The sequence below is a fragment of the Limanda limanda genome, chromosome 13 (genome assembly GCF_963576545.1).
Source record: "Limanda limanda chromosome 13, fLimLim1.1, whole genome shotgun sequence".
Classification (NCBI taxonomy): Eukaryota; Metazoa; Chordata; class Actinopteri; order Pleuronectiformes; family Pleuronectidae; genus Limanda; species Limanda limanda.
The window spans coordinates 15,477,483-15,538,430 of record NC_083648.1 but is presented as its reverse complement, the minus strand read 5'-3'; the positions used below and the strand labels follow the sequence as shown (position 1 = coordinate 15,538,430).

Genomic DNA, 60,948 nt, shown 5'->3' with positions numbered 1-60,948 from the left:
CCAGCTCCTAGTAACTTCACTCTTAAAATAAGTCAGTCATTATTATTATTGTTATTATTCATCTTGACAGGTTTCAGTAATAAATCAACATCCGTGTAGTATCATCATCTCTAGTAATGTGTTTATTATGGTCCGTCATGTGTGTGAAGGGTTTTTAGTGTGAATCCTTCCGTCGCCTCCGCCACAGCTGGTGCCCCACCCAGTCCTCTTCCTGCCCCGCCCCCCCACCCCTCTTATTACACCCCCCACCCCCGGTCTCTTAGGAGAAGATGCGGATGCACTGTGTGGTGGCAATGTGGCAGACGGGGCACTCCGGCTCACTGGACTGGCAGATTTGCCCGGCACACTCCATGCAGAACAGGTTGTGGCCGCAGGGCACCAGGGCGGCCGTCACCTCGCTCTCGAAACACACAAAGCAGTCCCTGTTGGCCCCGGGGCCGACGGCCACCAGGCCCGCCCCCCCGGAGCCGCCTTTCAGCCGACTCAGGATCCCGGAGCTGAGGCCCACGCCGCTGCCGCCGCCCTCGGAGTCGGTGGGAGAGCCGCCGGGCAGGGAGGAGGCCGAGCAGGAGGAGTAACCGGTCGACGAGCCCCCGGAGCTGGAGCTGGATGCCCCGGAGAAGGATCCGCCTCCTGCGCTGCCCGACTGGAGCCAGGAGAGAGTGCTGAGGGGGTCGCTCTGTGCCCGGCGGGCCAGCGGGTGGTCCAGGGGGCCCACACCTGCGTCCTGAGGCAGCGTGGGAGACACGCGGGGAGTGATGCCGCCGCCGCTGAGCCCACTGCTGTTGCGTCGTAGCGGCTGCTGCTGCTGGGAGGAGCCGGTCGTCTTATTGCCTGTTCCACCGTTAGCAAAAGGAGCCCAGATGTTGGCAGCACTGAACTCAAAGCCCAGTTCATCTGAGGAGGGCAGCCCCGGGGTGGAGTCCCCCCCGAACGTGAACCCTCCTCCCGTGCTGCTGGAGCCCGTGCTGAAGGGGCTGGTGGGACTTCCTCCCTCGGTGGCTTTCCGGGCGGAGCTGAAGCTTTCAGAGTTCATCCCCCCGTTGTGCGCTTGGTAGGTGGAGGAGGAGGACACCTTGCGGCTGGAGGAGTGGTGCATGGACATGGGGGCAGTGGCGGGAGGGGAGGACGTGGTGGGGGGAGGGCCAGCATGGTGGTTGTTAGCCCTGGACCACAGAGCTGAGGGCAGCCCCCCGGCCAGGCCCTCCAGGCTGACGTCGGTGCCGTTGGAGTGGAAGTCGTTGTCTCCCTGCAGGTCCACGAAGGTCCCGGTCCTCAGGGTGATGTGGGTCTCGATCTCCTCTCGCGCCCGGTCCACGTTCTCAGGCATCCCGGTCACCTCGAACACCGGGTCCTTCTCTCGACTGGGCGTCACGATGTAGGTGTGAGTCTGCTGCTGGATGCGCTTGATGGTTGCTCCCTTTGGTCCGACTACTAACCCAACCACTCTGTAGGGAACCCTCACCTGGATCACACAAGGAAGGACTGACGTTAATGACGGAAAAACTCAAACTTGACTTTGTAGAGATGATAATAAAAGGGTTGATAACTAAGTCCCGGGGGGGTTTCTGTACCTGTATGGTGGTCTGTCCAGGAAGGTGTGGTGGTCCCGGAAGAGACCCTCCCCCTCCGGGTGCGCCGGCTTTGCAGCGGGACGCCCGGATCATAGAGAAGTGCTCGGCCGCAGAGACGATTTCCCGTTTGGCCATCTCCACGTCCTCCCTGCGTCCCGTCACGATGAACACAGGCTCCTCCCCCCTCACTGGGGTCTTGATGTAGGTGTTTGTTTTGGCGCGCAAGGCCTTGATCTTACAACCTGCAAGATGGAGAGAGAAGAAGCACAAATGAGTTAAACACAAAAACAGTCAAATAACCCCTTAGTGTCATTATGTTGTGTAAACAAAGTCTTTATTAACACTCAGTCAACCATTTGTTTAAAATAAGAATGATACAAGAGCCTTGCAACAAATCTTTTCACTGAGGTTGCCAGGTCCAGTTTTTGTGATGCTATTGTTTCCATTAAATCTCCCCTCACTAAAACAAACTGGGCATTAATCCACTTCTCATCTCTAAGCAGCACAGTTCAGCAGTGCAATGAACCACAGGTTGAATGAAAACCTAAAAAACAAAAAACAAACGTGTATTGAAGGACTATAGTTTGAACCGGGCTGCACCTGTAAATAAGAGGGATTGTGTAAAAATGTGGACAAATAGTGAATCAGCGCACTGGAATCCATTGTGTATAAATCATAGTTGAGAAAAACAAATTCTAGAGGTTGAACTCCTGCAGATGTCATATTTAATATCAAGACTAATCATATTCAAATGTATGTATTTACAGATAAATCCCTCTGCAACACTCAAAATTTTTATTTGTGCACTTCCTGCTGTCATGTTGCAAATATATCAAATCAATTCAAATTAATATATTATATATATTATTAGGCGGTGGACTAGTGGCAGAAACTTGGACTGTGGGCAGAAAAGGTCTCTGGTTCGTCTCTGGTTCGACTCCACGGAGAAACAACACAAAGACGAACCTGGATTGATCTGTCCAAAAATCCATGAGGATTCTCCCTACCCTGTCTAGTGCCCCTGAGCAAGGCACCTTACTCCCCTAAATCTGCTCCCCAGGCGCCGTACATGGCTGCCCACTGCTCTGTGTGTCCTGCACCAGATGGGTTAAAAGCAGAGGTTAAATTTCCCTCCTTGCATGAGTGTGCTTGTGCATGTCTGTGGGATAAATAAATGTATCTTAATCTTAAAATATGTCATATTTAATATCAAGACTAATCATATTCAAATGTATGTATTTACAGATAAATCACTCTGCAACACTCAAAATTTGTATTTGTGCACTTCCTGTTGTCATGTTGCAAATATATCAAATCAATTCATATTACATAAACATATTTGTTATTTAAATGTTGTGCGGTTTTGTTGTTATATTTCAAACATTGCTGCTGTAACACGGGAATTACCCTATGGATGTGTAATCAGAGCCAGTGAAAGCAGCATGTCTGCACTCTATTTATTTATTTATATATTTAGTGTTCAATGGCTGCTGCGCTGCTTGTGTCAACTCATGTCGCCTCCTCCCGGGTGCTCCTGTTTCTTTAAATACGGACTCTCGTCTGCCGGCGACCAATCGGGTGCTCGGAGTGTGATGTCATTGTGGGAAGCAGAAAGCATGGCTGGTTCAAACAAAGAGAACAATGCCGTAAGGGGCTGCCGCGGCCAAACACAGGTGAAGCCACGGCTCCGTGGCCCGGGTTAGGGTGAGAGAGCCGAGCGGGTGAGGGTGAGACACGATAGAGACGCGTGGAGCAGGAGAACCGAGGCTGAGACCCGGAGGAACCAGCAGCAGCAGCAGACTGGGTGCAGCAGCAGAACACCGCCCAGTCCCGAGCTGCTGCTGCCTCACACAACAAAGATCCGACCCACGCAGAGCACCGGGTGGGGAAAACGAGCCAACCCGGGTTCTGGTGCCGCGGTGGAGGGAGAGAACCGAGCAGGTCTCCGGTGTGTTTCCTTTGTCTGGTTCCAGGCAGCGAGACACGTCCAGACTCCCGACAATCTGCCGCTTTGTCTGACCCTCTCCCACCCCTCCCCCTCCCTCCCACTCCCCAAACCACACTCTCTTGTCAACGCATTGTCTGAATATCGCTCGAAAAGCACATGTAAATAAAGCAGCTTTTGGGCTTTTTAATGATTATTTAAGTGATCGCGTTGTGGTGTCGTTACAGACACACGCTGCAGAGAGAGCAAAGCAGGCCAATGCAACTTCACAGACACCCCCCCTCCTTCTCCTCATCCCCCTCCAAAACAAGGAGCCACCCAAACAAAGAACCACCGGGCTGCATGCTGCTGCCGCGACAAGCTGCACACACACGTACACAACGCACCATCCATCACCACCACAACAACAACACAAAGACACTGGTCCTACCTTGTCTTCCTACTATTTCCGCCACATGCTCGGAGCTGGGCACCGGCACACACTCGGTCATGTTGACGCTTCTCTTCCTGCTGCAGAGCACGGAGCTTTGTTCCCCGGGCAGCATGGGGTGCGAGCCGGCCAGGTGGTACCCGCCCGAGCCGTAGTACTCCGGGGACGGGGAGCAGGAGGAGGGCGAGTCCCGCGACCCGCCGGCGTGCTCCAGCATCTGAAGGTCCATGTAGCCGCCGACGCCGTTGCAGCCCTCGGAGTTGGGACCCGAGTTCCCGTCCAGGGAGTCGGCCAGTCCGCCCCCACAGTCCACTTTGTCCAGGGCCATGAGTGACAGCTGGTCCAGGGCGAAGCGGAGCGCCTCTTGGTGGTCCTCGTCCCGGGACTCCTGGTCCGTCTCCCGGGGCAGACCGACCCCGCTGTGCTGGCTGCTGATCACCATGTCGTGGTCCAAAATCTCGGGGTGGAATAAAGGGCTAGGCATAGTCTCTCCGTGGATCTCACATCAGATCACGGATGCCTTGTTTGTTGGGAGGGATCTCTTTCCACCTGGAAAAATAAAAATATTATAATTACAATAATAATAAGTTAAGAGTTTAGTTTCTGGTTGATAGCAGGTTGGCTGGCAGCCGCGGATCATTGATAAACACCCGCAGACCGGAGCGGTGTGGGTTCGGGCGCCTCGCTTTGTCTGTTGTTGCTTCTTGTCTGACAACTGAGACCATCCGGGCTGCTCGAGTTCCCAGAACAAAGCTCAACCTGCTCGGACACACACACAAGTCCACAAACTGCCTCCAGACACCGACACGACCCCCCCCCCCCCCCCCTCTCTTTGTGTGTCTAACTGTAGCTGCTGCCGGGCGAGCGCGATGTGTAAATAAAAGGAGGGAGAGGGATCTGTTGTTAGCTCCAGCAGCCTGAAGCTAGCAGGCTAGCTCCACAGCGTCGGCTCGCAGTCACGTTGCCGACCCCTTTGTTTGGGAGCACCGCGGCTAGCTGCTAGCTCCGCGCTGTCACTCCAACTTGGGGCTCGTTCTCCAAAAGGCAGCCGAGCGAAATTTTTCTAAATTAAACAAGTGCTGAAACCACACGAACTGACTTTCTCTTGCCTGTGTCCCCGGCTCCTGTCTCCGGCTTCGGTCCAGGGGGAAAGATGAGAAGCAGCCCGGAGGAGAAGGAGCAGGAGGAGGAGGAGACCGGAGCTCAGCGGCGCTACGAGCTAGCGGGTTAGCTAACTAGCTAAACGGGGGGGCGTAGGAGGACAAAACGTTTCAAAAAAACGAGCACCGTTGTGTTGTTTTTTTCTGTCCGGAGAGAGAAGCCTTTCCCTCGGGCGGTTCACCGGCACGGACACAGCGGCTGGAGGGGGGGGGGGGGCAGTTACCTTTTTAGTTCAGAAACAAAGCAGTGGCTCTCGGCTCCGCGATGCTGCTGCTGTTGCCTCTGTTGCTTCTGCTGCTGCCGCCGCTGTTGCTTCTGCTGCTGCTGCTGCTGCTGCTATTGCCTGACCCCGGTCGCTCCGCCGCCTTTGTCTCGCCAGGCGCACGCCGCTCCGTCTCCCGCACACGGCACTGACGTCACCCGCGACACAACAATGGGTTCAAAGGCCACATGCAGCAGGAGAAGGAGGAGGAAGAGGAGCAGGAGAAGGAGGAGGAAGAGAAGGAGGAGGAGAGGAGCAGCATCCAGTAGAAGCCACGGTCACAGCCATTGTGTCTGCGGGACGCTGGGGTTCGATTTGTGCTCCCGTCTGGGTGTGTTCGTCATGGAGATGTTGTGGCTGCTGCTTCCAGCTCCTGCAGGAGGATGCTCATGCAGTGTGTGCATTCATGTAAACATTAAAAGATCACAGATGAGCAATTATTTCATGTCAAAACGCAAGAATTACAAATAAATAACCCCAGGCACCGATCATTCTGGTGTCAAGAGGGAATAGATCAGTTGTTTGTCAGGTTTATGTCTCTACTCACATGCCGATACAACAAAGAGTTGGGTCATGATAATAACAAAGAACTGTGGTTATAGCACCTTTCAAATCGCAATCTGATGGATCACACAGCATTACAGTACGGATACAGATATAAAACGTGTTTCAGATGAGATAAGAGTAGAAATGAGATAAATAAAATGATTAAAATATTTGCTAAGATCAGAATTTTCAAAAAGCACACTTATAAAGATGTGTTTTTAAGAGGCAATTTGAGAGGAGGAGTCAGACAGAGATTTCTGACAGAACAGGGCCAGTCACCTCTGGTTCTCAGGCGGGACTGGATGGTGAGCAGGGCCTTCACCTCTCTGTACACTGTGTTACTGTTCACTGGGACTACTCCTCCTGCCCATGCCGCCTGTTAAATGAACCCTTTCTTTATTTGAGCCCAAATCACTCTTTGACGACACAAAGAGAATTTACATTTAGACACATTGTTGTTTTGCCTCATGTTACCTGTGTCTGAAGGCTGTGGATTTATTTTTCCTTCATTGCAGAAGTTTACACGGGTATCATTATCAGACGGGCTTGAAAATGTAATATTGACATTTAAAGAAAATAACCCTTCATCCTAAAATGAGAATCCATCTTCCTCAGCCTCCAAATTATATGGAAGGTAATAGGAGAAATAATGAAAACTAGAATGTCACCCAGTAAAGCACATTTCTCCACCCAGTGTATCAGTCCACATTTTACATCACTAGATCCAGATTTTTATTTGGATCTGGCACAAATTGCTCACACATAAATATCAGTCCCATAAACAAATCAATATATCCTTTACTGAGGTAATAACTGACCCACACACCAATAACAAAACAGCTGTATTTATTCAACAGTGTCACAGTGATACAGAGACAAAAATGAATCTTGTAATGAGGTACAGTACACCAGGTTATGAGGTACATGAGCGTTGCATTTGTTGTTTTGTATTTTCTTACGGTACACACATTTTCCTTTACTGAATAAAATCAAACATGGCAAAACAATACTGACAATTTTTCTGTCAGAACAAATAACATGGCTTAAACCAGGGGTGGGGGACCTACGGCCTCCGAGCCCTATAAGCCCGTCGGACAATTTATAAATATTTAAAAAAAGGGAACTAAATTTTTTTTTTCTTTCAATAAAACAAAAATAATAGCAGAATAATGTGTCCTTCAGTCTGGCCTCTTCTGGTTGTATGCCAGTCAGGCCCCAGACACACCTCGAGACACACACATTACGAATCATTGCTGACAAGCATCATGGCAACTCTCAAGGAAAGCAGATGCTTTCCAGGAGAAATGGACAAAAAGAAAAGAAAATGGAAGTGAAAAGACAAGCAGGTGTGTTTAGTATGTGGGGTCAATTCTCAATGTTTAACCATTCTGATCTCGAGCATCATCACAGCTGGAAACGTGTGTAACTAGAAGAGTTGCAAGGACAAAAGCTCTTGGATAAAGTAAACACTCTTGAGCAGAGTTCACATGAAAGTGACATATAGACAGTTTTTGTGGTGAACAAGCTAATTGCTAAGTAAAGTATTCCAGTTTGCCAGTTTGTTGAAAAAAGCTTCTGCAAAACAGATTACTGATATGGCACAAGATATATAAAAAACTAAAAAAAACACTTGACGACAGCACAAGAAAATCCCAGGTTTTTTCTCTCTGGCCTGCGATGAAACAACAGACATAACAAACACATTTTTGTGCGTGGGATCGCTGCTGATTAGGACGTGAGGGAGGAATGGCTGTCTTAGCAAGCCATGCACAGCACCATGATAGGTGGGGATTCACTTTAATACAGTTTGGATTTTACAACAAGGTCCCTGAAATTTAAAGGGACCTTCTTGTAAATGGAGTCTCAGCCATGGAAGAAGGGAACTCGTGGCATTGGTCAAAACATTAAATAATCTTAGTATCCAACAAAAGTAATTTAGATGTATGCTACCGTCTCAAACATAAACACATCAGTCATATTCCCTGGATCACACTGGTACAATGACAACGTGAGGGCCGTACAGCTGCCAGCTCAAGAGCCTACTGAGGCCGCCTGAGAGTTCAACGGTCTGGGTTATCATTGAGACGTGCAATGGTTGAATCAAGGTGATATGCCAACACTGCCAGGGAGAAAGTAAAACACTTCACGGAGACGAAGGGTAAACTTGTCGTGCAACTGAGTGATAGCAAGCGGCAGAGTGATTTGGCCTTTACGGCAGACATTACCAACAACCTCAAGCTCCAAAGTCCCCACCAGCCTCTAAGCTCTTTGCCTTCAGCCGTGGGGCAATTACAGCTGTGGGAACTGCAACTAGAAAGGGGGCAACACTGTGAACTTTCCTGCTCTGCTAGGACATCTGAATACGCTGGAGAGTCTGCAAAACTCCTTCAGGCGTCCGATGATTGTTTCAGGACATGAAAGGTAAACAAACATCACATTCGCTAAGCTGTTTAATGTGGAACCAGCTGATGTGCCTGACGACCTATAACATAAAAAGATCAAACTACAAAGCAGCTCAGAGCCACCACAATTTCTGCGGGAGTTTTATAAATTGTATGTGCGTCCTGAGGGAATACCTAATTCTGAGCAGACATGTAGTGACGTTTGCGTCTCTGTTTAGGACACGTGGCTGAGAGCAGCATTTTCAAAGCTGAACCTGGCAAAGACTCTGTTCCACTCAACACTGACCGTCACAAACCTAAAAAACCAGCTGCGAGTTGCATGATCACTACCATCTGACGTCAGACGTCATCAGAGAGGTTAGTGTGATATTTGCGGTCAATCATTTAGTATGCCTCTTGAAGGACTTTCTCAAAATGAAATGGGCCCACCCCGGACTTAAACTTTGTAAACCATGTAAACTCAGGTTATCATGAGAAATAACAGCACTTTGAACTGTAAAACCTTTATCAAATGAGCTCAATAGGATTATTCACAGCCACATGAGTGCTGCGTGCATGTAAACATACTGCAACCTACACAACACTACCTACAGTGCCAGAGTTCAAATATAAGAGCAACATATTCGTCTTGAACAGTTAAACAGGAACACACTTGAGGTTCTGAACATGAACTGATACGTCTCTCACACAAACCAACACGCACACACACACACTTTTCATTCACATACATCAGGTTTGTGTTTTTAACTTTGAGCTTGAACAGCTGTTAACTGAGTGTAACACTGCATTGAGCACCATCCAGAACTGTCATACAGAGGTAAAAATTTTAACTCAAAAGTACCCTTTCAGGGTTACATAGTCAAATATAAAAAAGAAGAAAAGAAACAGATTTTTGTGTATGTGAACAAGACTTGCAGAACTTCTGCTTAGGGTCTACTTCGTGTAAACATTTATAAAAAAAATCTTCATGGAGCCAATTGGGGGAAAATAAACCAATTTACCAGCAAACATCAAGTCGGGCCTGTAGGAGAAATGAGAAAGAGACAGGTTACAGGTTTAGCTGAGTACTTAAGCTTATTAGAATGCAAGATAATCATAGTCTGTACATGGATAGAGAAATACAAGATGATGGCAGCTACACACTGATCATTAGGGTACCTTGGCTATGATTCCTCCTTGTCCACCTGCTCAACCTTCTCTTCTGCTTTTTCTGCTGCTGCTGTGGCTGCAGTGGTGTCCTCTATATGAGCCATCATGTCAGCCATGAGAGCCTCCTCCAGCCGCCTCCTCACACTCTGCACCATGTCCTCCTGCTTCCTGTAATTAATAAATAAGAATAAATAAATAAAAGCTAGCACCAAGGAATCAAAATCCATTCATGGAAAATTCTTGAGGAGCAAAAGGATTTTGTAACAACATCCTCATTAGAACTGCATGTATAGATATTTCATGTTTTTAGTCACTGTGCACCATATTTACTCGGTTGTTTTATATCAAATCCCAGCTAAACACAGACAGTATAATTTAAGCCCCGAGTTTTGGTTTGAGTGACAGCAGCGACACTAACCACACTGAACCAGATTTAAAGCAGCAAGACAGGACAACAAGATCACAGTGGATTTCTTCCAAAGCCAGTCAGACTATGTAGTTGATTAAAGTCGAGTCAGTTATTACCAAGATATGTTCTGCTAAATCTATTTTATAGCGGTGGATCGCCGCTTTAGGATTGGGGCAGAGAGACAATGGGCAGACACTTGGTATCTAGAATTTATGAGAGCGCATTTAACCAGTGAACTATGGGGGTCACACTTGTACTTTTTTCTAAAAAATTGTAAGTATATTTAGAAAACATATTTAGTTACGAAAAAAGTATTTAAAATATAAAATAGAAATATTTCTAATATTTCTAACTTACATTACAAAATATGATGTGGTACTTTTGAGTCATTTTTATCTATGCACTTCAGTAAATGTCTGCGTACTTCCTGCACCACTGGTACCAACTGATAAAAACATCTACTTTATAGATCGTTATACATCGATGATGGCACCGCTGTGCTGCACACGTGAACCTCTCACCTGATGTCATCATCAGTCACTACGAAGGCTTTACAAAGAGGCTGGGATGTGTTCAGCCACACTCCAGGATTTTTCTCCACCGCAGCAGTGAGCTGTCCGGTGACAGGTGCAGGGCTGGTGTGCAGCGCGCTGGCGATGGAAGAAAGCAGCGTTTTATCTGAGCATGCAGGCCCAACACCTAAGGACAGTAAAAAAAAAAGAAGCAGAGGGACATGTTGAGCTTGTAGAAAACTCTTACTTTGAGTTATACATGGCAGTCAGGTTGTCTGTTACTCTCACCCTGTAAACCTTTGGGAAGATCCATAGTTTTCACCAGTTCCTCCGCAATATCAAATGCATTTAAGCCGCTCAGCTTCCTCTCCCAAAACAGCTGAAGATTGAAGCAAACCAAGAAAACAAAGGGCCTTGTTAAGTTTTTTACACAATGTTCTTCAAACTGAAATAATGCTTTTTTGTGAAATGTATACAGATATCTGCTTCAGGGCAAACTCAACCTTCAATACTAAAAAGAAAGTCCTGACAAATCACCAGGCTTTCAACTCGGAGGAAATTATTCAAATTACAATTCGCAGGTTAAGCTGATTCCTTTGACTCTCATGCAGTTTAACTTTTTACTGAGAGAGAACTGTAACGTGCACGTGGACTGCTCTTAGACTTACTTGCTTGGGTTGGTCCACAGCTTTCTGCGGGTCTGTCTTCACTTTGTTGTTGGGGTGATTTGTTACCTTGGTCACCGGCTGTTTGAAGATGGAGGCTGTCTGTCGAACTGGTAGTGTTGTGTTTAAATCAGGTTTGAGCTGTAAGGAAAATGACAACATGAACCATTGAACCAATCTTTTATCATGATTAAATAAACCTTTTCTGCGAAATATTAAAATGATGCGAGTTGTACATGGAACTGAATATCTCCTCTGGTAAAGTCTCATGACATCTCAACTATTGTTTGCCAGAGAGGACGTGGGAAACTTAGGAAGAAGAATGTTGTTTTGTACAATGAAAGTGTTCATACCTGTCATTAACATGTGTCTTAGTTGAGTGGATAGCTTTAAAGTACAAGTGTATTGAGGATGCACTGGGATAGACAGGGTCTGTATTGTTCGGATTTCTCCTTTTTGTAATTTCCAGCAGACAAGGTACGAGAAGTACATTACTTCCTCAACCCTGTTTAAGTTAATAATAAATGTGGTCTTTGTCAATAGAAATGATGGAGTCCCCCCCCCCCCCAAAACACATTGTTAATTGTTTTGGTTTTGAGGCCCACCAAGGAGATTTGTGTTTAAAGATCTAAAGATGAATACGTAACCTGAAAAAAAACACCTTTTCCAGCAGGCTGCCATGTTTTTAGGTGATCAAAAGTTAAGTAACATTCGTTGCACTTTTAATTCAGTCTCCTCTTCAGGACATGATATGCAGCTCTTTTGAGTTTGAAGTATAGTAACTATTGGAATTCTTCCATCTCATCACAGACATGATTCTATGTTCTGGAACATGAGTTGATCCTTTCTTTCTTCACACTTTGACGTTAATCTTTGTCTCACCAGTCAATAAAACTTTGTTATAGAATGTCTGCGGCTCATCTCTGTACTTTTTTGGCCTTCCCATTTTTTACTGCTGGCGAGTGTTTTGCACCTTGTGATATGGTCTTTATATGTCTGCTGTCAGCGTCTTATTCAGAGGGTGGATTGTGATACTGTCCCTCCTGCCCTGTGGAGGTTGGTGGTGATGTCACACTGCCGTTTTGTGTTTTTCTTCACAATGTTTCTGTCATCTTTTAACAATTTTTGTCCTTGGCCGACCCGGCTCAGTACAGCTGGAGTTTTCCACTGCAAATTGTTGTGGTCTGTGGCTCATTTTCTTAATTCTGAACAGAATGACTCTTAACAGCCAATTCACATGGTGAAAAGGATAAAACGTTTTGGATTTATTTTTGATCAACGAGTAACAAACAATATGCTCAGTTATCTGGAAACAAATTGACCTATCAGGATTTTGGTCATTTCGTACAGCCCCAATTTCCAATTCTGTTTGGATCATCCCAGATGCAGGTTGATGCCAAGTGTGAACACATTAACTTATTCTGGGGGCCTCTTTCAAAAAGCACGATAAAAACAACTGTGATTAAATTATGTCAAACAATAACATGAAGAGGTTTAAGGGGAGGTTTATATATAAAGACATTGTACACGCTATTGTTATTTTGAAATGGTAATTTTGTGGTAGATTGAAACGATTGTAGATATTGACTAGTGTTTGCACTAGAAGAATATCCAAGAGAAAGTAAAAGTATTCGAGTAATATTGTGTGAAACCCTCATTGAAAGACTTTTGGTGGATGTGGACATTTGGTCCACAACTTCAGATTCTTGCTTACAGGTGTGTCAATGTGTTTTGAACCATATTTGCTGCAACAACTGTATCAAAAAATATTAAGAGCAGGAGTTTCTCAGATTGGGATTCTTAAACCAGGGTTTAAGGACTTGTAATGAATAATTTGATGTGAAACTTTTGTGTTGCATCTGTGGGAGAGAAAAGAAAATCTACATGTTTGCAACTCCTAAGGCATTTTTATCTGACTTCAATTATACACACACACGCACAGGCTTGTATGACTACATTCTACATCATTAAAATTCCTCTCCAGACTTACAAATTCCATTGTCACATGTGATCAGTTGGTTTGCAACAAAAATAACTTCAAACCTTCATTTCTGTTGAAGGGTATATTTTCCCACCACTTCAGGCACTTATGCTCCATAATACAAAACACAGGCTCACCCTGATTTGATGGTTGGTTTCGTAGTGATGCTTGTGCCTGCTGCGCTGCACTTTGGTCAAGAGAGACCTTCCAGCCCGGGAGTGGCTGGCATTCACATCTGGGTGTAGGTTTCCACTCAGACCACGGACTAACTGGGGCTTGTTGAGAATGCACTTAACGGGTATACTAGAAAGAAAAACAGAAAAAAACAGCATCACATGACTATTCGCAGCAAGAAAGTTCCTGGTTCGGGTATGTCTCTGTGAGGTTTGCATGTTCTCTCCACGTGTTTGTGTTTGTAGGATTTCTCCAGGTACTCCAGCTTCCTCCCACCATCCAAAGACTTGTTGATCAGGGTTAAGTTAGCTTGGAGACTCTAAATAGCCTGCAGGTATGAATAATAATACATTTTATTTATAAGGCGCCTTTCAAGATACTCAAGGTCGCCGTACAACAGTCAACAATACAGTTAAATCAAATTTTCAAAATGCACAAAGCAGAGCAGCAGCAGAACAACAATTTCAGCAGACAGGAACATTAAAATGTATACGCCTGCCTAAACAGGTGGCTTTTGATGTTACATTTAAAAAGAGCGATTGAATTTGGGTCAATGTTCCTGATGTCAGGGGGGAATGTGAGCGTGAATGATTGTTTGTCTCTGTAAATTTCGTCCAACCATCAAAGAATAAGTGGTTTAGATTATGGATGGATGATAGCACTTCACAACCATACCATTATTCGATCAAATAACCAATCAATAACATTAAAAAGTAGCACTGTGAATTGTCTTACCAACCCATGTTGTTGCCATGTCCCCAATCCCACCCAGTCACAGCACTGGGCCGCTCCTTCAGTGACAGACCAATTGACCTCAAGTGCCTAAAGGAGACGTAAAGCAGGTCTTTCCTCACAGAGCTCTGGTTTAACTTGTTTAACTGGGAAACACTCATTCCGTATGTGCAATTCACTGGCTGATGTGCACATCATCACACTGTCTATATTCTGCTCTCTGTAAATAGTGTGTTTACATTATATATTTCAATTCCAACTTTTCCCATATTTACTCATTTATTACCGATGCCTTTTTTTTGTGCTCTGTGCAGCTGAAACGCATCTCATATCCTTATTGTGGGACCAATCAAGGATCTTATCGTTTATCTTTTATTGCTTGTTTGAGTTGGCAACGACTTATCAAAATCATAACAATAATGATAATAAACGATGGTTTATATTAACCTTCTTCATAGCTGAGGCCACTTCTCAGTTCATTCTGACTGTGGAGACTTCTTCACAGGCTCAAGTTGGATTAAGTTTTCTGGGGTCAGCTCTCTGTGAAGAGTCTTTGAAAGGGATCGGGAGGGGAAGGGTTTTCCCTCCATTACAGATTGACAAGGAGTCAGATGTCACCGAGCACAGTAGTACAAACCCACACAGAGTTTCAAAGTGGAGAACAAGAAGAAACACTCGAGTGGATGTTCCTCCGGCGAGTCAGACAAGACGATATGAGGTGGATTCATTAGCTGCAGCGGCTTGCTAATTGAAAAACAGACTCGCTGGCCTCTTAAAATGTGTTTCGGAGACTTGCTGGTAGATTGCATAACGCTGAGCTACACGTGGGACAACCTGTCCTTTGTCTCCGGGTTGTCTCCTGGATGGTTTCTGTCCGAGCTGCGGTGAGACTGGCGGGGCCCGTCGCTCCGCCAGTCAAGCGTGTGTAAACAATGAAACTTAGCTAGCTAATCAAGCTAGCAGCGGCGCTAACGTCAATAACGTCAGCGGAACCGGCGGCTAGCCTTTCAATTAGTGCAGTTTAAAGTTTCCCGGTGTGGTGGAACTACAACTCCCTGCAGCCAAAGTTGAGCTACATTGACTCGTAGTGTAAGTAAATACCACAGACGCGTTCATTAGCAGCTGAGTGTTTCCCCATTACAGGACGTGTGTATGTGTGTGTGTGTGTGTGTGTGTGCATGCGTCTATTTCCTGCACACAAACTTTCACCGTAACATCTGCGCCGTTTTAAAAGTCCCACCTTTTCCTCTCCATGGTCCCGCTGCGTCCCGCTCGTCTCGCCTGTACCGGGGGGCTCAGGGCAGATCTGCAGCCGGCTCCGTGCTCCTCGTCCCGTGCATGAATTTCCTCACCGAGTTCCGTTTGTTATCGATCCCACTGTCTGTCTCCGCGACCTGTGCCGCTGTGGATCACTCCGCCGGCCCCGTCACAGGAACAAGCGCCGCAAATCCATCCGCCACACCCCCGTAAAGGCTAGTCCGCACAATAATCTCACACACACAGCAGCGGGGTCTTCTTCTGGTGTAATGAGGCAGTGTACGCGCTTCCAGGTGCATTACCGCCCCCTGCAGGATAAAGTCTAATTTATGTTTATATACTGGAATCATCAAACTGAATTTATGGTTTATTCTCATTTGGCTGAATAAGTTTTTTTTTTTTTTTTTAAACAAATCTTTACTGCACCAGAGACAAATTAATGATTTTTTGTTTGTTTTTTTAAATGCCCCCTCCCAATAGTTCCCCTCCTACAACCCACCCTGGGGTCTTCCATGGACTGTACAACCATAATTTAACAAGAGGTGAAGCATATTTGTCCTCTGCTCATGCAAAAAGAAGATTCTTATATTTTCTCTGCTGCATGCGTCTCCAGACTGGAGGGTTTCACTTTATTAATTTGGGCAGTCGACAGCTCACGTAACATTGTCATGAAATGATGTCAGTTTCCTGATGCTGAGATCACGTGGCTCTCACAGTAGCAACTTGATATGACTCAGATATGACTTTTACATAAAAGTAAGCAGTGTTGCAGTGACATCATTGGTGACTAAAGCTGAGCTTCACTCATGTGTCTGCATTGTGGAAACGATTAGTGTAATTTGATATGATACTGAGAGCAGGGAATTAATGAACTTCATAATCAGTTAACCCATTGTAAGTGGAATAAATATGCACAAATGCATTTCAGGATAAATCTCACATATTTTACCTATTCTCATCAAAACAATTACAGCATGACATAAAGGACAGATTTTTATTTTGTGAATCAGGTTTGATCCACATCTCACACAGAATTGATGATTAAAAATAAATACCTAAACCCAAACTGAACAGCAAAAGAAAAAAACAAGAGTCCATTTATCCTCCCTGTTTACATTTTCCTTCCAATCAGGTTTTGGCAGAGGAAAAGTTGAAATGCCAAATCATGATGCATTTCCGCTGGATGTTGGTGGTGAATAGGTTGATGTTGACTGAGCTGCAGGGTGAAGATGACCAGTGGCCTGGCATGCAGGTGGACAACAGTGCAAGGTACCGGCTGCAGCAGCTTCTGTTCATTATTCAAGTCTTTGAGTAAAAAGTAGTACTGACCTGGAAGCAGAAAAAAAACAAAAATAAGGAACAGGCCTATCAAACATCAAGGCTAGAAAGAAAGTTTGAGTGATTTTGTTAAAATTGGGGTCTAAGGATACCCATGAGTTGTACAGACACTTTCCCGAAGCAGCCACAGAGAAAACGAACCCAAGCCCGACCGACACCTGACAGGCTTTCTTTATTTTGTATTCAAACTTATCGAACTGGTTTCCCTGATTACAGGCACAGGCAGCAGGAAGCCGGTGGAGGAAACAGCAAACTTTACAGAAACCAAATATCATTTCAAACACTTTCTCAAATCAATTTCGAACCCACCAGAATAAGTGGGGTATCTGCACTCAAATAACAAACACCATCAGTGTTTTTATAGCTGCAGATGAGCGGTCGTACTCTGTTAAGAGAACACAGGTTTTAAAGACATGCTCAAATAATTGAGCCCCCAAATATATTTTTGATCAACTTTATTATTAAGTTGCAGCATTGTTAACGACTTTAAAATGGCAGTTGTTTGTTTTGTAGCAGTTTAAAGATTTGAAGGTGAAACCAAAGGTTCAACACTAAATATGTCAAGGGGTCAAAGGTGTTTTAGACATTTCTTTTTTATTAGAAGCTGCTACATACAAACATACATACACTGTCCTGGATTCTGGTCTACTGACTGGTCTAAATGCCTGGTTTCTTGACTCTGAGTTTAACTCAATTCTCGAGTCCCAGGTGAAGACCCTCAAGTATCTTGTCAACGTGATTGTTCTTAAAAAGAAGCCAACTGATTATATAACTCTTTTTGTATGTTAAAGACTAATTAATATGTCTAATTGATGATGCATCGTGAGGTGGAAACATTCACAGCACATCTCGATGGGGATTTAAAGACCTGAATAAAAGGTCACTGGACAGACATGTCCTTTATTTCCATCAAATAAACTCAAACATTAGATGTTGGACATTAGAAAGATCAACACATTAGCAGATTTCCCATATCTTTTTATAAAATAATTGTTATAGGTACTCTTTATTATTGTATTAAGTATGTATATAAGGAAGTGCGTCTAAAAGTGAGTGCAGAAGTAACAGTGAATCCATTTCAAAAAACAAATATGATACTATATAGTATCTACACATGATGATTTCCTTACTCAGCAGTCTCACCTCCTCTACTAATACTTAACACCTGCATCATCTCTTACCTGGCTGCCATTAATCGTCCTTTTTGAATTTGCCGTTGATGATGGGAACATAATCCAGAAACAACCTCCAGTCTGTGAAGTGGACAAGAGCGACTCCTCCAACGCTGCCCCATATAGCAAGAGTGGGGATCCTGTCAAGATGGTCAAGATTTACCACACTGAGTATATTTAAAAGTGAATGTAAAATGAAATCAACTAAAGTGATTGTAGGAAGTTCAATGCACAATGCTGTTGGTCAGATTCTAAGGAACCGGTACAAATAGTAATATTATTCAAGGTCAGGCTAAAGACAAAGACTGTTTAGTTCTGAGAGGAAAGATCCAGTTTATTTGTCAACAGGGAAGTTAATCTTTGCACAATGAATATCCAACACCAGGCAACAAACATTTCTTTAATAATATTCAATAAAGCAAAATTAACCTAAATAATAGTTTGCTTATTGTCTTGAATACCAATAGGATTTCTTGGTATAGCTTCAAATAGAAAATGTTGCTGGTTCATCTCCACCTCACCTCAGCTGCCCTCAGACCACTCAACATTTTGAGACACAGATGGTTAATTGACTATTTTTTCTGTCTAATCTTGAATGACAACAACAGCACCACCACTCAGACCAGTCAGCTTGTTTGACTTAAGGTGGTCGTGTTGACACTTTTAACCTGAAGTTAGCTGAAGGGAAGCTAAAGTTAGCTCGTCCCTACTACAGCTATGACCTCGGCTAAGCTAACAGCTAATGTTAGACAAGGACACGTTGAGCCTCTGTTCTGAGTCTGTTCCTTCACTTCGTCAGGAGCACGATGTTAAAATGGAATCTTACCATGTTTTAGCGATGGACACGTACTTCTGACCGATGACTTTAGTCAACATTTTGTCTGAGATGTTTCCTCCTGACGCCCGGTGCGCGGCTGGAAGAGCTCAAAGGAAGTAATGAGTTGGCTCTTACGATAACTAATATGTGCACAGTGTACTTCCGGTTGTTACCAAAATAAAATACCCTTTTTCACGGTACAAGCTGGAAAAATCAGAATGGCGGCCCATAGCTATTACACTGGTCTCAGCTACGTGATGGAGCCCTGAGTCAAAGTAACCTCTATACACCCCAGTTTACATTATGTGCATACAAGGAGCATGTTTCTATAAATATGAGTGTAAAATAAAATAAATAAATAAAGAACTTCAGATGTAAACACCTTGGCAGGCAAATCCAATACAATTTGATTAAATAGTAATCAATTCTTCACATGTAAAAAAAACCCCCGTAGAAAAATAACTAAAAAACCAACATTCTGCTCCTTTGGTGTGTGTTCTCTTGAGAACTGCTATGAGGATGATAGCAGTGGATATTTAGGTCAAACACATGGTGTAAATGACGCCATTTCAAGTCAAATTTAAATATTTTCTGTTGTCTTTTTATGTTTGAAGAATTGTACACTATTTACTTCAATTGTATTGGCTGCAATGCGGTTTACCCCATAAAGTGTTTTGTGGACTCAAACACTTCAACCACCCCTCCATCAGAATAGTGGTGGGGAAATGAGTGGATTAAAATAATTTGGTTTCCCTTTAACTCAAATTAACATTTTTTTTATTTACCCACAGCAAACCTCAAACCAGTAATTACTCCAGCACTGGATTAACCTATTTGCTTATTGCTTTGTACAAAATATAATGAAGCTGCAATGTGCATTAGACTGTGCAGTGTTTTTACACAGTGCTGCTCATGCATGCCCCATAGTGAACAATTTAGTTCTTAAGTCTTTATTGGATAAACTCAATTAGAATATTAGATGGATCAACAAAATCCAGGTTCACTTGCATTACCGGAAAAGGAAAATCAAATCAAGTGTTATTTGATTTATTGAAAAAGTCACTGGAAAAAATGCGCTTTGTTATGAAAAATGGCACATTTATTGCTACATTAGACACAACAGTCCTCGGTATCTACTTTATATATAAAAAATAGGAAACTGGAGGCACTTTGAGGACATAGCCTACATAGATGTTGTCCCCAAACATGAGTGAAGACAGAGATATGTTGCAGGTCACCTGCTGTGCAGGACAGAAAAGGGTTTGTCAACAAAGAATATCAGGTGTTTGTCTTGAAACTTGGATACTGTAGACAAACATATCTGTTTAGTTAAGAAATAAATGCACAGGCCTTCAGTAGCGATTTTCCATATCACAACAACACCACATTTTTCCTGCAGAATGGGTAGGGTAACTGACAAAGAAAATAATGTTTGGGGCTAGTCCATGGGGCAAGATTTGTAAAGAATTGACAGGTAGAGGTAAAACAAATACTGTCACATATCAGTATCGGCTTACGATAATGATTAAGCAGATAAGGACACATCATACAGCTGTACATACATATCAATGCACATGCCAGTCAAGACCAAAATTATATTTAACAGAACTAGTACATAATACATGAGAAGTTTAAGTTTTTTTCAGTGTCAGGTCGAAGACCAGGTTATTACTCATCTTACATCTAATGACGGACACTCAAGCAGTGAGCATCAATGAGTGTAATTCTTCATTTAGATGTTCAGAGACACTGTCAGATGTTACTGAAGTATATATGTTTTTATACATCTGTATTATAGAAAAGGTACAACTTATAAATCCTTAAATGCAACATTATCCACCATGAAGCAGAGAAGTATTCAGGCACTGGTGAGTAACCATTATCAAAACTCCCAAAGTCAGGGAAATGACTAAGGCCACCCTTATTGATTCATTTTATGCTTCATATCATAATGAAACACTGAATTATGTTGCAGATTGACCAACCCCTTCTGCCCCTTCTCAAACCAGGCAACAAGCTCATCACAGAGTTGCACGTCAGGGACAAGACAGGGTGTATGCAGAAGAAAAGAATTGTTGTGTCATTCAAAGAAAAAACTGTTGCAAACACCAGAACAATTCACTTACAACTGGCTTGACGGGTTTGTGTTCAAATGCATTTTCTTTCTTAAAAAAAAAAGAGCAATATCACAACATGTGATGGTACAGCCAGATCATTTTGTCATTTCTAACATTTCTAAGCACCTGGCACGAAAAAATAAAACACCTCACTTTGTTCCTGGAATCTAAACTGAGAGTCATCTTACATTTAATCAATGTAAACAAAAAAAGGAAAGAATATTCCAAATGATAAAAACAAAACTCATACATCTATATTACAAAGTAAAAAATAAAACAGAAGAGAAGGGAAACGTCGAATCAGTTCTAAAATAGGAAGATCCTTACAACATGATTTGCAATTGTTCGAAAGGGAAAGAAATAAAAAAATCCCTAAATGCTCAACAAGGAGCAACAACCAGAACAAGTCAGTCAATGGCAAAGTTTGCAGTAACACTCATGACCTCTTCAATACTCTGAAACTGCTCTGAGACTTACATGATGCATGTTCAACACGTTGTAACAGTGTCTTTACATGATTTGTTGTGGGCAGGCTGACGGGAGTCAGAGGCTTGATGATGAGCACACCGCTGAGACTGAGTGACTGGCTTGATGAAGGTTTAAGATTTGAGGATGATGCTTGTGTGCTCGAGTCCAACAGCAGCCTCACAGAGGGAAGGTTGGGATGTCCACATCTAATTAAACATGCGTGTGGATTCATTTAGTAAAGAGTCTTTGCTTGTGTTTGTGCCAGTGGTGGATCTCTCTCCATTCCACTTACATGGCAGTGACAATAACGCATGTACAGGACATAAAGAGATAGGAATCAGGGATACAAGGTTGAAAAGGAAAAATTTCGACCACACGTTTAAGTAGCTGACTGTGGAACCTTTTTAGCAAAGCATCAAATAAAAAAAAATACAGCCAGGATTACCAGCATATCAAAAAGAAGAGTCAGCTCTGTGATTGGCCACTCGATCCTCCCTCTGTGTCTCCAAACCTGCCTCAGTTATTCAGTCATTACATAGGAGGATAGCAATGGTGACTGTTTTTTAAAATCTTCAACAAACACTATGGCCTGTGTCTTTAAACAGGTTTTTGTTCAGACATAACATGAACTCAGATGTCCGTCTTTGCTTCTATAGAATGTAAGACCTTCTTTTCAGATGGGAATGCCAATAATTATCCAACGATGAAAATCCTAACTCTGCTCACATGAGCAGTTGATCCAAAAGTTTTATTTGATCCAAACAAGTTTTGCTCCCAACATGTAATGCATTTTTCAAAATGTTTTACAAAACATCACAAGAAAGTCCTGTATCATGTCCAATATCCACAGTCTCCAAACCAGAGTCCTTGCAGTAAAATGGATGAGTGTGCTTCTTCATCAGGGATGTGGCCACCTGCGTTGTCAGTATTTGTGGTGTGTGTATGTGTGTGTGTATGTATGTGTGTGTGTCACACATTTTCCAAAAGTTGCTTAACATACCGAGATGCATGACAATGATGGATTAAGGCCACGTGTTCTAAGGGCTGTATAATCAACAGGAACTGGAAAAAAAGGAGAAAGAAATTAATAACATTCTCACAAAAAACACAACAAAAATATATTTGGTTCATTGTAGTATCTCACAAATGTGACCCATCCCACTGTAGAGATTCTGAAGACTGACCTGAGAATTACATATGGCTAACAGGGTTGTGTCCATCTCCACCCAATCCAGGGTGACCCCCACCAAGCTGCATCTGGGGGTCCACACCTGACACTTTCTCCTCCTCTCTCCTCTTGAGGCAGGCGGCCTTTGGATTCAAATTGCGTTCTTTTTGATAAAAAAAAGGACAAATATACTGATTAAAATCACATTTGAGGAAACTTGAAGTGATCGCTTAGTGCTGACATGAAAGCAGAGCTTCGGACATAAAAAAAAGTGCCAAAGTAGAGAAAGGGAAACATAATGGGTAAAAAGCAAGACAGGAAAATGAAAAGAAGGATGAGAGATACAGGGATTTGGCAGAAGGGATATAATTCCTCCAAAAGTCTCCCTTTCTCCTATTACTCATTTTTCAAAGTGTGTGACTAGCACCTTCCATCCAGTGATGATGAGAGGCGGTTGGTTGTCCTGGTGGATGGGACTGTCCTGTGTTTACCGACCTACCTCGCACCTGCTTCTCAAGGCCCATGATGACCTGGACAGCCTGGTGCAGGATGATGAGCTTTGTCTGGGCCTTGTCGTTCTGCATGTGGACCTGAACCATCCTGCCCAGCTCTCTGAAGGCGCCGTTAATGTCGCGAACACGCACCCTCTCCCTAGTGTTGTTGGCGTGGCGGCGCTCTCGCTCCCTCAGCTCCTTCTCCTCGGCAGTGAGGTTTTCATCAGTCACAGCGACAATGCTGCAGCTGCTAGGAGAACGGAGGAGGGGGGTTGGAGGGGCTGGTTAACAAACCCAAATCACAACCCTGGCTGAACCTTGGCTAAAACTTTAGTTATACTAGTTTAAACCCGCAAGTATAAGACAGTGATTTATTGTTAATCCTCGTCAGAATTGTTCTAGTATTTAGAAATAGTTATATATTTTTGTGTCTGTGTACGTATGAGGCTGACTTTAAGCCCTTGGTCTAGATGAGACAAGATGAGTGAGATTGCTGAGGACAATCCCAGTGGAGTCTTTGCAGTGTCGCAGAGGAGGGAGGAGACAAACGCATGAAATAAATTCATAATAAATATTATGCTCGAGCGACCGGGTCTAATGAATCTTTCGCCTTTTACGCAGATTTTTTTTTTCAAGTTTTCGTTAGGGTCCACGATGGAAGTGGAGGGGATGTGGTGACTGACCAGCAAAATGAAGATATGAGAGAAAGGGAGAGCGAGGAAGCAACACCCTCTGCCAAGTACAGCACATAGAGAGAAACACAGAGGTAAAGCCGAGGGGAGAGACAGAAGGCCCCGTGTTAAATACATCAGCAGTAAGAGATGCATTTATCTGAATGTGAGGAGAACAGAATCACAGTTGCCATCTGTAAAAACGAAAAAATGACAGGGGACTAAATGAATGAATGTAAAGGGTTGTTGAAGCACAGACACAGCAACATAGCTGAAGATGGGTTGGTACACGTAACGACAGACAACCCTGCTTTCATGCACTAACACTCACTATGGGTCAAAGGTTAGAAAAAAAAAGAGTATATTCGAAATGAAAAAGACTTAATCGTTTAAAGCATAATGTGAATAGATGTTAATCCAGTCAAAGGGAGAAGCAGACAGATGTGTGAAGATGTTCAGAGTGGAGACAGACAGGCAGCTGTGAGACAGGCCAACACATCAGAACAAACAGCCGTCCTGTGTGTGTAACCAGAGGACAAAAAACTCAGAAGATGAGCTGGAGAATGGGCATGTCTTAAAAACAGTCACGCAGCTTCATTTCTTTTTCTCTCCATGGTTCGTTTGATCGTTTTAAGGATCAAGTGGAAAAAGTGTAATGCATAAATTCTCTACATCTGAGAAAGCAGTATTTATTGCTACACTTGGTGGTTACCAAGTGTAAAGTGAGGTTAACTGACATGAGTCATTCAAAAAGATTTTAAAAGTCCAACATAACATGTCATGAGCTAAGAAGTGAAGCTGTGTGGAAGTTTTAGATTTTTCGTTTGGATGCTTCCCCCTCCTCCTCCTTCCGCCCTGGACCCCCACTGACCTCGAACTTGCTGCTCCAGGTTGACTATAACGTTAACGGCCTGTTGCAGTACGATCAATTTGGTCTGCTGTTTCTCATAGCTCAGGTGGAGCTGACACATGCGGCCCAGCTCCTTAAAAGCCTCGTTGATGTCCCGCACACGTAGCCGCTCGCGGGTGTTGTTTGCCATCCTCCGCACTTTCTCCCGCTCAACCTTAACCTCCACTGGCAGATCTTCATCATCCTCATCATCCTCATCATCATCCAGACTAGTGAAGAACCAATGGCAGATGAGAAGGTAAGCAAGCAACAGTTGGGTGCAATTCACTGACAATTACTTCTGAAATTCGTTGAGCAATAAAATTTGCTACAAATGTCAGCCTATTGTTAAAAAATCTAAAAAAAAAGGGTGGATCACGATAGTGTTTCGTTTTAGAAATATGGCTCGTCTTGACCAAACAAGAAGAATATGAACAGCATGAAGCGCAGCAGTGAACCTGTAACGGCCAGAAAAATGCAAATATTTATGGATAAAATTATGTAATTTCCAGCTGCAGCAATGTTTGCGATTGTCACTTTAATACTGTCAAGATTAGTTCCCGTTTCATGAGGGGTTGATCATTGGCCATGTAACTGTCTCATCTGTAGTCAAACTTTATGGATTGGTGTATTTTGTGTCCACTTGTTAGAGTAAACCACTGAGTACTGGGTGACACAAACATGGAGGATATATGTAAGTATTTTAGGTATAAAATAGGAACCTGATAAATCTTTAAAACCAAAGTAAAACTACTCAAATGGTATTAGAGTTAAACTAAGTTTAAAGTAGTTAATTATGACTAACATGATTGTTTGAAATCTTGCTCATCTTCATGAGGTAAAAAATATTACAAGAATATATGTATAACGATCAGTCTCGATCAACATGCAAAATAACAAGCAATTAGACTGGTATCCTTAGGTCTAATGTTGAAATACATGAGAAATTAACTAGGTAGGAAGCTAGACATGTTGAAAGGTTTAAAGACTGTTCTCACAAAAAATGTAGCTAAACTACGGCAGCATCATACAGTATGTCATATGTCCCGATGGATCAATATGTTCCTGAAAAGAATTGTAGGTTCATCGACACCTTGTATGAAGTCGGCTCTTCATGTCTTTTTTCTCATCATCTGACTTGTCAGTAAGGGAGCAGTCATCGTCCTCCTTGCCTTCTCTTTTAATATCTGAAGCACTGGAACGATTTAGGCTGCTGGTCAGGCCTGCAAACAGAATTCACACACAATGGTACAGATATCAATTAGACACATACATGTATTACCTACCAGTTCAACAATAGGAACTGGGATATTTGACCGCAGTCTGATATGAAAACTAATCAGAGAGGAAAAGAGCAACAGGAGGTCTCACCAGTAAACCCTTCAGCCTGAGAGCCTGGACCAGATGTGGAGCCGTGGTGACCATGCAGAAGTCCTCCACTAGAGGGCAGACCAACAGAGTCCTCGTGGTGACCGGACACCTAAAAGGAAACAATGCAACTATTTTTCAATTCCCTTGTTGAAGTTTGTAAAATTGGAAAAAGTACAACCTAGTAATGATAACCCCTCTGACTTTGTGCCCCCTCTAACAATTTGAAATGTATTCAGTCATTGGTGGATAGATTTTGTTTGCTACTATTCACTTTTCTCACCAGCCCAGGAAGGCGACTGGCCAATCCAAGTGCTGCAGTGTTGAAGCCAGGAGGAAGCCCTAAACCAGACGTCAGCAGATTGTGCATTTCAGCCAATCCGGGAACTCCTTGGCTGCTGGTGTGGCGCTGGAGAACATTGATGACTTCTTCCAGACGGTCCTCCATTTTGCTCTGGTATGGACAGTGAAAACCATGAACAAAGAACCAGACGCACAACTCTAGAATTGTTTGTATATCTTTGACATACTTAGACAATATTTTGTTCGATCTTTCAGACAAGACAGAAAAAAAGAGGAACACGGACTCACCATGGTCTGAATGCCACTGTCAAAGTTAGGTGAAGGTGTGGCCTGGCCAGAGGAGCGAGCCCACTGAGATGCAGAGCCTGGAGGAAAAGATGAGGATCACAAGGTTCAATCAGACATTTGAGCAATGAGAAAGTATCAGCTGAGCTTATATTATGTAATCATTTAATACCAAAGTAATACTCACTGCACTCAGCTGTTAATTTATGTTGACCTATTTATCCTAATGGATATTACATTTTTGCTGGAGACTTGGAAATGATCTGTTTTTTAAATGCTGCACTGGTATCGTTTCTTACAGACCCTTGTTATGACAAATTGTATCATTGCCTTAACCTTATTGTCACTTGTGCATTGTACACACTTGATGTAATTGTTGCACTGTCCTTCAACTATAAGTCATGTTGCAAATCTGTTTTAGCTCGTCTGGGAAACTGTAGAAAATAGATCAGAACCTGTTCACTCCTTGTGAGACTGGAACTAAACTGTGTTTGTAGGTATCCGAACACAGATAAATGTATGTTATAATAATGAATTCCTTCTTAATGTGTGATGAGCCAATTCAGAGACAAATAGGGAAGCGACCCCACCCTCTTTTTATTTTCTCTTCCTCTCTCATAGGTTATATTTGGGTGGTGTGTGTGTGTGTGTGTGTGTGTTCAAGAGAAGGTTCGGCTGTTAATGTGTGTACTCATAGTTCCACTTGCATTATGTACAGAAAAAAAACCCATTGTCTATGTAATTTTCATAATTGCTCCAGAACATACACACAACCAGAAATCCAATATAACATGGATATAATACCAGCATATGTTCCCTTTAAATCTATATCGCTGAGACATTTCTTACAACCACCTTACTACTATATCAGATGACCTAAATATCCAGATAGTCTCGCCTGCCATACTTATCTCAGTTCTATGTTTGTTCAGTGCTAGCACATAAAAAAAGGTCTAACTGAACTCGGTGACACAAGTGCGAAAAAACAATCTGGGTTATTTAAATTATGTAGACCAATCTGATTTATCAAGGGTGGTCCTTAACTGTGCCAAACTCGTGTTTATAAGATAGCAGTCAGACATATTATGTTTATTTTGACTGCTATGCTTCACTGACAATACTGATACTGATCATAATGGAATTTGCACCAGAGAAATTGAAGGTCTATCACAGATAAAGATTCTAAACATGTTTCCTTCCACATTTCACCCAATAGATGGAGCTACATTGTCACTATGAACCATTCACAGTCTGAATGAGAACAAAAGATTCGTCAAAGAATGGAAAGTTTATTGAAACAGCAGTCTATAAGAGCCAGCTGACCTTTAAACCTCAGGTCAAAATGACTGCAGGTACTGACTCACCTGAAACAGCTTGAGGTGAGCAAGAGGGAGTAGATGGGGATGGAGGGAAGCCGTTACTGTTCGGGTCTGAGGGATAGATCTGGACACAGAAGTTTTTGTTTTTTAATCAAATAAACACAATGTGGTAATGTATTCTTTATGTCAAAGAAAATTAAAGTTCTGTGTGTAAGAATGTTGCATAAATATGCATTTTTATCATTACTTACAGATGCCAGGGCCTTTCCGATCTCATCACCTGAGCTTCCAGGAGCTTGTCCTCGATTGGCTTGATGGAAAAGGAGCACACAGCATATTGCTCAGAACTTTTGCTCAATAACAACGCAACTATGTCACACAATAACATGAAAACATTTAGAGCACATTTTTACAAAGAAAGGAGCACAAACTTAAGAGTTTACCCATAATAGAGTCACTTCCAACAATAGGGGGTGTGTGGTTGGAAACACCAAAGCTGCTGGAGCCAGAGTGGAAGCCAGCGGGATGAGCCCCATTCACCTCGCTGCCATGCAGGGGGTAATTTTGTGGAGAGAGGGGCAGTGGCTGCCGTTTCTAGTAAGCAAAAACAGCAAAAAAAATGAAATCCACAGACAGAGGCCCTCGATGATACATTTGTCAAAAAGTGTCAAAAACCTCATTATGTCTAGATAGAAAACAAGTGCAGAGTGTGAGGGCAGGGCTCACCAGTCTGTCTTGGGGGTTAATGGCTGTGAAGGGTCCATGCTGGCTCATATGGGGGGTGTTGCCCAGCATGGAAGAAAAACCAGGCTGAACCATCGACCCGGCCGGGCCCCATGGATCGGAGGGTGGGTGGAGGCCTTCTGTCAGGGGGCATCAAGTGGAGGAGTGGGGAGCAAGAAGGGCGACGGATAACCAGCCACAGCAGATGAAAAGACAATGAAGGACACAGATGAGACATGTCACATTACTGTGATAACTTCATTTAACTAGATTGCACCATTTAAAAGTCTGGCTTTAACACCTACATGTAGACTTCCAGAAGGAACAACTAAAACTATATTGGTAACACAAAGAAGCTTTAATCAACTAATCTATGTAGTTGCAAAGTGCTTTATCCTTATTTACCAAAACTGTCTCCCAACACAACACAATGTAGGGGAGTAAAATAATGTTAAACTGACCTTGCATGTAGAACGGTGGTGGGTAGGGGTTTCCTGCCTTGGAGGATGTGTAACCAGCATTGTCCCTGTTAAATTCCTCTCCTGAGGCTGATGCATAAACCTACAGAAAATACACAAAGAGAGAACTTTTCAGCCTTGTGCTTAAAAATCGTCTTAAAAATTATACATGACTATAAAAAAGATGAACTGTGTATCAAACTATAAAACCCAAGTGTTGTATCTGTGGTATTTGTTTGACTTCATAAGGAAGATAGGTAGGAGCTCTCTCGTGCTTTTGTAGGTGGGAGAAATATGATAAATAATGAATTATTTAGCCTTAGAAAATAGTATCAAGACCTGTTTGAGTTAAGACTTCAAAAATAAAAGAATTATGTTTATTCATCAAATACCCGATTAAACACAGCTCTTAAATTGATAAGTTCCCTCTTAGGAATCTTTAAAAAACCTTTTGTTACTATCTAGTTTTATGACTTAACTCAATAAACAGACTGCGGCAGCATTTCACCAGACTGGAGCCCTGAGCTTTAAGTATTGAATGTGCAGTGTCAGTGGTTTTATTGGGTCCTGTCTACCATTTCAGTCAGGCTTTTATGTACTACCCTGTTAAATAAAAACATGCAGAGAATGGGGTAGAGATACAAAATTCAATCATTTTAACACGGTAAGATGTGACCATACAGTGGGATCTGCTGTTGGAATCAGTCGACTTTCGAATGCCTATAAAGGGACCAATGTTCTGAACAACCGATCCTTCTCAATCGAGTCTATTCTAGACGGAAATCAAATATCAAAATGTGTCTGCAAAACTTATATCCAAATGGACTCAAGTTGTCTCCTGTAATTTGATTAAATGGAGAGAAAAGGAGAGGAAAAAAGAGGGGAGAGGAGAGGAGGGAACGGAGAGATGCACTCCTAATTACTGAACCATCTGTCGAGCCCTGGACGGCAGCCAACTCTACTGGCAGCTGGGAAAGAGGGATGGGGGAGGGAGAGAAAAAAGGGGAGGGCTGTTGTTCGTGGTGGTGGTGGTGAGGGGGGAGGAAATAGGCTGCCCAGAGAGCGAGAGTGAGAGAGAAAAAATGAGGTGGAGTAAGAACCATCAAACCCCAGTATAAATTCCCTCCAGTGATCTGACGAATGCATTTGGCTGAGAAGAAGAAACGTGGCCATAAAGTAAAGGGCCTACAAATACAACACACTATAAATACATACTGCAGATGAGTGACTGGCTAAACAAGTGGCTTTTCCCCCCATTTTTTTCTTTGCCGCACTGGTGAAGATACACAGCTGTCAGGCTCGACGACCTGTATTGCAGCTATTCTACTGCTATGCAAGCCAAGGAGAGGCTTAAGATGCCAAACGGGATGTGAAAATGAACAGAAACATGAAAACATGGGCTCCCACAGATAGAGTGCAAGGTCTGAAATGAAGTTCAGGGCTGCAGCCTTTCTGGAGGTTAGTACTCACTGATGAGGGCAGGCCAGGGGGCACCTTCCTGATCTTTTTGGGCTGGGATTCTGAGGGTAGAGAGACAAATCACATAAGCATGGTTACACAAACGTCTAAACATATTGCAGGATTGAATTATACAACAACCAATGAAGAGATTCATATGGTTGGGGGGGTTAGGGTACCTAATAAAGGTATCCTTACCTCGGTTCTGAAGTAAGTGGTCCATCTGACTTTGTGACTACACATTAATGACTAATAAACAGTTATTCTATGCCAATAAGATTCAAATATTTCTTCGGTGAGAACAGATTTCAGTTTCTCTTATTAAGAAGAAGAAGTGAGAATTCTCAGACACTTTTTAAAACCGCATCAGGAGAAGTGATGATAGACATTAACATAATTTTTACATTAAGGAAATTTAAGTTTTTCTGATATAAAACAAACAAGGTCAGCAGGATTATGCAAAAACGACCTAACAAATTTTCACAAAACTTGGTGGAAGGATGGAACGTAGGACAAGAAAGAACCTAATCAAATTTAAGGCAGATCAGCACTAAGGTAAATTTAGGATATTTTTGTATCACTTTCTACAACGTTGCAATGCAACATTTTCTGGCATTTTTACCGATTTTAAAGAGTATACCAATCGATCTTGCGACAGGTTATCTGGCATTTTAAGGGGTCTGATACATATGAGCGTGTACAATTTGACACAGATTGTATTTTAAATGAATCTAGTGGATCTAACCGTGGTCTCATGAGGGGATTGTTGGGCCTATGGTTTCTACTAAGTGCCCTTCTACTTCTGTGTTCAACACTTGAGACAGTCCTTTAGAGTCTTACCAATGGGTTCCTGTGAGGGTCTCCTGCGAGCGTTGCTCCCCTCATAGGAGGAATAAAACTGGGAGTTGGGCTTCAGGCCAGACGGGGAGAGGGGATCAGGACTGGGCATGGGTAATCCATTGGGCATAAAGCCAGGCTAAAGACAGTATAAAAGAAAACAAACGATGTTGCAGTGTAACAGGACAGGTATGAAAGAATATCTGATACTAATACTTTAACTCTGACAAATTTACCTGTGCTGCAAATGACGAGTATGGCCCTCGCTCAGCCTTCCCTATTAGGAGGTAGAAATATAAAAATCAGGTCATGTACGTGAGAAGTAGGCTTTTATGTCAATATTAAATCACAATCTGGCAATTCCCTATTCCTCTATTTCAGTGCCTCCATCTGCTATGTGAGTTTACATTATGATGTGTAGTATTTATGGCTGTGAAATAAAAAACAACAACAAATTGGACCATTATAAATGGTTCAGGGGCAATTGTGCCCAACCTCTGTCCCCTCCCCTGACAGTTAAACAGAGGAGAGCTATAGCCACAGTCCCGGGGGAAAGCCTTGTTTGTGCATGGGTGCCCTTTACACCCCCCCTGCCCACACTGAACACACAAACTGGAACACACAAACAAACCCCTCCTCCACATCCTTCCTGATTACCCTGCTCCCTTCATCCATTGCCACCAAACCATAAAAATGCTTTGCTCTGAAGTGGTACATTATCGTCTAACCTGTGAAAGGCAGTTCTCTCGAATAAACAACTCAATGCTTTAGCTCAGTCACACTGTCCATTGAAATAAATGTGTGCATTTCATGCTCTTCAGTTGTTTAGTCCTTTTATTAGAAACACAGAATGTCCCCGTTTAAAAAAAGATGTGAAAGTTGTGGTTTCTGTGCTCAAACAGCTTAGTTCTACTTAAACCTTCTTACCAACAATCCCAGGTCCAAATATGGGGGCAGAGGCCATCCCCTGCTGTTCACCATAAAGACCTTCTTCTCCATAAGCCTGAGGGAGAGACAGCAGAGGCTTTAGGGATATTAATATAGATGAATTAAATCAAGTAAAGCCAATTGAATTATGTAATGAAATTGGTTGAACTGTGAATTGGTTAGTAAACATTGTCCAGTTTTGATGTGAACACTTAAACAGGTCGGACACTAGTCCGATCTGGCATTAAATGTGAATATGGGATTCTTAAGCAGATACAGGGTTAGTGTAGTATTAATACTTGATTACCATAGAAATACACAAATTACATTGACAAAAAGAGTTTCTTTTAAATAAAATGACATCTGTGAGTGCACACCACTTAATCTTCTTTAATTGTTTGATGTAATGTCATCAAATCTATACAAAGATTACAATAGAAATTTAGCTAATTATTTTCCTAATCCTAAATTAGCTGGTGAGCATTATGTCCTAAAGCAGATTCTCAGATGTCATGGGGTGATGACCAAAATAAATTCTCAACATGTAGGAAATACTAAATCCAAGGGCATCGGTCCAGTAGATGCGCCATCACAGTGCAAACCTTACTCATTACGCTTTTCCTTCCAGGCAGAAATCAGGTTTGGTAGAGCCTTGTCAGAACATGGGTTGAGCTCAGAATATCAGGTACTTTAAGCTGTCTATTGATGAAAACCTATCATTTGATGGTAAACTAACCTTGGGCGGTTCCAATAACTGAAATCCTGTTTGATAAAGTATCAGTAATAATCTAGACTGGAAAACTGAGGCTCACTGAGCTGAACAGGTGGACATACCCAGTGAAGTACAAACCAATGATCTACGAGATATACAAATGTTAATGAGAAACTCCTTATTGTGGCAGAGGTGGATCATAACTCCTTCTGAAAAGTGTAATGTATAACGTGACATACTTTTATCGTTCACTGTGAATATGTTTATGCTGTCTTACGGAGATCATGTGTAAAATGTTCCCAGTGTGCACAAATTGGTGCTTTATTTAAGGTAAAATGCAGGTTTAACACTTGATCATCTAGTAGTATACTATGTGTTAGACAAAGTTTCAGTGTAGTAAGTGAGGATGAATCGTACCCGTCCCTGGTTGAAAGACGAACTGTTCTGTTGTCCTTGTCCCCAGTGACTGGACCCACTCCTCTCATCTATACCTGGAAGACAAAGATTAGGTCCATTAACCTCCGACACATTCCTCAAAGGTGTTCAAGCTTTGCTTTGGAAAACCAAGTTCAAATTAGGGGAACGATGACCTGCGTTGATACAGGTTTTTCAGGTCGCTCAGAGTAACCTTCACTGAAGAGCCTCACTTCACAGCTCACACAGAGACAGCACAGTGACAGTCACATAACATGGATATGAGCTGTGGGAAGTTTGAATAATTAACACCCAGTATGAAGCTTCCCGAATCATCCTCGACATTCTTCATTCTCCCACTCCACTCCTGCACATTTTCCATGGCAACAGTCATTCATCAGCCATCTATTCTCTCACATTTGGCCGACACCTTCATCTTAACGCAGACGCTAAGTCTCAATCTTACATGGCCGACACACAAATTGTCCCTGGCCAGAGCACTGCAGCTTCCACAGAGGCCAGCGTGTTTAAAATGAGTGATTTTTAAAGATTGATGAAGCAGAAATTTCTGCCCGTCCCCTTCCTCTCCATCTCCTCTCATACTGCTACACACCATCTCTAGGGGAAAGCTGAAGCTTAATTGCGTACTGATTTGCATAATTGTGCATATTAATGAAGCTTGGCTCTATGAATATTCATATTTTTGTTTTGTTGTCTAATTAAAAAGCGGAGAGGGGAGGGGGATGGGGTAGAGGCGGGATCGAATCATGACAGGATCAGCAGTAGAACAGAGTGATGGGTCCACAGCAGTGAGAGCTGCTAGATTGCCGTGACAACTGTGATCTATACGTACGACACCAGCAGAATAAGAGATGAAGGAGGCAATGTCTTGTCCCATGTCTATGGCTGACTGTCACTCTCCCTGTCAATCAAATACAATAAAGAAAACGCATGAACCATTTGTTTCTGCTGGAACTCATGAGTATCTGAGTTTCAGACAAGAAAAGGCTCCTAATCAATATTTTCCTATTCCTGATGCTTTTGTGTATTAGAAGTACGATTTTCAACGTGTTAACTAACCGCACAGAATAAGTGTATTATATAGTGCATATTTAAGGAGGCTTAGTTACTCCTATGTATTTATATGATGAATGAAAAGCGGCCAGCTAGCATCAATATCGACACATTAAATAAATGCATGTTTACAGACAGTAGGAGTAATATTTTTAAGTCTACATTACACACCTAGGTTATTAACCATGTATCCATGCAGCCTGTCAGAACAGTCCTGATAATTAGAAAGACATCAACATGTGATATTTTCTCCTCTTTGCTTGTAAGCCCTGAAAGGTAAACTGTCACCATCTATTCCACAAATAGCAGGATGAGTGCAGCGCTTACTGTCTCCACAGCCGTCTTCTATGAGAAAACCTTTCTCCAGCCAGGTGAGAGGTAAAAGGTGTAATGCGTGACTGGCTGTGAGGAAAATGATCTGAGAACTAATGAAATTTCACACTTGGAGGAATGGTGTTGTGAGATAAATGTTAATGGTACATGGAAGAGTAGACACGTGAAATATAAGGTGTTAAATAATTTTAAATAGATGTTAATTAACTCACTTCATGAGCTGATCTTATGACAAGTAGAGGAACAGAACTGAAGGGATACATCAGCAGGTTTTCAAAATTGCTGCAAATAATACTGATAACTTAACTTAATTAAGGTAATCACAAAAAGAAAAACAGTGAGTGTAGGAACGATGGTCTCTTATCATAAACTCCCTCTAAACTCTAACCTATGTATCCTGTAATATCACATTGTAATATTTACAAACACTATAATATTATAATGCAGGTTTATATGCCATCAGTGCTGCTTGCAACTTTTTGATGACATCACAGAGTAAAGCTAAATCGAAACTAACTATAAAGTGTGTATAATATGTAAAAAACCATTGTGGTTTGGGTTTTTGTCCCTTGGCCTGTTCCACCGTGCTGGGCAGAGACTTGGAGTAATAAAAGAGTTATAACAGATCGCAGTGCAAATTATTATCACATATAAATTAGACATGGGACCACAGAGGTATGAAACTTATTCACATTTTGACTTGAGTATCAAAATGACTTTGCCAGAACAAACAAGCTTTATTAGCGCCGTGATCAAAACCTTGAGGAAAAACATGAGTAGTGCGGCGCTCAGACAGACTACCAGGACTGGAAAAGGAAAAACGAAGAAAAGGGTGAGTAACATCAGACAAATTCTCTGGTGAACCCCAATGCACTTCTCCTCCCAGCATGCAACGCCCCTTTAAGCATGGATGGTCTATAATTACACAGGAAGAAATACTGGAAACAGACAGCCAGTCTGAGTCATAGGCTTTATGAGAAAAACCTCTTGAAACATACATTGACCAAACTTGCAGACATGTCTTTTTTTCACAGGAACACTGCCCCAGGCACCTATAACTGAGTGTACCGTTTTGTCTACACACCTTCTTCCTTCCCTTGGCAAAGTGACTCACACAGACACAAAGCATGATGTCAGATCAACTCTCAGGAGAGTGAACACTGTAAATGAAGTCCTGAACAATGTACAATAACACAGGCCAGGCTGCTGTAACCCGTGAGTCACTGGAGACTTCTCAAACACAACCCACTGTGCCCTAACCCACTAAAACAGCTAAGAGCCGTTGTACTTACTAGGTGTTAAATTACATATGCACACATTTGTCAGGAGTAACCTTTTTAAACTCCAAATCTATGGTAACTTGAACACTCTGGAGTTCTGTGTGTTTAGTTCACATCTGTTTGAAAAATGGAACATTTCATGCAAATTTGAAACTACCCCCCTTCTACGTCTGCCCATACCAAAGTTTAAAAATATATTTTAGGACTCTCGGTTTCCAGTGACCAAAAAATGAAAGTGTGCTGAAAATTACTTTAACTGACTGGTAAAGGGATTGAACGGGCACATTAAGACCAGAGCGGAGATATTATCATCACTGGAAGCGCTGGCATGGGAGGATCCCCACAGCCACACATGTTAAACCTCCACATAACCAAAACCTTACCCATTCTGAGGTAAAAAAAAAAGGAAAAGGCAACAAAGTCTGAATGGAAAACATGTCGCAGCTGCAGGAATACAGATTGAGTTCAAATTTATGTATGAATTTGTACCAACATATTATCATATTGCACAAACCTACGTTGAAACCTGATATTTCTTGATGAACGTGTCAGTAATTATCTTGCCAGCACTTCGTCATTAAGGAGCAAACAACGGATATTTTACAGATAAGAAGAGAGGCTGATTGATGCTCCAAGGATAGATTTTGGTCGGAGAAAATGTTACGGCAAAGGGACAATGCCATGAAGGGCCGCTGGATTGAACATCTGAGTCTCTTTTAAAAGCATGCACCTTGGCTTGACAAAAGAACATGCAAGTGGCTCTCAAATGAAAAGAAATAGAGCCCCATTCCCCCACCCTGTCAATGTTTCCCTTGTCTTTCATCTTAATTCAATATTCCATTTCATAATATGTTCAGTCAGAAAAGAGCCACTGCACTTCTATAGATACAAAGGTGACAGTTGAAGGTTTGCGTAGAGCTAGTGGCTATGCAATTGTAGAAAAAGACCCAAACATTTTTAAAAGTTAACACATTGTTGTATATGTCAGCAATACAAAATAAAAAACAAAAGGAACCGTGATCTCAAGTATCTCTGACGATGTTTATTAATAGTATCTAAATGTATTTCTTGAAACTTAGGTTAAATGCTGGGATGGCAATGTTTTTAATGAGGATGGATAAAAATACACTGGGTGAAAATGTGTTGTATGAAGAGTAGAAGTAGGGTGGGAGTAGGATGAGAGAAAAAACTTTTTCACAGAGAGGTTCAAAGAGAGGAGATTAATTGAGCTGTTCCCATCAACCCCCACCACTTCGGCCTTTGTCTTTAGCTGACTGAATGGCAACAGCTGAGAAGGTGAGGGAAGGGACACGTGCAAGGGAAAGGTGTAAAGAGGAGATGACACTTGGTCTACATTACATAAATTAAGCGTACCATTTCTCCTAAGGTCCTTTTCAATAATCTGTGATCAATAATCAAATCTTTTACAGCCTGTTACATTGTCTGCAGTTGTATTATTATATGAACAAGGCCCCCATTTCTAGCTTTGGGTGAGAGAAAAGACAGATAGCTTGTATTTTCTTTGCAACAATTTTTTTTGGGACTAGATCAATAAAAGAAAAGCACTTATTCTATTAACATTACACAGATGGACAAATCTAGAAAAACCAAGAACAAAAACAAATGTTTAAAAAAACAGTTACTTAATGGTCCAGTGTGTAAGACTTAGGTTAAAGGGATCTAGTGACAGGAATTGACTACAAAATAGTGATGTTTTCACTAATGCATTACAATCTAAATGCTACGAATTGTTGTTTTCTTTACCCTAGAATGGGTCCTTTATATTTAAATACTTATATTTTCATGCTGAGCGGGTCCTCTCTACGAGGCCGCCATGTTTTTTATAGTAGCCCAGACTGGACAAACTAAACACCTTTTGAGTATTTATGACGACTGAAGGCTCCCCCCGGTTCTCTTTCATGTTTGGAAAGGGAGGGTGGGGTGAGAGGAATTCAGCTGCAACCTGAAACTTCCCCACTAGATGTTACTAAATTCTACACACTGAACCTTTAAGCCCTATCCACACTAATGTGGATATTTTGCAAAATGAACTTTCCTCTGCATTTGGCATTTGTCCTAATGCACATTTTTACAATTTGACAAACACCTTCCAAAGAGCAGATCTGTTTGCCTGCCTTGTACAAATACTTGGACGCCAGCATTCTTCTCTGGTATTTCATGCCTTTGACATGGACTTGATCGCTTCTGGTCCGGCATGCTAGCGTTTGCAGTAATTTTTGTGTTGGTGATATTTTGTGGAACAATATCTTTTAAAATAACATATCTGCAGTAAGGTAGACACGGCATTAAACTATAGCACCCACATGGACAGCAGAAATAAATGTATTGGTCTTACCTGAACCTCCAAACTGACTGCTGGCGAGAGTAGTCGGCCGGTTCTTGCCGTTTAAGGCTGGAGGCGCAAACATCTAAAATGAGAGGAATAAAATGGTTAAAAAAAACAGTGGGAGTTCATCTAAGAGTTTAATGAGTTTACCCCTATCGTATAATATCCAGTTTAGCCAACTGCTACAATGGGCTAAGGCAGTATACGTATTCCAGCATTGGAAGTCTCGTAAAAAAAGGTGGCGGATGTAAGCGCTTCAGTCCCTGACTGGCTGACCCATTCAGGGTTGCCTTGATGTTCATGCACATTTAAACCTGCTTGACAACAGATCGAGTTCAAGTCATTTGTAGTTCTGGTAGCATAATGAACTGTATAAGATGCATACTGAGTCTTCAGAGGGATCTTACCGCGCTAAAATCCAGCAAGTCGTTGAGCTCCTTGTCGGTTTCCACTGCAGCCATGCTCTGCTGCTGTTCACTTGGCCCTTTCAGTCTCAGCAAGTGACTATAAGCAGAGGTAAGGAGAATATGAGTCTATTTTCCCATTTGTAAGATGTTAAATATTATCACCAGCAAAGGTACAGAAAAGTTAGGTGTTCGCAAAATCAAGTGTCAGGTTCTTTGATACCTTGATTAAGATTATGTGACAATGTAATAAATATGACTATTGGTGTAGTTCAGTGGCTAATCTAAGTAAAGGAGGGTGATATAGTCTTGACTACCCAATACGTAGAGCTGGAGATAGACCTTTTGTTGATTCCACTCAACGTTGTTCAAGAAATGTTACAACTTAACAATTACACAGTGTTAAAACAACAAAAGTTTTCATTTTATAAACAATGTGTTATTTGAATTGTTGTTTGTGAGTCCTGTAGTTCACAACATTGTATTCACCAGTTAACCCGCTGAGATTTTACATAAGGACAAACCACACTGTCAGACAGAGCTTTGAAACAACCTCCACATAGGCAATCAGAGATCAGTTTAAAATGAGTCTGGTTTGAAAAAATTTCACTAGAGATCAAAGTTAACAGTCAAACTGTAAAGGCCCAAATGATGACGCAGAACTGATACAAGGTAAAACCTCCCACGGTTGTGGTAGTATATTTAAATTATGGGTTAGGAGGCTTAGTAAGTCAAATATCTTAATGAATAGGAGGATTGATCAATATTAATAAAAGCAATACCTAAATTGTAAGAAATGCTTTATGACCATTTAATATGATGATACATATACTCCTAGGCAAAATGGACACTTACAATGACAATCTAACATAGATCATTCAATCTCTAGACAGTAGACGGTGATTCAAGTTGATGAGACTCAATTAATTCAGGCACATAACCTACAACCTCACTGAATCCGCTTTTAAGGGAGGGTTGTGCAGGCACATGTAAACTTTCAATGACACATTTTAACAGTAATTAATCACTAATAACTATGTCATAAAGGAGCACATCCTTGCCTGAGACGAAGTGAGAGTTTGTCTGAAAGCCAATATCTAACATGGGTGATAGTGGTTCATCCACAGGCCGCACTGTGCTTTGGCTGCTTCCTCTCCCTCATAAACCAACCTGCTCTGACAGCTCTTTTGAATAACTCACAGTCATAAGAAAACTTGCTGGAGTCTCGAAAAGGCAATTCCACGTCAGGTTCACAAGTGGATCTGCATCAAGTAAAAATGTGTAAAATATCTAAATATATTATTTCTACACGAGTTGGACAAACCAGCAGAAACACTTAGCAATAGACAAGCACTTCTATTAAAGGTGGTTAACGGTGTTGATTAAATTCGAAGTTTCATTTTTCAGACCCTAGCTTGTGTTTTCATCAAGCAAATATATGTTTACAGGTGGTTCAGTTCAGTTTAAGGTTTACTTGTTGCCACTGGAGTGTGTTGTCATTATTTTGGATGGTTCCCACTTTAAATAATGATGCAGAGTGTGTGTACCTCTGCAGGTTTCCCTAAAAACTGCTTACATGTTCCTTTTCTCTGTCAGTGACATGGTTATTGTCAGAATTTCTTGGTGAAAAACTTGGTGGCAGGACTCGGCATTTGGTCAAGAAAGAAGCCGTTAAATTTTGGTGTGGTGACTTTAAAAGTGTTCTGATAAGGAGATTGTTGGGCCTTGGCCGGGGTATGCACTCCACCGAGTGCCAATCTAGTTTGTCATTGATCTGTTTTATAAATAGTTTGCAAAAGAACAAATAGTACAATAAATATATAATAGTTTAAGGGATTTTAACAGTTTAATCTCCAAACTCGGTTTATAATCCAGTGAAAACCATGAGAAAGACAACACGGGAAAAATAAGAAATAATTTTTTTTTTTTAAAGCCGATAAGTCATAACTTAATAACTTTACCTGATTTTATTGAATTAAGTACTTATACTGTATACATTTGGTTTTACACTTGCATCCTCTAATATATAGAGTAAATGGTATATAATGTACATAGTACTGGATTTTAATCTTGAACTCTTTTACTTTACTTAGATGTACTTTATGTAAAATGTCTGCTCTCTTTTAACTTTCATTATATTCACACATGACTGAGGCTGATCTGTCCTTCTTGTCCAACACTTTTCTTTGTATGGTTGTCTCTTAGGTATGACAACATTAAAACTTGACACTGCAACTAGATCGAGACTAATGGAGAAGCAGTGTGAACAGGGGTACAATGGTTCCACAGTTGCTCAAAGACAGATGCACATAGTAATGACCCATTTACTGAATAATGTGTTAGATAGCTAGCTAGCTACTTTATATAACTCAAAGGGGGATTTATAATCTGAGATCAAGCCAAAATGTGTGGACTCTACATCATCTAGTAGTTTCTGTGTCAGTGAGCTGAGGTCAAAATGGGGGATAAGTGTTTTAGCCCCTCCTAACAAATGGAAGTGGCTTGTCTGGAGCACCCCCACCTTGGGCCTAGCCCATTTGGAGAAAACTTTAGAAGCATGAACGGCCAAACAAAATGTCACACCTGGTGTCAAGACGGGGGACGGTGGGATATCGGGGGACCGTGTTTTCATAGCTCATCGATGGGTTACACGGTTTTACGTTTACGAACTTTAACAAAAAAAACCTGTTGCCTGCGCTCCCGTCGAGCAGAGGGACCGAGGCTCCGATGAACACAAAGACTGGAGCTGCCCAAGTTAAAGCTGAGGAGTCAAAAACACCCGAAAACCGCACAAAACATCAAAAATGTCCTGAAAAAGTTGCACTACTTGTATATAAAACCACGCAGGGAGGACGGAATGTAGCTTCGGTCGCATTCGTGCATCGAGTTCGTTTGTTGTTGGCGAATGTGCGTGAAAAAATAACACTTCTGAGTTACACTTTTAACACGGGTTTTATTAGCATTGCTCAATTTGCTTGTTTACACTTAATCCGAGTGTCCTAGGCTACATCGGTAATGCAGTAGAATAAGAAACGTCAACGTGTGGCCGTTTGCAATTTGAGCTAAAAACGCGTCTAATGCGATTTTTTCCAACTGTTACGTTCACGTCGCGATGCTAACATTTGTTTGTGGGGGAGCTACTGGTGCTTCAGACAGCTAAACCCCGAGGGGAGCTAACTCGGTCTGGGAACATGCTAACGTGCTGGAACGTTAGAGCCACTTCGAGTGAACAAAGAAGTCTTTACCCGCACGGGCCAGCGGGTAGTACTGAGTAATAACACCGGGAGAAAGACCGTCCCCCGGGCCGCGGGGGGAGACAAACCCGGAGACCCCGCTCTTCCCGGCGGAGGCTCCCACTCAGCGCAACTTAACGATGCGCGGAAAAACTTGATTATTACTCCGGTAACAACGAGAGTCGCCACTTGTGTTCTGCATGCACGATAGTGTGTGGATGCGTTTACCTGGAGTCAGTGATGTGGCATCCAACAGGGAGGAATCAGCGACGGGAGCGGAGCGAGGAAAAAACACAAAGTTATGGAGAGGGTCCTTCCTTCCCCCCGTGGTCCGGACTCACTGCCGCGGGTTGGATGTGGATGACGAAAGGCGAAACGAATCACTCCTCCGCCGCCGCCTCACCTAGCTGCCGACTTCGTCACAAAACTGAGATCACGCATCCGACACGAACCATTACTCTGATGTTAGTCTGGTCCTCGGATCGTTAGAGAAAAAGCTCGCGTCTCATTCCCCGAGAAGACATTTTAACAGCCTCCACATTGTCGGGTTCCAGTGTGGTATCCCTCCGCAGCGCAGCCCACGGGAGGACGCTGAAACATCAGCGGTGTCCAGTTTCAGCTCGAACCGTGCGAAGCAGTTTTCGACGTTGTTGATGTCGATGCGATTCGGTAAAAAACTGAACAAAATGTCCCCGGGTCGCGTCTGCGAAAAGAAACACACGGAACGGTAGGAGCACCGATTAGCGGGGGTTCTATTTCCACATGCGGAAGCAGACAGCGGAAAAGCCCCACAGAGCCGACCACCAGAAGATGGAATGATAATATCGGAGGGAGGAACCAATTGGATGCGAGGAACATTTGATTGACAGCAGGGACGTCCAAATATGTTCCAGCATCACCTTGTAGGGGCGGGTCCCTCCGCCTGCGGCTGCTCGCCTTTAAATGTTGTTCTCAAATACTGAGATAATGTTCTTATCGTGTGTGTGTTCCTAATGTCACACAATCATAATAGTGCTATTATGTTTCAATCGGATTCATGTATTTAGTGTTGAATATACTGACATAAGATCAAAGTAGGGGGTGACCTTGCTATAAACAAAATACACATTATTGCAATGAAAAACGACATACATATCACAACAGGCTCAAATATCCCCTTATATTAATGACTTCACTCTTTTATCCTGTAGTTTATTAAGTCCAATGTTACTTTAAACATTACACACACACACACACACACGACGAACATTACAGGTAGCTTAGAGAATGTTAATTACAGTGTCTTATGTTTATTGACATTATTACAACAAATAGTTAATATTAAATGATATGATTGACTAACTACTATGACTAAAACCAAGTTCTCTTGTTTATACCAATGTTTAAGGCTAAAATAACATATGTAGTTACAAACTGTTTTGAGCTCATCCGAGCTATATATCTAGCCATTACAATGCCCTACATTTGGGCAATGACAATATAAGAAATCTCTCCATATGTTGTTACATATTAAGAATTTGTGCAATCGTTTTGGTTAAGTGTTTGGGAACAGGGAAAATAAAGCATCTGAAGTCCCTGACGTGTTGAGTATAAAATGAGCAGGCAAAAGACAATATCCTCTTCTCTCTCTCAAACTGGAATCAAAAGACTGAGTTTCCAGCATGAGTTCACAGAGGTGGCATGGCCGCTGTTATTTCTTGAGTTGTATATCGGGTGGTTATGTAAACAGGGCTGCAGTTAATGTCAGTGTTTGTTTTGAGACCTTCTAGAGAAAACCTCAACTGGTTTGAGGGGGGAAACAACCTAAATAACATCTGTGCCGGCCTTTACGAGAAAACGCAGCCATCCACTGCACTTTGTGGTTCACAACACATGCACATATGGTTAGCAGCATGCGTTGCACACATGCAAGTCACACCTGTATGCCATCAACCTTTGTTCTCATGGTATAATATGTTATACCATGAGAACAAAGTAAAGTAAAACGCTGATTACAAAAAAATCTGAAAATGCATGCTTTGAATTGTACAGACGAAGGCGAATGGAGTCAGATGAGAAAAGATGCAGGAGCTTCATATGTTTTCCGCGGGTTGAGGCGCATTCAGTCGGTGTGAGCACATCAACCTCATTATGACAAAACTGGTCTCATGTCACCGCTTCACTTGTGACACTCCCACAGTACACCTGGGGAAAGCTGGCACATGAATTTGCCATGGAAGTGATCATATCGCAGCTCCACACGAAAACATCAAACAATGTTTGGTTTGTCGCCTTTAAAAAAGTAGGACAAGCGACATGGAGGCAAATCAACATCAAGGTTGAACCGTGAGGTGCAGGACTCAAGAGGAAAAGCTATATTTAGATTGCAACACCATTTTCCTAACCCCAAAGTGTGCACCCCATTCTCCACCCACTCTTTCCTGGGTTCTCTCTGCTTCTAGACGAGCACTAAAGCTTTGTAAATGGGTTACCCCCATGCAGCCACCCACGCATCAGGTACAGTATGAAAAACCTAGGGCATCCTGTTATGACTTTTGGTTTCCTGTTTCCTGTGAAAAATACAGCTCCCCCTCTCTCTCTTTCACACTCACACACACACAAACACACTCACATGCTCATCACACACCAAACAAGAGCAGGGCTGGGATCAGCCGTCCCAAATATATCGGTTTTAGTGTTTGCACTTAGAATCCTAGCTCGAGTATTTTTGGAATATGTTTGCGATAAACATCATGCATGCCTATGTAAATGATGAGGTGGCGTGTTTGCACCTTTTGAATGAGTATCACTCAAGTGTAGTGCTCCTGTGGTCAGCTTTGAGAAATCTAAAAAGCCGCAGCGTTGCGAGGAAGTGATTATGCTATAAGGTGACAGGAGCAGCTGTTTTCCCCCCGTTCTTCACAACATTTAATTTGTTTTTACTCCATGTATACATCTTCTCATCTCACATGCCAGGGAGGAAGATGCACAAGTGCCAAGGGACCACTGAAACAGCAATAACAGCGGTGTGTGCTCGTGTGTGAACCAGCAAACCCCCCCCATCCACACACACTATCACACACACGTTAGGCCCAAAATATAAAAATAACACTGTTTGTGACACACAACATGCGGCCTCTGCCACCCCCCCCCCCCCCCCCCCCCTGCTGAGATACCTGAGCATTCTTCTCTGCAGGGGTCAGACCCATCACTCATTGATAATGAGCAGGAATCTTTCTAGGTTCCTGCCGTGGCTCTAGTCTGCCGTGCTCAGTGACGCTGTGCACAGTTAATTGTCTTGGCACAAACTCAGAACCCCATTTCCTCCTCTTTTTATGTTGTGGCTTTCATTGATGCTGGATTTTTTTTTTTTTTTTTTTACATACTACACTTATTAGTGCATTTTTTCCGACCAAAGAATGTTTTGCATCAGTTTCAGAAGGCTGTTGTCATCTTGTTTACTCTTGATTAGTCTAAAAGCAGCAATGTTCAGTAGTGGTGTAATAATCAAAGCGTCATTTATTCTTTTTAACCAGGCTTCCACTTTTCTAAAGAGCCTCCACACATTGTATTTCACATTTTCTTTCTGCAGGAGAAAGCACAATGACACATCCTGCTTTTTCCTAATTTTTAGCTCATCATCCCCTCCCCCTTTCTTGCAGATTGGAATTCATTAGCAATCAAAGAGCCACTGACAAACGCCCAATCCTAATTACCCTCTCATTTGCATGTTTGCATATTAATGACTGCAGACATTGCTGTTTTTCTGCTGCAGTGGTACCCCCCCCCCCTCCCTCCCGTCAACGCTGCTCAGAGCCACTCTACATACTGCAACACTGTCTCTCTCAGAGCTCGAGGCCTCACACTTTCAGACTGAAGTTCAGAGACACTAAAGGGAAGACGTTGCATGATCACTCCAGACATTACACATAGCTCAAATAGAGTAAAAATAGTGCAACTGTTTGTAAATATTATGTCGATTCTATTTCCTTATTTCCGTGGATTTTATATTGCATGTTTATTTACTAATCTAGCACTTTTACTGATGTCTTTGACTGTCCTCTTTGCTGCTGCAACTCAGCCAATTTGCCTCTAATGGGACTAATTAAGGATTATCTTATCTTATCTTTCACTATTAACCCATTCACACACACTCACACTTATTCATACAATGCATCTATGTGCAACACTTTCTCCATCATACATAACTCGTACAAAGCCAGTATTTGGCGTTCACTATCTTGCCCAAGGACACTTAATAAAATGGTATGGGGGAGAAATAGATCGAACCACGGAATCTGTGGACGAGCCACACTACCCTCCTGAGCCACAGCCACAGCTACCCACATCTCATTTTATGTTATGCTATTTTATCTCATCTTATGTGACTGATGTATTTCATCAGTTACCTTAGTGGCAACGATGTACACAATTCACCACTCAGCCATGGTATATTATTTATCTTGAAATCCACAGAGCCATATGCCTAATATGCTGCCCCCATCTGGTGAAACAAGCGTGAGACAGAAGTAATACTCCAGCAAATGAGGAAATCATGTTGGCATACATACAATTTATTGACAATTAGGACTTAATGAAGACAAAATGGTGGACGGTTTTACCATAGAGCATCTATTGTAGTTAAAAAGAGGACATACACAAAATGAATAAATCGAAGGGAGTGAAATGCCCAAATCCTGACACAACGTAGAGGGCACTTGAATGGCAAATCCGTGGTCTGTTTGTTTTGTTAAAATACAAAGAAATTAGTCTGCTGTGAGCGACGGCAGTGAATCATAGCACAGCTTTCTAAGGAGATTGATAAATCAGTCTTGTAACAGAAGCTTCTTTTCAAGGTCTGAATCTCTGGTCTTTACAAAGGCAGCCTCGGCCTCAGCATCGCTTATCTGAAGCCATTGATACCAGAACAAGCTGAGGACGCCATTTTCAGTAACTAATAAACAACCCCAACACACAGAGAGGGAGGAGGGTGCATTTGAAGCTTTGTCGTGAGTGTCATACAGAAATGTTTTAAACACTATGCTGAAGAAATCTGTCACGTCAACAAATGGATTTAAACATTTCCTGGACTTACTCATCTCTTGCTAACACAGACACACATAACCTGGACTGTTCAGTAAAATTCTATGATTCTTACCCTTATGTTTGCATAGCACATACAAAAAAACGAATTTATAAATCTGATACTTAACCACGATTTTAATAACTGGGGCTGACACACTCGTACTGGAAGCCTCAGATCCATTCGAAGAAACAAGATGAGATAAAATAACACTGAAAAAGAGACACGGAAATTATGCAGGGCTATTGTATTTATCTATTTTATTATTATTATAAGAGATGAATCTTCCAGTTTTTATATAGTATATACATCTGTATGACTGCAGGGTTTTAACAGTTTACCTGAAGGAGGACTTGGCACATAAGACGTGTATGTGTACGATTTTAGGCAGCAGCTTCTCCGTGTTTTTACACAATGTGTGAAGGGCAAGTAGATTGTGTGTTCAGTCTGCAGTGCACGTGGGAGTGCTTGGTTGGTTCAGCCCCATAGTTTGACAAAGCCAGCCAGCAGAATCGTCCTCCTCCGCCTCAGAACGCTGATAAACGTGTGGTCCTGCAACAAAACAATCCCAGATAAAATAACCCTAACCCTTATACTGCACAATCAACATTCAAAGGTTTAAATGAACAAAGATTGTGGTGCTAACAATGAGTCTTCAGTGAGTATGAATTTAAAATCATGTTTATGAATCAGCCACAGCTACTTTAAAGGACACCTAAGCAATGTTGTAAGGCTACAATTCTCTCTCATCGCTCTGTGGACAGAGTCCTGGAAATCAGAGGTGAAAACACCATGTGGTAGTTTAAGAGGAAGCTGAAATACAGTAGAAAGCTGAATGAACATGTGATCCTATCACCAGCAGCAGAGAGGGACACCATCCTGATTTAGCCAGGATCACAGTTAATCCCAAATTGAATCAGACGACCATTATTCCTGTTCTTAGATTCTTACCTCATTTACTATGTGGACCAAGAGTTCAAAGATAGACATGACTCTACCATGACCTGGAATAGGATTCAAGAGTTTGATTATCAACATTTCAAACAAGACTGAAATGAAAACAAGGATTCTATTGATGTGTGTGAGTTTGTCTTGCTCACTGCTGATATTCATAGTTTTGTTTGCATTAGTGTATAATAAGATAAAACTAGGAATTGCTGTGTTTTTGTTACATTAGAAGGGGCTGTGTATATTTACATAGGGAGCAGATCCACTACCACCATGGGAGTCTACCATTTTTCTTCAGTAGACCAGAATGGACAGATCAAACACTGGCACTAGAGAGAACCTGTGATACCATTACTATTCATATTTTTGTTGTAATATGCAACTTCGCCACTAGATGTCCCTAAATCTTACACGTTTGACCTTTACACTCAGGCACTGTTTGAAATTAGGTTATTGATGTGACTTTCAATTGGTCAGAGTGATGGTGAAGAATGGAACAGAGTTCATGTTTTCATAGCATAAAACTTAGGGATCACGTCTCCACAAAGGAATTCGCCATTGAGTCTATGAGCTGCCCACTCACACCAAAGTCACACAACTTGATCTCACCACGTGAATCTGCAACATGTTGGAAGGCGTCACATCTGTTGGTAAAAAGTTAATGCTAGGAAAACTTCAACTGACTAGACTTTCATTACAACCAGCTACAGTATTTGACAATTATTTACATAAACAGGAAGTGGTCACTTAGATTTTTTCTGTCTTTGGTACGTGGTAAGTAATACAAATTTGAATAAGCTCAATATTGTGCATTACGCCTCAGACAGGAAACTGTTATGACACACAAAAATCCATAATCAACTTAATGAAAATGTTCACACCTCTATGCATGATTTGGTGTTTTTCTCTCAGGTAGGCAAGGCCTAAGGAAATAAATGATTCAGGTCAATAAGTGTAAATAAGCATAATGTGAAAACAAAGTCAGGAACAAGCATATAACCCTCCAGGCCAATGACGTGTGTGTCTGCATATAAAGTCCATGATTTAGTTTGAGCTCGATACAGTAAACAGTAAAGCAATACAGTAAACTGAAAGACTGATATGATTGAGAAAATATTCTTTAAGACTTCATGAAACTGCTTTATCTAAACAGAACACTTTAGGCAAGCCACTGTTTCGTTAATACCATCGTCACATCATATAATATGACAATAAAGCATGTACTCACAGCAATGCTGACTTTGCCCAGAATCTCTTCTGGGATCCTCTGTGCTTCTTTCAGCACCTGGTCCACAGATCCAGTATCCAGGACAACAAAGGGAAAAACAAGGAAAACGATGGGAAATCACAAAAAAAAACACAACATTTCAAAGGTGCATATCTTTACTGTGACTGTAATGTGCACTTACGGTCTGGTGAAGCTATTGAAAAGATACAGGGGGTCTCTAGCGCTGGAATGCACACACAGGGTTTTTCCTAACATATATAACACTCAGGCGCAGTGATTAAACCAAATGAATAGGAGAACTATGTAATGCTCAGGAGAAGGATGATAACATATTCACCCTGATATATGACAAATTTTCATCTCAAACTCAGTAGATATCGTTTTTGGATGAAGACAGTACCAGAAACGACATATTAATGCATATACGTGTTATATGTAGCGTTATTATGTTGCTGGGCTTGCGTGTGTTTGAACACATCTACTGTGAGTTTTTCAAAGTTAATCAGCTTTTAAAGTGTTTGGTAAATCCAGATTAACCTGCAGGAGCTTCTGGAAACTGCTCTAACGTGTTCTGCTGCCACAAAGGAAACATAGAAAATCTCCCTGTGTCTTAACTGCAGAAATAAACCAGGGTAAAAATATGCGTCATACAGCCAAGAGGGATGTCTGTCACAGATGGTGAAAAGTGTGAAAAAAATCAGAGAAAATAATTATGCAAGAGGAATGATGGTGAGGAATCGACTCAGTATGGCTACAGACTTCAGTTGACAAAAGCCAAGGATTAAAGGACATTACTTTGTGATTATATTTGTTTTACTCCTCTTGCTAATGTTTGTGTGTTCTGTGTAAAACTGTAACCTGTGTTGTGCCTTTAAATACATATTGTAATGATAGGAGTCCAATACACAAAAAGCCCTGACCAACCCCCTCCCAAATAACCAAATTATATTTTCTCCAAGATGTTACTGCTACCACAGCAAGTCTTGCAGCATTGAGACACTGAGACCTGACTTTTCACTTCTTAACAATATATCCCAACAATATATGTGCTGTTGTTACAAGATGATCAATATCATTCACTTCATATGTCAGTGGTCATAATATTTTGGCTCAATAGTACAAGAACAATTTGGAAAGATACAAACAAAATCAATTTAGGGATGAATGGATAAATACAGCAATACACACACAGACAGCCTTCTCCAGTTCTCTCACCACGTGCTCCATGCAGATCTCTCCATTGCTGTGAAAGGCTCCATAGAAGCCCACGGTGGAGGGAGAGTTGCACTCATATGCTCTCGGACAATCTGGTTCCTGAGAGCAGGTTGTATGTCTCGGTGAATGAGCTGAATAGAAAAGAGAGTTTAGAGAGAGGATATATTCAGAATTCATCAGTTTTATATTATGATTTATATCAGTAAGGTTTCTAGCTCACCTTTCTGGCCATGATTAATCCTTGATGGTCCTAGGCACTCCATGCTGACTACACCTCCATTGCCCTCATCTTTCAACTTGTTTCCTTCTTCTGCTGTTCATCTAACTCCAGCTCCTCCATTATTTTCCAAAGTGCCTCTAATTTAGCCCTAAAAATGGGAATAAATCCTCTTTCAGATTGAATTGACAATATGGCTGTTTAACATCTCATGAAGTACCTGATGTTGATAATTTGGTCAGTATAGGATAACTTGCTCTCATGCAACATCTGTGTTGTTGGAGCTGGTTAATCCATTACCAGTAGGAGAAATGTTTAAGGGAACTGGTCTCTTTTTAGGGCCCATGATTAACTATGGATTCACCGTAGCCTGGGGTGAAGTGACACTTAACTCAGGGTCACAAATATGAATTTACTAAGTCTATACAGAAGGTATTGTCATTTGTGATCTGCATTAGGATTTCACTGGGCTGGGAAGTTAACTAGCTGCAAATCACTGCATACTGGGATAGTGCGATGCTGCCTTGAGCTGAAGTCATCGTTAGCTAGGTTAGTGGTGTCACGTTACACGATGATACAGAAGCACCGTCATCGTTACGGTCACTGTCTCAATGTGGAGTCAATATTTTTCAACTGGATCTACACAGAACTGAGAACTGGCAGAACTACAGCCGCTAGCTAACTCCATCTGCTAGCTGACCACGTTCCACGCTAGCTGTTAGCAAGCCACTGTTTCAGTTCCCTTCCAGCGCCATTGTGCCACCCGGCTGTTTGAATCACAAACACCCGCTTGTAGGCGCTGTCGTCTCGGTCACTTGTCTCCTCGTCCGTCCGCCACCGGCTTTGTGGAGGCTGCGGACGGACACACAGACAGACAGACAGACGCCGGGTCCGCAGCTCAGCAGCGGGCAGAAGGCAACGGTGCTCCGGTGGAGGAAGACCCGCCCTTAGCTCACCTCTGATTGGTTAATTTTAGGCGTGAAGAGCGGTGATTGGTTTACATTTCCAACTGATATCAAGATAAGCCAATCATAGTCACGACAAGCTGGGCTTTGTTCCATCGAGCCGAAACCCTCGACACCGACCTGTTGAGGGATATAATCTCGCGATGTTTCAGAGGTGGACAGTCAGCTGTGCAGGAGCAGTAAACGAGATTATGTGATGACTCTATTACCGACAAAACTGTTCACTACTGAAGGTAAATAATAAACAATATGTGTTTTCTTACTATTTTAAAACATTTTGCTGATATCAGCAGTCCTGTAATAAATCCATCTTCATGAAAGTATAATGTTCAGTTTATGTTGAGATGGTGTGAGAGAGGCGATGATCCAACTTTACGATCATGTCGGAGGGTGCAGAGTGTGGTGCTGCTGAACTGTTAGTGTGAGACACAGCTACATATACTTGAATGAAGTGGAAAAATAATAGAAAGAACAATATTATACAAAAGTACAATACAGTGAAGCAGTATTGCAGCATTGTATTACAGGACTTGTATCAGGCTGCATTGTTTTTAGTTAGGTGTACCTAATAGATTAACATATTTGTAAACCTACACAGGGTTGCGTTTATGAATTAGGTTCCCATCAGGCAGCATATTATATGTCAGCGCCTAAATACCTGCACTGGACTCATTGCTGTCTTGTTTTTTTGTGTTTTCTCTGTTTTTTTGTGTGTCCATTAGTTTGGAGTATTTTTTTAATCTAACAGTTTCTTATCAATATGGCAAAAATAATCTAATGATTCAGCTCATTCTGTGGTGTTTGGAAAGAGAATGTTTCACCATCACCTAAGAAACACTATTTTTACAGGTTGTTGTTGGTTCATTTATGGGAAATTCAGTATCACCTCCCCACACGCTACAGCAACACCCAGCAGACATTACACATAATTAATAACGTTAACATCAATAACAACCGAAGATATCGAACAAACATGAAACAATGATATGCCATCCTGTTCAGTGCTGCTACAGAAGCAAGTACAAGGTTTTTGACCTGTTACATCTTATCGCCTTGAACCTGTGACCTTATTACACTACAGTGTCAGTTGAGTGGGTGAGTGGTGTTCTGTGCTCCTGATGCCAGTGATGGCCTCACAGTTTAAATAATAGAAGTTGGGAGTGAGAAGACTTGTGCATTTTAAAGAAAACAGATGGAACAGCAAAGCAGGATAGGTTTGACGTTACTTTCTGTACTGTCTGTGTCTCAGGAGATATAGAGCGGGTCGTCCTCTGACCAGAAATGGTTCAGTTTGATCCCAGTCTACCACAGTCTGCATGCTTAAATTTCTTTGCGCAAGATACTCAACCCCAAATTGCCCCTGATAGCTGTGCTGACATGATGTGTAATAGAGAAAGTGTGAATATATAATATATATATATATATTATAATATATATATATATATATATATATATTAAACTAAACAGTAATGTGCATGTTTGTTCAACCTTGTCTGAGGTTATCTGCTCTACAAAGAGCTCTTCTGGTTTTGAAGGCTTTTTCTTTCATCACTCTTTCCCTTCAGCAGGTGGCACTCTTGTCCATTTTTTTTACAGCCTTCAGTTGTATGCTCCTGGGCTGTTGCTGTTTCCTTTGGACAGCAGCAGTGGCAGCTTTAATTAAACAATAGAAATAGAGGCAGATGAATCAGAAACAAGATCTGGTGAGTACGCTATCATTCAGTTTAATCTAAAACATTTTGCACCCTTTGTGGTCAACATCTCTGGGACTGAAAAATGCTGCTGCAGACCTGCTCCTGATGCAAGAGGTCTACAAAGTCCAATTTAGGTGACAAGATTTCATTGTATCTGTTGGTCATATTTCACACATACCTTCTGATGGGCTGGACCTGGCTGATGAGGTCCGGAAGTTGGCGGTTTCTGGTGTCTGGCAGTAACACGCTAAAAACAGCAGCCATGATGCTGAATGTGCCGAAAACCAAGTATGGCAGGATCTTGCAGTAAACTCCTGCAATCAGAACATCAGGCGCTCTTTGTCATTGATCTGTTTATTTCAATGGGTTGCATCCATAAGCCCTTTGTCACTGCTGACATTTTAAACACGTCAAACATTGGTGTAATACACATTATTAACTGGTGCATTAGCACAGAGCCATCACTAATGGGATAAGTTTTTTCCAGTCCAAATATCTGCGTCATACGAAAGATACTCATGAATCTGATTCTTTTGGGGATTAACAGAAAGATACACTGCTCTGATGCTAAAAATTTAATTAAACCTCCGGATAGCAATTTTTCCACAGAAAGCTAAATGACAATGCACAATATGAAACAACTATGGAAAATATGTCAGGCTAAAGTAACATTTTAATAAAACTTATGGTTTGGACATTTTTGGATTTCTTGACCATGACAGATAAGATAACCCTGTGCCCCAAATGTACATGCAACAAAGCTAGGAGGAAACCAAATTCATAATGTTCTTTGTGAGATGATATACTGTATGTGTGTATATAAATTCTGTAGTGTCACACATAAAATCGTAATTCATGATTTGGCAAGAAGGACATTTTTAGATTCCGTTAAGTTGCAGTTGCTGTTACTCCATCTATGTATTTGTATATAAATGGTCTGCATTTATTACATTATTATTTATCTTTTTTTGTGGGTATTTACAGTTTAATTGGACTTCCCTCTGAATGTGTAACAAGTATTAGGTATACAGTATGTTCAACCATGTGTATCCCATCCTCTCTTACTTTGGTTTGAACTCAGAAACACTTACCTAAGTAAATCACATACGGAGAAAGGATGGTGCCTACTCGGGCACCCATGGAGACGACCCCTAGTCCCATGTTCCTGACGACAGTGGGGATCAGCTCAGGGAAGAACAAGTAGATAAAGCTGTAAGCAGCAGACACGCCTATCCGCCCCAGCAAGCCCAACACCTGAACCATGAGATGCATGTCTGGGAATAAAATAAGAAAGAAAACATTAAAAAAAGAGCCCAGATTGAATCAGTGTTGTACTTAGTGTGTATACAGTACAGACCATCAGGAACCAGCTTGATGATCAGAAGCATGATGCCACAAAACATCATTGAGGAGAAGAGGAAAATGGGTCTCGGAGCCCGGCTCACCAGCAGCCAAGTGGCTATGTATATCACAATGTCGATGGCTGCAGAGATGAAGCAGTTGAGGTAGACGTTTCCATTCATGTTACTAGTATTAAGAGCGAGGCCATAAAAGACCATGGACACAGTCATCCTGCAGAAATACATAATCCGAATGGAATTAATATGGAATGCAGTGTTTTAGTAATAACAACATCAACAAAAATATGAATATAATATCTTATATAACACAACCAAAATCCAGTGTTCTCATACTGATACCATTCATGCAAGTTCTTTTCAGAAGCTACAGCTTAAATAATATGACTTTGGAATTTTAAATTCTTTTCACATCTGTAAAAACTGATTACCACAGCAGTACAACAGTGCAAACTTATCAAATATCTTATCTTGGTAAGATACTTTATTTCAAAAAAATCTAATTAAAAGCACTGTGTCTTATGTAAATAATGATGCAAACACTGTCCAATGGCATTGGTCACAATATATTTTTTTAAACGTGTGTATCATACATGTGTAGTACAGAGATTTGAAATGAAGAAAGCTTCATATTACCATATGAAACAACCTAGAATTGTAATATTCCTCATGTTACGGGTGCGTATCAGGTCCATATATGTGAATGTCTGCTGGGCTTTGTCTTCAAGCTGCTGACGCAGATGTACAGTACATAAAAGGAATCATGTAGCACACAGTGTAATGTCCACTTGAGTACAGAAAAAGTACAGCCTGGTTACACGTTCAGATTGTATTTTAAACTAAAAACACAATGACTTTCACATTTGTGGAGGGAAATCAGCACCATTAGCTCTAAGCCCTCTCCAGCCTTGAATAAGACCTCAGGGACAGGGACTCGGTTCCTTTTTGCAGCATTGCGTATGACGAGCTCAGCCTCCTCCACCCGACCTTTCTGCAAAAGCCAACGTGGAGACTCAGGAATCAGCCTGAATGGAGAGACAAACAGGAGATCATTGAACATGCAATACAATTTGTGACTTTTCTTTATGATTTTTTCATACAGTATGGAATCGGACCATGTGAATGTGAATATACAGCATTCACACTGACAAAGACGGAAATCCGTATGTGGAAACAGCGACAGGAAGACACAGGAATGGGAGGCAGCTTTACTCCTCACTCCAAATGGTATATTTGCTACAGCTTATTTGCAAGCTCAGCCGGCCAAAGAGTTTTGTTTCACAGTGAACTCTCTCTTTAGTGAAAACTGATGCAGGTTACCACACATTTCACCCAAAGTCTGCCCTGTAGTTATTTGACGGTACTGACAACAATTCCATCTTCTTTGAATTTCATCAGCTAGTGTTGTGTTTGTGAACAGAGGTAAAGTTGGAGGAATTCTTGGTTATGAAGGATGTGAAAAAAAACGTACAGACTCTAAAGCACACTCCAGAAATCCAAAAATAAGATCAGAAGTCATCTCTTTTAGTTTTTTGCTGTATTTTTGCTGTTGTTCTGCATCTCTTTGCAGTCACTTGAGTCCCTACTGTGACCCTTTGGTGTCTGTCTGTGATTTTGCTTCGCTTCATTATCTTGGAGGATCCACTCAGAGATCTTCCCACGGTTTAATACATTCATTCGCCAACATTCCCTGAGACTTACCACCATGTCGGAACAAGCAGGAGGCCGGGAATGGCGGAAGCAACCAGCAGCATCCTCCAGCCTCGTATGAAGTAGGCAAAGAGCGGCAACAAAGCATAACCAAGGCCAAAACCCAGACTGTGGCCCAGAAAAGTAAAGCTCACCCTGGCAGAGTCTCTCAGCAGCTCGGCCCCTGACAAAGAGGAGGAGCAAGAGCATGGCATTGATGAGAGAAAACAAGAGGGTCAAGCCACAAAAAACAATCTTACTTCATCCTATTGGTTGGTATTTAATGGGAGCATGAAAAATAGTTAAAGCTGTGTTTGTATGTGATGCTCAACTTTGAACAGCCTCAGCAAACTTCAATGACTTTCTACTACTCGTCTAATGGTAGAGCAAAAACAAACCACTGCCACACTGCTCAAAGTTCCACTTTGGTCACAGGACGATTTTGAGACCAGTGGAAGTGCATGTACCCAGTATGAGCGACGTGATGTAATTGGATATCGTGCCAATTCCTTTCAGACAGTTGCAGATACAGAACATGACCCAGCTGACAGAGGTGGCCTGGATCAAGGCAGTGACTGGGGTGAAGACCAAGGTGAAGAAAAACACAGGCTTTCTGCCAAACCTGTAACACAATGCACAAAAACCACAGGGCAGCATGAATATACTTGGTGTAATGTCAGTAAAGTGGTACTGTTGGATTCTAAGAAAACCCCTTGCTGATTGTTTGGTTGGCTGTTACTGTGTAACTCTGCCATGCCCTGCTCCTATATGGTCCTATAATCGATCTACTAATGGAGTAATATCTGTCTGTGTGTATTTTGACTTTTTTTTAAACTCCTCCAATACGATTGACTTCAAACTTTGCCGGTGCATTGCTGAAAACCTGCAGAAGTACAGTGTCAACTGTGAAGTTCCAGAAAGAGCTTTTAACGTTGCTTTTATTAATGTTACTTGACTTGCAGAGAAATGTCAGAATGACACCATGAGGGCAGTGCAGCACCAAAATGTACCACATGTACATGTCAGGGCCTTAAGAAGCTCCTCTGCATTTTCTACGTGTCACCGGGCAACGATTGGAGTGGAGCAAAAAAATCATCCAGCAATAAAAAATACGACTGATCCCACACATACACAGACACACTACAGGGTGTATTGCTCAGGACCCAAGGAAGTGTGGGGTTAAGTTATTAAAAGGACTCACCGGTCTGAGAGGTGGCCACTAATAAAGGATCCAAACAGGGATCCAACAAAAAATAGGGACGTGGAAAAAGGGACCTTCCATGCATTGTCACACACCAGCTCCCACTTCAAATCAACAGGAGAGGACAGGTTTAATTCAGGTTACCTCAAGACAAATTTCATAGTAAGCACAAAATACATATTAATATATTCCTATTCTAATCTAATCCCAAAACCAACTAAGTCAAAACTACAAACAATTTAAAAACAATAGAAAGGTTCAGCTGTAACCAAACGTTTAAAGAAAACCTAAGAAGAGATAAAGTGTTTTTATTAAAATTAATATAAAGTGTTGAAAAAGTTAACGCAATAGTGCAACACAAGTCAACTCATCCTTCTCAATTGCTCAGAGCTGATTCACATTCATGCAATTTATAAACCAAAAGGCTTAAAATCTAAATTTCAATCATATGATTCATAATTAGACCCATTCTGCAAACACACACTCAGAGTGTTGAAGTTCTCCGGTATTAAATGTAAAGAAAATGCAGAGTGTTTGAAATTAATTTGCTGAGGTCTTTTACGGAAAACTAGAGGTAGGTAGGTTTTAACAAATGAAGAATCCACAAGAGGAAAATAAGGAAAAGGCTGGATCCTGGTTGAAAACTGCCGGAGGGAGGATCCTAACCCAGAGGAGCTAAGAACTTAAAATGCAGCCATACAGGTCCTACACTAAGTGACTGGAGGCAGGATTTGTATTCTGCGTTATGTAGGACTAGTTTTAAACAAGGAAATACATTAGTCATACCAGAAAGCTCACAAGATAAAATAAATAGTTTCAGGCGATGGACAGTAGGCTCTCTCTCTCTCTCTCTCTCTCTCTCTCTCTCTCTCTCTCTCTCTCTATCTCTCTCTCTCTCTCTCTCTCTCTCTCTCTCTCACACACACACACAGACACAAATACTTGATGCTGCTCAACGGTTAAAAAAAAATCATCGATGGCACAAAGTATTGCAGCGAGTGTGACCATGATAGATCTGAACCATGAACAGGGGTGAAATATAAAGGCCATCCCGGTGATTTTGCCACAAGTGGAGAAGAAAAAGTGCATTTAATATATACCTTGTTAAAAGATAACATAGTGTTCACTGGGGGCCCCCTGTCTGTGCTGGGCCCTTGGAATCGTCCCAACCGCCCCTGAACAGAACCCTCCACCACTCAGATACCTCAGACACGATGGTGGCAGCGTATATCTCAGTGCTGTAGACCCAGCCGTCCACACACTCCTCCGTGGCGTTGCCCAGCTCCACCGGCCCAGTCCAGTTGGCGTGCACTTTGTACCGCGAGCAGCTGTCCGGCCCGATCCAGCTGCTGCGCGCCTGGAAGGGCGGCTCGACGTGCGCGCCCTCGATCGTGGAGTTGCTCCACACTTTACAGTGGTGCTCGGGTGTATCCGAAACAAACACCACGATCACGGGCATGTATCCGCAAGGAATCGCACTCAATCCGAGCAGAACCATTATAAGAATTTGGAAAGACCCGTAGTTGCCCAGAAACGACGTGGTCTCGTCGAAGTCGCTCATTTTTGAATTCGGAATGTGTGGCTGCAGAAAAAGCTGCAGCAAACTGCGCAGGTAAATCCAGGTGATATGAGGCGAATGGCCTGCAGATCCAAGCTCACACGCTCACTTAACCGGTTGTCCTCCTTCCATCATGTCATTTCAAAATAATTGCTGTACTCATATACGTTTTTTGGGGGGTGTGATTGTTGTGATTGTGTGATTGTTCACATTGCTGCCACTCCACCCCTCTGGGATGTATGCACCACCCTGCCAGTCCCAGCTTCCTCTGTAATATAACTCACGTCCAACATTCTCGTGTCAAAGCACGAACAACAAGTTGCAACAAAGTGCTTTAAATCCTTCACTGACTCCTCCCCTGAGTCCTGAAATGTCCTGCTGCAGCTTCACGGTGCAAACAGGGACATGTGTCAAAATACAAAATATTTTCCCTCTCGCTTATATGTGGCAATGTCGTACAAAAAGCCAGCGAACTAATTACATGCCCCCTTGACAGTAAAGGTGTCAGTTGAGTGTAGAGTCCTCAGGGTGTGGCTATATGTTGTGACTGTATCATGCATATTATGACAATGATAAAGTGTTAGTTTCCTGTTTGGACTACTGTAAAATACATGGCGGCCTCCGTATAGAGTACCCGCTCCTGATGTAAATATAAGTATTTAAATATAAATGGCCCATTTTAGGTTCAAGAAAACAACAATTCGTATAGTTTAGATGAAACACACTAAGATTATCTTATATAAAATGTATACAAAAAGGACATTCCATTCACTCAAATCTTACATTGGACCCTTAGGGTTAGGGTTTAATTAAGTCAATGTAATGTCCTCTGAACTCTGTCTATGTGTGTGACTTGTGTAGAAATGGCACTTCTTTCAGTTTTTTGCCATAATTATCCCCAAAAATAAAAAAGTTTCCATCAGATGTTGAAGATGGTCAAATTAGGTTGAAAGCCAGGGAATTTGTCCAACATCCATAAATGACTGATACATAATACAGTAACACAGGTGATATATCAGATGAATACACCCTGTAGTGTGTCTGTGTATGTGTGGGATCAGTCGTATTTTTTATTGCTGGATGATTTTTTTGCTCCACTCCAATCGTTGCCCGGTGACACGTAGAAAATGCAGAGGAGCTTCTTAAGGCCCTGACATGTACATGTGGTACATTTTGGTGCTGCACTGCCCTCATGGTGTCATTCTGACATTTGCAGAATGGCCCAGATAGTGAAACTCTAAAAACAGGTTCAACCATGTCTACAGCAATTAGACTACCCGAGGCGCAGTCTGTTTGCAAGTTTAAACGAGGTGAGGACATTGTGCTAACAAGGATATTCAAACAGAACAGGGAGGGGGAATCCATGTGAGTAAACAGCCTGCCAGTAAGCAGAGACACCCATTTACAATCCCAAACTGTAGTTGAAACAACCAAGAGGGTGCAACAGAATGTGTCTTCTATTTTCATATTAAATCAGTGGCGGAGCAGTATTCTGCAGTAACCAATACCACAACATTGATATTGTAAAGGTCAGCACGCAAAACTGCTCAAATAAAAGTGCAAAAGTATCACCAGTAAAGTGCTTCAAACACTCATTTATACAAAAATGAGAGATGTTTAGAGGGAAATGACGGATTGTCTAGCAATGTAAAGACATCTGATATTTAACATGGGGCCACAGAAAGAAGTTATAGTATTGGGAATGTGTAGCAAGACCAAAAGTTTGGGAACAACTTCCAGATGAATATTAGTAATTACAACATTTGCCTCTGAAATATCATCAAATACAAAAAAGGAGCCGAAAAGCATAATCACGTTAAACATTTTCCTTTCTGAGGTGCAGCTTTGACAAGTCGAGTAACATCACACAGCTCTGTCCATCCACGGCGACCCCTCGCCTCCTGAACGTTGCACCTTGCAATCCTTCGGCCAGAGTGGTTACCATGGCAACACCTCTCTGGCCTGTGCATGGCAATGCCCTCTGACCCCCAGAGAGGTGACCTTT

At 42.0% G+C, this 60,948-nt stretch overlaps 6 protein-coding genes across 9 annotated transcripts; all 6 read right to left on the bottom strand.

Annotated features, from left to right (window-relative positions):
• Positions 1 to 259: 259 nt before the first annotated feature.
• On the bottom strand, positions 260 to 4,470 carry LOC133018678 (RNA-binding protein MEX3B-like). Its single transcript, XM_061085095.1, has 3 exons — positions 3,950 to 4,470; positions 1,575 to 1,816; positions 260 to 1,465 (listed from the first exon to the last, which is right to left on the bottom strand). Exons 1-3 carry the CDS (start codon positions 4,431 to 4,433, stop codon positions 260 to 262), a joined length of 1,932 nt encoding a protein of 643 aa, XP_060941078.1. The 5' UTR covers positions 4,434 to 4,470.
• A 2,277-nt stretch (positions 4,471 to 6,747) lies between these two features.
• mbd3a (methyl-CpG binding domain protein 3a) lies at positions 6,748 to 15,320 on the bottom strand. Its single transcript, XM_061085106.1, has 7 exons — positions 15,183 to 15,320; positions 13,174 to 13,339; positions 11,059 to 11,196; positions 10,679 to 10,769; positions 10,400 to 10,577; positions 9,479 to 9,637; positions 6,748 to 9,341 (listed from the first exon to the last, which is right to left on the bottom strand). The coding sequence occupies exons 1-6, from the start codon at positions 15,194 to 15,196 to the stop codon at positions 9,484 to 9,486; spliced, it is 741 nt and encodes a 246-aa protein (XP_060941089.1). The 5' UTR covers positions 15,197 to 15,320; the 3' UTR covers positions 6,748 to 9,341; positions 9,479 to 9,483.
• An 801-nt stretch (positions 15,321 to 16,121) lies between these two features.
• LOC133018691 (cytochrome b-c1 complex subunit 10) lies at positions 16,122 to 18,647 on the bottom strand. Of its 2 annotated transcripts, none has more exons than XM_061085110.1 (3): positions 18,536 to 18,647; positions 17,719 to 17,849; positions 16,122 to 16,528 (listed from the first exon to the last, which is right to left on the bottom strand). In XM_061085110.1, the coding sequence occupies exons 1-2, from the start codon at positions 18,583 to 18,585 to the stop codon at positions 17,729 to 17,731; spliced, it is 171 nt and encodes a 56-aa protein (XP_060941093.1). In that variant the 5' UTR covers positions 18,586 to 18,647; the 3' UTR covers positions 16,122 to 16,528; positions 17,719 to 17,728. The 2 variants fall into 2 exon arrangements, with proteins under 2 accessions (XP_060941093.1, XP_060941094.1); XM_061085111.1 differs by having other exon boundaries at positions 16,122 to 16,523.
• Positions 18,648 to 19,557: 910 nt separating this feature from the next.
• Positions 19,558 to 42,419, bottom strand: tcf3a (transcription factor 3a). 3 transcript variants are annotated; one of them, XM_061085097.1, is made up of 20 exons: positions 42,037 to 42,419; positions 38,579 to 38,675; positions 38,181 to 38,253; positions 33,141 to 33,214; positions 32,012 to 32,087; positions 31,321 to 31,361; positions 31,088 to 31,223; positions 30,260 to 30,309; positions 28,793 to 28,892; positions 28,335 to 28,471; positions 28,052 to 28,202; positions 27,860 to 27,918; positions 27,654 to 27,732; positions 26,293 to 26,369; positions 25,985 to 26,155; positions 25,705 to 25,813; positions 25,427 to 25,556; positions 22,779 to 23,023; positions 22,296 to 22,442; positions 19,558 to 22,173 (listed from the first exon to the last, which is right to left on the bottom strand). In XM_061085097.1, the coding sequence occupies exons 2-19, from the start codon at positions 38,630 to 38,632 to the stop codon at positions 22,303 to 22,305; spliced, it is 1,902 nt and encodes a 633-aa protein (XP_060941080.1). In that variant the 5' UTR covers positions 38,633 to 38,675; positions 42,037 to 42,419; the 3' UTR covers positions 19,558 to 22,173; positions 22,296 to 22,302. The 3 variants fall into 3 exon arrangements, with proteins under 3 accessions (XP_060941080.1, XP_060941081.1, XP_060941079.1); XM_061085098.1 differs by having other exon boundaries at positions 22,779 to 23,020; XM_061085096.1 differs by lacking the exon at positions 22,779 to 23,023 and adding an exon at positions 24,316 to 24,563 and having other exon boundaries at positions 42,037 to 42,417.
• A 5,931-nt stretch (positions 42,420 to 48,350) lies between these two features.
• Positions 48,351 to 50,824, bottom strand: map2k2b (mitogen-activated protein kinase kinase 2b). The gene is given in 10 exon segments (XM_061083621.1): positions 48,351 to 48,439; positions 48,442 to 48,462; positions 48,700 to 48,741; positions 49,037 to 49,128; positions 50,266 to 50,341; positions 50,344 to 50,392; positions 50,482 to 50,502; positions 50,504 to 50,565; positions 50,568 to 50,629; positions 50,736 to 50,824. Coding segments are annotated over 10 exon segments (603 nt in total).
• Positions 50,825 to 51,777: 953 nt separating this feature from the next.
• LOC133017513 (organic cation/carnitine transporter 2-like) lies at positions 51,778 to 58,946 on the bottom strand. Its single transcript, XM_061083620.1, has 10 exons — positions 58,590 to 58,946; positions 57,386 to 57,489; positions 56,652 to 56,806; positions 56,197 to 56,368; positions 55,379 to 55,520; positions 55,132 to 55,226; positions 54,495 to 54,709; positions 54,229 to 54,411; positions 53,316 to 53,451; positions 51,778 to 51,856 (listed from the first exon to the last, which is right to left on the bottom strand). The coding sequence occupies exons 1-10, from the start codon at positions 58,944 to 58,946 to the stop codon at positions 51,778 to 51,780; spliced, it is 1,638 nt and encodes a 545-aa protein (XP_060939603.1).
• Between the last annotated feature and the right edge of the window lie 2,002 nt (positions 58,947 to 60,948).

What these genes read in the sequence shown, in the direction of transcription:
- mbd3a (XM_061085106.1), bottom strand. An exon ending in CTGTGGACCAACCCAAGCAA is followed by an intron (nt 10,770 to 11,058) that starts GTAAGTCTAAGA and finishes TTCAATCTTCAG; the next exon opens with CTGTTTTGGGAGAGGAAGCT. An exon ending in GTGACTGATGATGACATCAG is followed by an intron (nt 9,638 to 10,399) that starts GTGAGAGGTTCA and finishes TATTAATTACAG; the next exon opens with GAAGCAGGAGGACATGGTGC.
- LOC133017513 (XM_061083620.1), bottom strand. Translation starts at nt 58,946, where the DNA reads ATGAGCGACTTCGACGAGACCACGTCGTTTCTGGGCAACTACGGGTCT. An exon ending in AGTGGCCACCTCTCAGACCG is followed by an intron (nt 56,807 to 57,385) that starts GTGAGTCCTTTT and finishes ATTGTGTTACAG; the next exon opens with GTTTGGCAGAAAGCCTGTGT. An exon ending in ATTCTAGGTTGTTTCATATG is followed by an intron (nt 54,710 to 55,131) that starts GTAATATGAAGC and finishes GTATTTCTGCAG; the next exon opens with GATGACTGTGTCCATGGTCT.
- LOC133018691 (XM_061085110.1), bottom strand. Translation starts at nt 18,585, where the DNA reads ATGTTGACTAAAGTCATCGGTCAGAAGTACGTGTCCATCGCTAAAACA. An exon ending in GTGTCCATCGCTAAAACATG is followed by an intron (nt 17,850 to 18,535) that starts GTAAGATTCCAT and finishes CCATCTTGACAG; the next exon opens with GATCCCCACTCTTGCTATAT.
- tcf3a (XM_061085096.1), bottom strand. Translation starts at nt 38,632, where the DNA reads ATGGCTGCAGTGGAAACCGACAAGGAGCTCAACGACTTGCTGGATTTT. An exon ending in ACTCGTCATTTGCAGCACAG is followed by an intron (nt 31,224 to 31,320) that starts GTAAATTTGTCA and finishes TACTGTCTTTAG; the next exon opens with CCTGGCTTTATGCCCAATGG. An exon ending in CCAGTCGCCTTCCTGGGCTG is followed by an intron (nt 25,814 to 25,984) that starts GTGAGAAAAGTG and finishes GTTTCCTTTTAG; the next exon opens with GTGTCCGGTCACCACGAGGA.
- LOC133018678 (XM_061085095.1), bottom strand. Translation starts at nt 4,433, where the DNA reads ATGCCTAGCCCTTTATTCCACCCCGAGATTTTGGACCACGACATGGTG. An exon ending in GGAAATAGTAGGAAGACAAG is followed by an intron (nt 1,817 to 3,949) that starts GTAGGACCAGTG and finishes TCCATCTTGCAG; the next exon opens with GTTGTAAGATCAAGGCCTTG. An exon ending in CTGGACAGACCACCATACAG is followed by an intron (nt 1,466 to 1,574) that starts GTACAGAAACCC and finishes TGTGTGATCCAG; the next exon opens with GTGAGGGTTCCCTACAGAGT.